Genomic DNA, 72,089 nt, shown 5'->3' with positions numbered 1-72,089 from the left:
TAACTTATATTAATTCTCTCATGATCGGAACTGCTCCAATATTATATTTCAGCCAACAACAGATGATTTTAAACAGCTGATAGTGAGTCATAGGAGCCTGAATGTTAGTACTGGTATCGTGAACATCCTCATGGTCGAGACAGCTATACTATTCTGTCCCACCCAACGCCAGATGACTTATATGCTGCTGAGAGTTGGCTGTTAGAGTCTGAGAGCATTAAAAATTAATGGACTATATAGGTTAGTATAACTGCTTTACGTCACAGAGGGTGAAACAAAAACTGACTTCCTGCTCTACGTGTTGACAGCTTGGACTGAACTGCATTGAACCTTTTCAATCCAATGATATATTTTGTTTAATTCTTACTACATATAAACAGACGATTACGATTTTGCTCAGTTTGGTGGAGTCATTTCATTCTTGGGAGAGGGGGGACAACTGCAGCTTTCATTAAACCATTCGTGACCCGGGGTATCTCCTAAGATGAGTAAAATGGCTTGGAAGCAGCAGCAATACACTGAACTACAGTATTGACGGTTAGTTTTCATCTGACGGAACAGCCACTCCCACTGCATGAATACCAAGTCGTGGTTGAATGAAATTCGATGAGCCTTAGTTATGGCTTAGTAAAGAGTTTCCTTGGTTACTAGACAAATCGTCCCTCCAGTCCCACTACACTTGGTCGTCCACTGAGCTGAAAGGGATTAGAGATCTTTGTCAGGTTAATATACTGTAAATGCACCACAACACGTCAGCACAGTGTTGAGGTTATATGGTTACCTGTGGACTGATTCTGCTGTTGTTTATAGTTAGACCAATACAATCACGCTATCTACACACAACCATGAGGAGGAAGGACTGGGAGGTTTGGGTGAGTGTGAGGGTGGGTATGGGTGAGTTTGGGTGGAGGTGGTTTTGTGGATGAATTAAGGTAAATGTGGATGAGTCTGAGTGAGAGTGGGTGAGTGTGAGTGGTGGTGTAAGTGTTAGGTGCGCGTGGATGTGGTGTGAGTGAATGTTAGTGTGGGTGAATGCGGTATGGGTGAATGTGAGTGTGGGTTAGTGAGTGTGGGTGTGGGTTAATGAATTTGGGAGTGAGTGAATGTGGCTGTGGGAGAGTGTGAGTGAATGTGGGCGTGGGTGAGTGTGAATGAATGTGGGTGAGTTTCGATTAGGATGGATGAATTCGAGTGACTGGTTGGGTGTGGGTGCGTCTTGGTGAGTCTGGGTGAGTATGGGTGCATGTGGTGGAGGATGGGTAAGTGTGGGTTTGGGAGGGTGCTGATGAGAATGAGAGTGAATGTGAATGTGAGTGTCGGTGTGGAAGTGTGTGGGTATGCGTGAATGTGTCTGGGCGTGCGTGAGTGTGTGTGTAGGTGTGCGAGAGTGTGTGTTTGTGGGTGTGCGTCAATGTGTGTGGGTGTGCGTAAGTGTGTGTGGGTGTAGGTGGGTGTGAGTGCGAGTGTCAGTATGGGTATATATGTGTGAGTGATAGTGTGCTTGTGTGTGGATGTAGGTGTGAGTGTGAGTAAATGAGAGTTTCGGTGTGGATAAAGATGTTAATGTGGATGTGTTTGGGTATGTGAGAGTGTGAGTGTGAGTGTGGGTGTGACTGTAAGTGGGTGTAAGGCTAGGCATGCGTAGGTGAATTAGTGTGAGCGATCATGAATGTGGGTCTGAGTAATTGTGGATGAGGTTGAGTGTGGATGTGGGTGTGGGTGAATGTGAGTGAATGACTGAATGAGTATGAGTGCGTGTGCATGTGGGTGTAAATGAGTGTGGGTGAATAACCGTGAGCGAGTACGAATGTGGGTGTGGGTGAATGTGGGTGCTTGACAGGTGTGGGCGAAGTGAATGACTTGAGTGAACACGAGTCTGGGTGAATGTGGGCTGGTGGGAGTGTGCGGGAGGGAATAAATGTGGGTGGATGTAAGAGTGGATGAATGAGTACGAGTGTGAGTGATGGTGACACTAGTTAGAGACGCACCAGCCTTGTCTTAACAATGCCTTCATCTCGTATGCCTCAGAGGTCGATGTGAAAGAGAAAGCCGGGTGGTGGGGGGCGGAAGAGGCAAGTACGTGGGGACGGGGAGTGAGGAGCGGGGTGTTGTGGTAGGTGTGATGAGGTATGTGAGGATTTGGGGAAATGTGAGGGGTGGGTGGTATGAGAGAGACTTGGCAAGGATATTTTGGGTGGGATGTGGAGGGAATGGTATGAGGGGTGAGAGGCAAGGAGTCGGCTGGTGTGTGGAGTCAGGGGTGGGTAGTGTGAGCGGTGAAGGGTGAGGGGCGTGGTGGGTGAACGGTGAGTGGTGCCAGGAATGGAGTGGTGTGAAGAAAGGGGTGAGAGTGAATGGTGTGAGGGATGAGGACGGTGTGAGGGATGAGGGTGGTGGGAGGGGTGGATGGTTTGAGGTATGTGAGAGATAAGGATGCAGTGAGGGGTGGCGGTATGAGCAGTGAGGGGTTAAGGGTATGGAGTGTGGGATAAGGTGTGAAGGGTGGGGTGAGGGGTGAGGGGTGGAGAGTGGTGACGAGGTGATGCAGGAGTGAAGGCACAGTTATCATTCTCTTCGCACCGTTTGAATTCTTCTCTCTCTCTCTCTCTCTCTCTCTCTCTCTCTCTCTCTCTCTCTCTCTCTCGTGTGAGCTTTTGTTTGTGTCCGTGTGTCTGTGCGTGCATGTGCGTGCGTACGTGTGCATGTGTGTGTGTGTGTGTGTGTGTGTGTGTGTGTGTGTGTGTGTGTGTGTGTGTGTGTGTGTGTGTGTGTGTGTGTGTGAGTCCTTGCATATTCGAATATGTGTCCGCATGAGCATGGATATATGTAGATATGTGTGTGCATGTGTTTGGTGTTCATTTGTGTGTCTGTGTCCATACATTGATGTGTACATCTGTGTATTTGCGTATGAGCGCGAGTTTTTGTGTCTTTCTGCTCATGTGCCAGTGTTTACGTGTGCGTGTGTGTGCATACCTTTGCGTAATAATGTGCAAGCTTGAGCGGGAACTTGTACCCTGTGTGTGTGTGTGTGTGTGTGTGTGTGTGTGTGTGTGTGTGTGTGTGTGTGTGTGTGTGTGTGTGTGTGTGTGTGTGTGTGTGTGTGTGTGTGTGTATCATGACGCTCAAACAGATCGGTCGGTTACACACTGCTGTGTATATATACAGTACCTCTGTTAACTGAAAGCAGTGGAAGGGGTGATGCGAGTAAGAAAAAAAAATTATTAGGGACGTTGACAAGTACTGAACAAGTTAGCAGTACCCTCATTGCATAATTAGTAGCTCTAAGATGATTGGTAGTGTTTCCATCTTAATGATACAACGTAGTTTATCTTCAGCCGAAACAAAGATTTATATAAGTAATGTGCCTTGCAAAGTTGCCTCACTATTTTGTCCTCTGAAAATTGCCTGACGCTTACTGTAGCTATACCTAATTGCTTGATAAAGATGTTGACGCCAGAATTATGAACTTATCTTCCCTTTCTTTATAGATTTCGAATTGAGAGACTGACCTTTTTTCGTGTGATACTTTACTACGTTCCTAACGTCTTACCAGACAAAATATAAAATACAAATAATCAAATAGTGACGGAAAAATACACATAATTAAATAACAAGTATTTGTGTACATCTTGACAAACAAAAATAAATCAGAAAGAGAAGTACGTGCATTCCAGACTCCTGTGACTCACACATCTTAATAAAATTATCACACGTTTGCTGAAATAGAATACTGAAGTGGTTTCGATCATCAGTGTTAACTGTTTTTACCTTGCAAAAAAAATCAAAACAAAGCAAAACAGCAACAAAACAAAAACAAAAAGTAAAACAAAAAGCAAAGCAAAGCAGATCAAACCATAATTCTAAATACTGAATGCAAGAGGAGCTCACTAATTACATCAAACTTTCATACGATCTTGTAGTAACGAAGGGATTTGACAGATCAGCCCGGGATCTATTAAAAAAAAATGTACCCTGTCATGAAGCTTCCTGGTCCTTCCTTCCTTCTTTTATTTACTATTCCTTTAGTTTTTTGCAGTTTAATAGTACATTAGGAGCTCGATACTAGTTTCTTTGTTAGATTTTAACACGAGGGTTCATATTATGTCTCAAGTATTTTTCTTTTCCATGTCTCTCTCTCTCTCTCTCTCTCTCTCTCTCTCTCTCTCTCTCTCTCTCTCTCTCTCTCTCTCGTTTTACTGGTTCCTGCAGTACCTAAAATAACACGTTCTTCCCATTCCCTCCAATATTCTTTATCAATCCATTAAAACTGTGTGCGTTGGCGACTTCCTGCAGCTCCGCACCTGATTTGTTTTTACTTTTTCATTTTTGCGATTTTCTCATGTACTCTCTCTCTTTCCCCCTCTCTCTCTCTCTCTCTCTCTCTCTCTCTCTCTCTCTGCTGTCTGTCTGTCTGTCTGTCTGTCTGTCTCTCTCTCTCTCTCTCTCTCTCTCTCTCTCTCTCTCTCTCTCTCTCTCTCTCTCTCTCTCTCTCTCTCTCACGCCTTTATGCTTCCCGTAATACTTCCTCCCCTCCCCCCCTCCTGTCTTTTTCCTGCCTTTGTGTTCATCCATTATGCTTTCCAACTCGGTGCTTTCGTGCCGTAATTTCTGAACCTGGGTATCATAGATTATCCATGCTTGCCACAATTACTGCTCGGTACTCAGTCATCTAGTTGTCTGTCTGTCTGCTTCTTTCTCTCTCTGTCTGTCTCTCTCTCTCTGTTTCCACCTTTCTGCATCCCTCCTTTTCCTTCCCTCCCTACCTCCGGTCTTCGTTCCGCCTCCTTTGCCCTCTCTCCAGCACAATCGACATCCAGAGGAGGCTATTACTGCTAACAAGACTGAGCCTAAACAATGGTTGGTATAGACATATGGGGGGAAGGGGACATCTTTCATACAAACGTTCATTCATTGTTATGCAAGTTTGTATACACACATACCTTCAGACGATCGGAGGAGGAGGACACACACACACACACACACACACACACACACACACACACACACACACACACACACACAAGCACACACTCGACACCACTTAGACAAGGTGATGAAAGCAAAAAGCATTCATGTTTAAAACTAGACTGAATAAAAGTCGGTATGGAGACAAGAAAATACGTCTATCTATTTATCTATCTAAAGTCCGAAGCACTAATCCAGCAAAGGGTGGCCGCAGACAAAACGCTTCCAAGATGCTCTGCCACCCATCATTTGACTGCCCTCCCCCAAACTCACTCCCCCCTCCCTTATATACCTCTCAACTCCATCCCTCCATCTCATCCTCGGTCTTCCACCTCCCTCTCCCTCCCTCCACATCACCCACATACACCCTCTGAGTCAGTCTTTCATTCTCCATTCTCTCCATATGTCCAAACCACCTCAGTGTATTTCTCCTAATTTTCTCAACCACATCCACATCCACCCCACAACGTTCCTTCACTTCTTCATTCGAGCTTAGCTCAGTTCCTGCACTCTACAAATAGGTAAATAGAAAAAGGTAAACACACACACACACACACACACACACACACACACACACACACACACTGATTCACCCAACACTGTACAGGATGAGACGAACTTATAAAAATGAGACCATCCTTTTAACTTCGTAGGGGAGACGGCGACTGCTTCATGTTCCTTTAATGCAGTTCCCTCTAAGCAGAATGCAATATTCTTTACAGTATATGTCAAAAGAAAAAATATGACTAGGAGGTTTAGGTGAAAATTGCCATAATGAGAGAGAGAGAGAGAGAGAGAGAGAAAGACTGGAGCTGGATCGGTACTGGAGAGAGAAATGTTTTAGAAAGGACGAGGCGAGATTGGAATTATTCAGCCATTGATTGAAACTCCTGGATGCGCAAGGAAGAAAGAAGGAAAGAAAGATGATATTGAATATTAATAAAGGAATGAAGGGTGGTAGAGGAAGAACCGAAGGAAGGAAGGAACGAAGGAACAAAGGAAGGAAGGTTTGATACTGTAGACTAAGAAGGGAATGAGAAGAATCGAGGAATGAAGGAAGGTAGAGAAAGCAAAAGCGGGAAGGAAGGAAGAGAGACAGGAAAGACCGAAGAAAGAAGAAAAAGAAGGAAGGGGCTTAATGAGGGAAGGAAGAAAGGAATGAAGGGGGAGATGGGGGAGATTAGGAGTAAAAGAGGGAAGGAAGGAAGGCAAGGAGAAAAGGAGTTAAGGAGGAAGTGAAGGAAATGAGAAAGTGAAGGCGTTGAAGGAATGAAGGAAGGAAGTTATGAAATAAAAAAGATGGCAAAGGCTAGTAAGGCAATAAAAAGGGAAGAACATATTCCCTCTCTAGTACTGCGAAGAGGCCTGCCCTACTGGGGGAGTCGCTGCTAAGAACAACAGTGATTAAAACATACCCTCGCGGGACATAATTCTACTCTCTCTCTCTCTATCTATCTCTCTTTCTTTCTTTGACACACACACACACACACACACACACACACACACACATACACACACACACACACACACACACACACACACACAGCCATGAAGATCAGCTGTATAACAAGAACAGGTGTGTTACTGCTTAAAACTCACTTTACTGCATATATGATTCGAAACTATTAAACTGTTAGATAATATGTGGACAGATAACAACACGAAACAAAGAAGTGTTACAGTACTTACAAGTGACACCACACACTCGGGGAAACACACACAACGTCCACAGCCTCGACAAGCACAAAACCTTGTAAGTTGGAACTCTGTACTGGTTTACACAGCTGACTTCAAACGCAATGAAGACTTGAGTCTGTTCACATAAACACAGTAAATCACATACACATTATAATCCTCGCTGGATAATGAGTCAGGTTGCTGAAGCGGCTCGGTGATATTTTAATGAGACAACAAGTGCGGTAAGTCAGTATGGTAAGTCAGTGATGAGGCAGTGTGGTGAGTCAGTTATGAATCAGTGTGATGAGTCAGTATGATGAGTCATTGTGAGAGTAATGTGTGGTGAATCAGTGTAAAGTAAGGTCGTTTTATTAAAACAGAGTGGGCGATGGTGTAGGAACGTCCCTTAATTTTTGGAATAGTTGTGAGAATTTGATTTGATTGGCCTGCATGCCCCGGTACAGAGCGCACTCTACAGCGAGGCAGAGAAGCCAGATAAGCTTTACCCTCATCACTGGTGTAATATATACCAGTCATAAGTTAAGGGCTCGCCTGCCTCTCGCGCTTTTCATTCAATATTTATTTAATAATATTGACTGTAAAGCCTATGGGCGAGTCCACACGGGTGCTCAAACAAGGGGTACCAACACATAAACAAGAGAATAACGAACATGAATTAAGCATACTCGAAACAGCAGCGTCCATAACATGCTGGCAACATGATGAAGTCCCAGATTCCTCGTATGAACAGCTTATCACTTCTGCTGCTAGTTAGTTCGAAGCAGTATTGAAACATGTTTCCATACATTTATACTGTATACATACAACCAAGCATGTTGCCAGCCGTCTTGACAACACACGTTGGAGGATACGAGTGGATACGCCCTATGGTGAACCCGTGTGCTGAGTGCGGTAGTGATTGTTGATGTTATTTATATGATGAATCACCGTGTTCATTGTAGGGAGGGATATCCTAAGCTGAAGTGAATCGAAAAGTAGTACAAAGAATGGCGGGTTTTGAAACTGACTGGCGAAGACGAGATCAGTACTAGAAACATTTAACTTCCACGTGATGCACATATACTGTTTAACTGGGCCCAAGTCTGGCAAATGGATTTCAATATTAATCAATGCAAAGTGCTAAACATTGGCGGTAAAAATGTACGAGCAAGTTTTAGCATGAATAATGTCCAAATTGATAGGGTAAACCATGAAAAAGACTTAGGAGTTACAATAACAAACGATCTGAAACCAAGCAAACAATGTACTGAAGCTGTGAAAATGCCAATAAATTGACTGGATTCATAGGTAGAGCATTTGAATATAAATCAGATAACATCGTCCTCACTTTGTGTAATTCCATAGTACGCCCGAACTTGGAGTACTGTGTTCAGTTTTGGTCACCGTATTATAAAAAGGATATGGAAAAGCTTGAAAAAATGCAGCGAAGGATGACAAAGATGATACCTAGACTGAGAAATAAACCGTACGAGGAACGTTTAGAAGCCCTGAATTTATTTAAGCTAACTAAACGGAGGTTACGAGGAGATCTAATTCAAGTATTCAAAATATTCAAAGGACATGATAACATAGCTGTAGATAAATGCTTCACAGTTGATCACTCGAATTATACTAGAGGCAATGGGCATAAAATAATTGGCAAACGATTCCAGTCGCATGAAGCTAAGCATTTCTTTTTCAATAGAGTTGTAAATATATGGAATAAATTGACCTACAATATAGTACATTGTAATACAGTACAAACCTTTAAAGGTGGCCTGGATAAGTATTTGTCGTCCAACCCCAGCTTAATATGTTTACTCCTGAATAAAACACTTGCGTATGTTTATTTTTTTATTCTATTTTATTTTTTTCAGACCCTGGATCAATTTATTAAATGTAAATATAGTATATGCACAGATAACCCTGAGTTAACGGTCACTACTCATACTTTCGACCTGTGATGGGCTGTGGATCACTGAGGGTCCCTGTTAGTTAAGTGGCCACCATCGGGATTTTTTTAATGTACCAGGGGTCACTGCTCCAGGAGGTGACTTATGTGCTTGTCCCGCATGGGAAAGTTCCTAGTCTCAGTGGAATGAACGGAGCTAGGGCCTGAATGACTGATGCCTAGCTTAACAGCGCCAGGCAAGGCTGCCGCACCACATCTGAACATCCACACTGTGCACTGTGCAATTTCCAAGCTGTGTCTGCAGACGTCCAGTCAACTCAACGTACCCGTACGGACATGCATTATTTATTTATCTATTCGATTATTCATTTTACTTTACTACTTCCTCTTCCAGGTTATTCTTACTGGTAGCTTATAGATAAAGTATTATAGAATGTAATTTTTTCTTTTCAGTCTTTCCTATGAAATTTCCATGTCAATTTTTCCATGCTGCATGGTGGTTTTTCTCACATTTTTTTGCCAGTTTTAACTGGAGGATTTGGAGGTGGGAGGAGCCTTTTTGCTTTACTATGCTAATCCTTCAGCACGTAGAGTTAGATCTTATAGTCATAGTCTACTCCGTAACAAACAGCCTCGAAAGGACCATAAGGTCTGTTGCTGTTTGCTTTCCTTTGTACTCCTTTGTACCCCGAGTGATGATGGTAGTGATGACTGTAGACTCGATAGATGACTTGATTGGTTCGTCAGCCATTCATGCATTATGCGAGACGGGTTCGATCCCTATTCTGAAGGGCAGTCTGACCTACCTCAAACGTCACAGACTTGTCGCTGTTAACCCTTACAGCCCGAGTACGAAATTTTCTCTTAACTCTCGTTATCATCAAACAACTTTATTCGGGTTAGGAGTGACTGATACGGTGCGTCTGGGAGAAAAGTTAGCTAAACGCCGTAAGTGTGAAGTAGATGCATTTGACTATTATGGTAACATGACCCAGGCTATATGTTCGCCAAAGTGATACAGTATAACTCTTGGGTAGTTGGGTTCACTACGATTAAATATCGTTTACGCTGACCAAAACAGAACATTTATGATCTGCAATGCAGTTGACAGGGTTATTACTAACTAGCACACCAGTCGGTCCGCCACAAAGGTCATCCGCGAAACTTAGGAGTACTTCAGCGAGTCAGAAAGTCAGACGAAAGTGAATAGATTGAGTTCGATTGTAAATATCAGTTTTCAAAGTAAATACAAAACTTATCTCCAACTTTTATGGCCAGTGTAAAAAAAAAAGTTAATTCAAAGGGCTTATACGGTTTAATAAATGTGTTCAGTGAAAATGTAATTCTGCTAATATATGGCTTACTTTATAGTCCTTCATTATCAGGGGAATTGCTCATTACATTCAAGACCTAAACTTAATACTGAATTTTCGGTGCTTGATATTCCAGAGATTTTTGTTCAATGAATAATTTAGCAACCTGATTAAAAATGCATCAAAGAAAGGGTAAAGGTGAAAGCAAGGGGAACGGCTGCTTACTAGGCAATACATATTTCAGGAAGAGAGAGAGTGAACATAAAAATAAGTGTGAGGGGAAGGTGTAAGAGGAAGGTGAGAGTGAAGATGTCACGTAAGTGTAAAGATGTAGGGGAAAGGACAGGAGATAGGTGCAGATGAGGGGAACGTTAGTAGGGTGAGGAAGGAGAGGAAGGAGAAAGTTGAAAGTTAGAGGAAACGTGAAAGTAAAGGTGAGGAGAGGGGGAGGAGGAGGTAGGAAAGTGAAGCTGAACGTGAGAGTATAGATGAGGAGGACGAGGAAGGAGACAGGTGAAGGTGATGGGGATGTGGGAGTAGAGGTGAGGGGGAAGGGGAAGGAGATAAGTGAAGCTGAGGGGTAACCTGAGGGTAAAGGTAAAGAGAGGGCAAAGGACGTGAGTGAGTGAATGTAAGAGTAAAGGTGAGGGGGAAGGGAAAGAGATAGATGAAGATGAGGGGAACGTGCGAGTAAAGGTGAGGGGGAAGGGGAAGGAGAAAGGTGAAAGTGAGGAGGAACGTAGAGTAAAGGTGATGGAGAAAGGGAAAGAGAAATATAAAAGTGAGGGGGAAAGGGAAGGAGAATGATAAAGATCAGAGAGAAAGGAAAAGAGAAAGATGAAGGTGGGGGGGAACATGAAGATAGAGATGAGGCGGGAGGGGAAGAAGGAAAATGATAGTGAAGGTGAGGATGGAGGGTCCAGGAGGAAGGTTAGAGTGAGGGCGAACGTGAGAGTACAGGTGGGAAAGTGTAGGAGGGACATGAGGGTGAGGGAGGACGTGAGAGTACAGGTAGAGGGACAGGGGAAGGAAGACAGTCTAGTAAATTTTTCATGGAGTTATCGGTAAGAAGCAGCCATGTGTCTTACCTGCTTTGATGAATGGAGCGCCGGGCGTCTCCAGGAATTGCTCATAGGGCTGAATACTACTGGTTCGATGCCGCACTTAGTCGTTTGCGTCTGGGCAAAACGAAGCCCCGACACGGTGTGCTTCGCCGGGGAGGGATGGAGCTCACTTAGGACCCCATGGTATTCGGTCCCACAATGCTCATGTTAATATTCTCAGGGTTCTGTGACTCACTAAGCTGAATAAAATCGCCTTACTAGATTTATCCCAAACCTGAGAGGGTTAACGGAAACACTGTTAACGCCCCTAGGCCTCTATGATTTTTAGCTGGTGTTAGGTGGACCATTTTTTTACTAAATTTGATAAAAGTGGCTAAATTGACCTTGTCTATGATCTATGACCCATGGGCCTCTTCGGCTAAAATAAAATCACTTGGTCCACAAATATTCACGTGATTATTCTAAATATAGGGAAATTCCATTCTGTAGTTTTTAAATAATCTTGCTAACTGACGGACATCGGGCAGACTGACTAACTAACTAAATCACACATATTAACCCACTCGCGTTATGCACACAGGTACATGTTGTCCGTTAATCCTTAGTACGAGTCCACTGTGGCGAGGATGATAGTTTAGATGTACGGTACAAGGGGAAGCCGGTGGTGCATTAGTCAGCACAACCAACTCGCAGCCGACAGAACCTGAGCTTGATTCTTAGGCAAAATTTGTGCCTCCCTTTACAGGGTTCACTCAGTGGTATTGAGGACTGTATTCCAGGGTAAGACTGGTACTCAGCAAAATTTACTGCTCTGCTTAAATCATCCTCGTGCAGTCGACAGTCATAATTCTAAGCCTTTCCCTTCTAGCTCAACACGCTGGAGGGAATAAACAACAACTTCATCTTTTATAACATTTATTTTAAGATACAAGACGCAAACACGCCTGTACTAAGTGATCGTGCTTGTTTATAATCTCCAAAATATAGACATAGAAATATATATTGTACGCTGATGGACTCTAACACAGGCCAGCTGAGATGTCGACCAAGTTTTTATACACATAATATTTTCACTCATCCTCAGTCACACAAACACTCGATTTAGCTATTTCACTCCGATGACGCAGTTTTTTTTTTTAGCTTTAATTTTTTTGGCTTTAGGGGATTATGTTTAGCTGAGGGGGGATGATTTTTTCGAGCCGGTGGGGTTAGATGCAGCTTTTCTTACCCATTCCGGTGCGAGAAATCCTTCCCAAGTTAAATAAAATCGTCTGAAGTTGGCAATATGATATCAATCACGCCATCGGGCTGAAAAGGTTAACACAGGCAGTCTTCTTTATATGTCAGGGGTATCTTCAAGAACATCACAAATTTTTCCAGTCACTCTGTACTGTAAATTGAAAAAAAAAAAAAAAAAAAAACAGCAAGTTACCTTAATCTTTCGCCTTTGTCTGTCAACTTGTACCTTTCCTTCTTGCTGGAAGTTTGCTCTCATTCAGCCAGTCCCAAAGAAGGGTGACCATTCCCAACCCTCCAACTATCGTCCAATTGCTTTAACATCCTGTATTTCAAAAGTTTTCGAGTCAATTCTCAATAGAAAAATTTTAAGGCATCTTTCCCATCACAACCTTCTTTCTGATCGTCAGTACGGGTTCCGTCAGGGACGCTCCACTGGCGATCTTCTCACCTACCTTTCAGACTCCTGGTCATCCTCCTTTCGGGACTTTGGCGAAAGCTTTGCCATTGCACTTGACATCTCAAAGGCTTTCGATCGAGTCTGGCATAAATCTTTAATTTCCAAACAGCCCTCTTACGGTGTCTATCCTTCTATCTGTGCCTTCATCGCTAGCGTCCTTTCTGGTCGTTCTATAGCCACTGTTGTAGACGGCCACCGTTCTTCTCCTAGATCTATCAACAGTGGTGTTCCTCAGGGCTCTGTCCTATCACCAACTCTCTTCCTTTTATTCATCAACGACCTTCTAAGCTGTACATCTATCCCTATCCACTCATACGCTGATGACTCCACCCTTCACCTTTCCATTCGGTTCCCGCAACGCCCATCTCAGCAGTTACTTCAACAAACAAGGGATGAGGCTATGGCACACCTAATGTCTGACTTGGCTCGTATCTCTGACTGGGGTAAAAATAATCTTGTTGTTTTTAATGCATCTAAGACTCAGTTCTTACACCTATCAACCCATCAAAATCTTCCACAGGTATACCCACTAATGTTTAATAATATTCAGCTTAATCCTACATCATCCTTGAACATGCTTGGGGTTTTATTTACTCGGGACTTATCTTGGAAAGATCATATTACATCTCTTGTAAAATCTGCTTCCAAGAGATTGGGTGTGCTAAGCCGACTCCGTTCTTTCTTTACCCCTGCACAGTTGTTGACTCTATACAGGGGTTTTATCCGCCCCTGTGTGCAGTACAACTCTCATGTGTGGGGAGGCTCCCCACATACAGCTCTTCTCAATAGGGTGGAGTCAAAAAGGCTTTTCGTCTCATTAACTCTCCTCCTTTTACTGACTCCCTTCAACCTCTGTCTCTTCGCCGCACTGTTGCATCTTTATCTCTTTTCTATCGCTACCTTAATGGTCACTGCTCCTCTGAACTGTCTGCATGCATTCCTCCACCTCTACGACGGGCGCGTAGCACCCTTCTAGCAGCAAACTCTCATCCCTTTTCTGTCCAACTCTCTAATGCAAGAGTTAACCGTTACTCCCAGTCCTTCATTTATGCAACAGGTCAACTCTGGAACTGTCTCCCTCTGTCTGTATTTCCTGCTGCCTATGATCTCCAGTCTTTCAAACGCAGTGTCTCCAGGCGCCTCGAAATGAACGGATCTTGAATTTGGCTCTGTCTTGTATTTTGTTTTTCTCTTGGAGGGAACTGTTATTGCGGGCTAATGGAATTTGGTTCCTTCTTCCTCGCATTAAAAAAAAAAAAAAGACAGTCACCATTAATATACCTTGGACTTAAACCCTTTTCTCTGATGACATTTTTCTGTTATTTTTCTGTTTAATTCATGGTATTTGTGGGTCACTGAATTTAGGTGAGGAGAGAGGCAACGTACTGAAGGGGTTAATGAAGACGATATGTAACCCCTAATATTAAAAGAGATTTCCTAGAGTGAATACTGTCGTCCGGGAACATCGAGACGAAAGTCGAGGAGACGTCCTTGGACTGGAGGAGTTAATATATAAAAAAAAAAAAAAGTTAAATGACCCAACCAGGACTTACTTTCATTAACGTATTCAGTCGAGTGAGCTTTCTTTTTTTTCCCCCCATAGCAGACGATTTTGTTTAGTATAGATTTCTGATGGTGAAGGGGTTAATTAAGGCTACATCGAAACCCTCCAGTCCAAAAATCTCTTCTAGGCTGAATGAAATCGTCTGGAGATGGAAAGAATAAACCCAATAATTCGTCACAGGCTTGAGGGTGTTTATTTACCGTCATTACAAACCTCCGGCAGACTGTAATTATGTGGCCCGATAACCCCTTCGGTCAGAGAGCCCAACAGCCATCAGAATAAATCGCTGAAGTGAAGAGGTTAACAGCGTCAAGCTTCAGGATATGGCTATTGGATTACAAGAACGTGTTTTGTATTTTATTCTTCCTGCCACGAGACGATTTTATTCAGCTTAGGAGAGCGCTCTTGTTGTGAGCTGGATAACCCTTCATTTCGACGACGAAGTTTTCAATATATTCTCACTGTCTCAAGACGATTTTATTCACCTCACGAGAAACACTGCAAATTGTGAGGAGTTAGATATAGCCGTCATTCACCCATTCACTACGAGACATCTAAGCTGAAGAAAAGCATCTGAAAGTAGCAAAAATATGAGATACAGAGAAAGATCAGCGACTGAGATGGCTAATGAAGGCCATGCAACTCCCTCAGCTCGGCAAGTGTCTCCTGAGCTGAATAAAATCGTGTGATGATGACAGGAACAAAAGAGAGATGACATGGTACGAGGGGGTCAACCTTTTCACCACAAGTATGTTCTCTGCTATTTTATTCTTGCTATCCCCAGACGATGTGATTCACTTGCAAGATGTCTTGCAGTGAAGGAATTAATGAAGGCTATATGCACAGTGGTCCAGACAGGACCCATCCCAGTTCTAGTGTGCTGACGGGACGCCTCAGTGTGCTGGTGTGAGAAGCGGAGATATTTTGGCTGTCGTTAAATTTCTAGGCAAAAATAGTTAATGTGCGCATAGATGCAGGCACTGTAATCTAGGAAACAGATTATAGGAAGGGGAAAATGATGCAAGGTAGACACTGAGCGTCCACGCAACGCAAGAGAACCGAGTTGCGTCATATATGGGCCGCCCTGCATACAAAACCTCTTCGGCTCTGAAAGTCTCGCCTAAACTTAATATGATCGACTGATAATGGCCATGATTAAATACAAAAAGGGGCCATCGTAGTGAAAGGATAAGACCGAAAATTTTGCCTTGGCGTGAGAGAGAAAAGGAAGCTGATGAAAGAGGCAGTAAGTAAGTAAAATGAATAAATGTATATACCTGGGATGTACAGTATGTGTAGAATGGTGAGGCGAGAGAAAAAGAATGTGTAAGCGTGGTGTATCTGAGTGAAAGAAATGAATAAGATATAGTGGGTTTCTGGTGTATGAATTTTTGGTAAGGAGAAGGCACTGTGAATTAACAGATGATGAGTTATGAAGGCCTGGAATGCATTAACTGGTGTGCTAAATACAATACGTGATCCAGCAGAGGAAGACCAGCGTATGTGTGGAATGTATAACGCATATTAACGAAGTGAGTACGTGAGATAAATGAATAACTGTGTGTGTGTGTGTGTGTGTGTGTGTGTGTGTGTGTGTGTGTGTGTGTGTGTGTGTGTGTGTGTGTGTGTGATGAACAGAGCACCTGAGTCAATTTAGTATCTGTGTATGCTTTGGTCATTAATGTAATGCATAGTGATAGAGTACGTGAATCAAATGAATTAGTGTCCGCGTGTGATTTATATGTAGAATATTAAATAGAACGCTTAGGACGTGTGATGTAGCTAGTGTGGTGAAGAAAAGAGCACATGAATCAGATTAACTGTATATATGGGATGAGAGGAGAGCACGTGAATAAAGTGAAGACCGTATGCGTGTGTGCTGTGATGATGATTGACCCTGGCTCTCTCTCTCACTCCCCCTGTATGAACGTCTATTTTCATCAAGCCTCATTATCGTCAAATTACCTCCAATAACCACTTTTGTCCATTCAGTTTGGAAGGTGGCGGTATCAGCACCATACATACATTACCACCACCCTCACCATTACCCTCACCACTCACATCAGCCAACTACCTCTCCTTTCAGCAATACCCTCACTACTAATTTCACGACTCACATCTACCAACTTTACCTTCACCACTGCTTTCACCATTCATCACTATTTTCACCATTACCCTCACCATTCATTATTACCTTTACCATTCAATCATCACCACTCACCATTCACCATGATTCAGCGCTCATTGCTACCTTCACGACTAAGTTTTCATCAGTATATATCTCATTAATTGTCATCAGCACTTTCGCCACCCAATACTCTTTACTATTCCTACTAAACACCGCTACAATCATCACTTTGCCTTCACCATTTTTTCCCTCTGGATAAACTTAACAGCTGGTTTTCCAAGACCAAGAATTTCCACATGGTAAAACCTCCACATATCACCACCTCGGCACTAACAACTCAATACAAGCTAGGGCTGTCATCTTCAAGTTTGGAGTAGAGGTCCTAACTTTTTTTTTTTTCCTGTCAATGAATCTTGCTGAAGATTGGTGAAGCCTGTTTTAACGAAGTTCAATTCTTCAAACTAATCTCTACTCCAGTCAGAGCTCGATATCGCGTCCCCTTGAGCAACAGACCATTTTCCATAATCACTTGACCATTACCTCATGGACCCCAGCATCCACTTAGTCATCAACAACCACCACCTTCATGTGTTGCATACAAGACGGAGGTTGCAGGGAACGAGTAGATCTCAAGGGGAGGAAAAAGGAGAGACGGGCAGTAGGAGAGGGTAGGAAGAGGTATGGGTAACAGAAAAAAAAAAAAAAAAAGGAAGGAGGAGAAACTGGCAGGAGGGGAATAGCGAAGAGGAAGAGGTGAATAGAGTGCAACACAACACTCTGAGGTACCCGTCTTCCCCACACCGACACCGCTGTATTCACCATCACAGAATCAGGATTTGACGGCGGGCAGCTAAAGCAATGTGTGTGTGTGTGTGTGTGTGTGTGTGTGTGTGTGTGTGTGTGTGTGTGTGTGTGTGTGTGTGTGTGTGTGTGTGTGTGTGTGTGTGTGTGCGCGTGTGTGTGTGTGTGCGTGCGTGCGTGCGTGCGTGCGTGAGTGCGTGCGTGTGTGTGTGTGTGTTTTCTGTTTGTTTTTTATTTATCAAAGTCTGAGTTTACGCTGTTCATGGAGGTGAAAATGTTCAGAGCTAAAATATCTAGATACAGTACAGGTTTAAAGTGAATATATAGTACGAAACTACACGGATCTCAGTATCTGTATTTTGAAATTATGGTTGAAATATGAAGTAGACAGAGTGGCCACAAAGTCCACAAACAAAGTGAAATGTAATACAAACTAGCCTTACTCAACCAGGCATTGATCATAATCGAACACAGTTTGAATATATTGTTTTACAAAAATCCTCACCACAACTTTTTCCATGAACAGACAGTCTGTTTTCAGACATTGAACAATGCACTCATTGTCATAGAAGCCTTCATAACACTTCTTCTTCAACTATTTTCTTTGCACATGTTACTTCATGCTATGTATTTTCCATTTGATATTGGGACAGTTTGTATCAGTAACATAAACGCAGATAATACGTTGCAATGTGTAAAATAAGCCAGTACGGAGGAAGTGATATGAGGTCCCTTATGCCAACCAAATTACAGACCTAAACATCCATTAAGTACTTTGCGGCGTGCGTAATATATCAACCCTTGAGGCCCCATGAAGGCAGGAGGTGTGACGAGGAAATAGCTGGAAGTAGAATGAAAACTGTGACAACCAGCATACTGAAAACACGGCTCGTTTATAAAGGACCCGCCGAAAATAGGGTAGGGATTTTAACCTGGTGTAAATCAGTGTGAACCAAGTGAGTTTTAAACAATTCGGAAACATTTATAACAAGAATCGGTGCCAAGGAACAGCAAACCCGTCCTCGGCAGTCATTTCAGTGCTGATGTATAAACAAAACACGATATCTAGTCAAAGTTGTCACATATCAGATTTGGAGTAAATCGGGTGAAAACATACGATTTTATACCCATTTGAAATTTTAGGCCCGACCCACCTGTCATCGACCCCCTCTACCGCTAACTTGAGGGTGACCTCCCTGATGTAATGAAGCATGTTATGGGATGCAAATTTGAAAGATGCACCTGTACGTTTTGTATTCATGTCGATATGACGAAATTGAAAGGAGTTATGGCGAGAAAACGATTTCTACCCGTCCCCTTTTTTTGGGGGGAGGGGAGGGGGGGACTATAGCCGGGACCTTGGCCCAATTTAGCCAAAAATTAAACCAGGTGATCAGAAGGTCATAGATCATCATGACTAATTTTAGTAAGAATCGCACCAGTAGTTTGCGCGTAAAGTTGTTAATAGACAAACAGACAGAGACATAAACAAACAAACGAACAAAGAGACAAACCAAGTGAAAACAATACTCCGAGGCCCTCCGGCACGGGGACGGGTCTTTATTTAAAACAACCAAAACATTCCAGAATCGTGTTAAAGTTGGTCGAAGCTTTACTAATGCGTTGTATGTCCATCTAGCTGCTCTGAAATTCCGTCACTCTTTTTTGGCAGACCCTGTATTTATGCATCCGAGTGTCAGTAGTGTCAGTGACTAATGTTTGAAGCACCTGCTGTTTACCTTACTGTGTCGCTTAACCCTTTTAGTCAGATGATGTATCTGATATTTTATTCAATCTTATCAACTGAAAGTTTTATTTAATTTTGGTGAAACCTCTCGCACTGCGAAAGTGAAAAAAATCTCGATTAAGCTTCTCCATTATGAAAGGTCTCTCCGCAGCTAAAGCAAATCGTCAGGTGGTAGTGAGAATAAAACGAAAAAGAGGTCCACCGGGTGAAGAGGCTAACCTGCTTATCAATACAGCCAATATTCATATTCATAGTGAGAGTGATGTGACTGAATGTGACTGATTAACTGTGAGGGGAAATTGACGTATTATGGTCCTGGTGTAGAAGGGAAGATTATGCGACAACGAAGATTGCAGTGTGACAAGGTTATTTATGAGCGGGTAATGTAATGGACGGACACAAACTGTTAACCTAACGTACAAGCGCACCCACACATATGCATCCATACCTATGCACACACAGGAACAAAGAGGTGTCTGACAGTGTTCTGTCTCTCTTATTCTGGCAGAGTCTCCTCCCTCCCTTTCTTCTATTACAGACTCCTTCGGCTATCCTTCATTTTGTTTATATCATAATGTATCAGACAGACGTCTAGGTATGTGAAATGTGATAAATTAAATACAGAGTTTCATATCGTCTGCCATCTATATCAGTGCTTATGAGGTCTATTTCTTGGATGACGAATAATGGGAAGCATTAACCCTTCCTCTCCCTAACGAAGTACTATGAAGAGGGAGTGTCTGCAGTGTGTGTGTGTGTGTGTGTGTGTGTGTGTAATTATTCACCGGGTCGGTCAGGATCACTTTGATGGTCGTGATCGTCAGCTTTTACCCTCCCGGAAGGGAGCTGAGAGCTCATATAGTCCGATCTAAGGGCAAGGCTGTGATCTTCACACACGCACACACCCGTCTCCTTGCTCAAGGGGGACAGTAACCACCCACTTCGTCAGTGAAACTTTTCGCAACCTGAGCGAGGCGCGAACTCCCGTCCACCAGTTGGCAAGCGAGAGCGTTACCACTGCACCAGCGAGCGGTGTGTGTGTGTGTGTGTGTGTGTGTGTGTGTGTGTGTGTGTGTGTGTGTGTGTGTGTGTGTGTGTGTGTGTGTGTGTGTGTGTGTGTGTGTGTGTGTGTGTGTGTGTGTGTGTGTGTGTGTGTGTGTGTGTGTGGTGTTTCAATCTGGATAGGTCATCAGTATGAACGGATAGGGTGCGAGCAGACGTAAATAAAAGGACATACTACCCAAGGTCCATTGAGTACCAGCAAAGCAGTTTAAATGTCCACCACGTTTCCGCTTCCAGACCCTGGCACAGGGCACACGCAGATCAGGAGACCAGTGTGGTATCACTGAACCAGACATGATTATTTGCAGCCGCAGAAACTACTTAACATTTGTCGTTTCACCTGAAGGTCTGATGTCGAAAAAAAAAAAAAAATACTGGACGAACCTCGAAGGAAAAGGGATTGGTATAATATTTAATTTTGTCTCCCTTTTATTTATCTATTTACTTATATATCAAGGAGGATTTACTGACCACTCCCATATGAAACCTTCTCGCCGACACGTAAGCAGTGAACGAATCAGTGCAACAAGTCTTAGTCGACATTAACAGTAACTGAGTACAAGTGGGTAGCCGCCAAGACCGAGGAGAGAGGGAAGGCTTGTAGAACAGTCAACATCTTGATTTGGGGGCCGTGTTCTAAGTGGCGTAGGAGCTTTCGCAGCACATCTTCATTAGCAATTTATTTTTAATATTAAACCTTACTTTTTATATATGTATCTGTTTAATATTCATACAGCCTGTATTAACAGCATGCAAAAGGAGAGTGAGGTGTTATGTGCTAAATAATTGCCAAGGATGAGCTGTTGGATAGAGTATGAATCCAGACTCCCTCGCTAATTTTCGAGCTGGCATGGCGTGCGGTGCTCTCTTCTGCTAACCACTTCACTACGATGGCGTCTTCTGTATATCATTCTCTGTTTACCTCAGCTTAAGAGGGACCCCAGTAGTGATGTTATCGAGTCCCATTTAATACCCTGACAGACACCGTTATGCAGTAAAGCTAAACATTGCTCCGGTTTCTCCGCTAATCTAAACTTATCTACTGTAGCGTTGTTAACGGCTACGTAAACTAACCAGCTAACAATTGGGTAGGAGGCCACACACTGCCCACAACTTTCCTCAGTGTGTGAAGTTGCTTAGGAGTTATGCAGAGGATAGAGCTTGAATCCTTTACTTGCTCGAGTGTTTCGGACAATACTGTTTCTCTGAAGATGTCTCTACACTGTGTCTCTGAACCTTTATTTGCTCTAGTGTTTCGGGCCACACTGTCCCTCTGAATCCTTTCGTTACTCTAGTGTTTCGGGCTACACTGTCTCTCTGAAGATGAGTTCTGTGTGGCTCGAAATCTTAGAGAAAATAATTATATAGTTTAAGTTCCATCTTGTGTATCCCTTCCAGCCAACTTACCCCCTTTCCTCTGTGCCCAGGCAGCGTGAAGCGTTTGATAATACGGAGTCCCTTCTAATCAAGGGCGTGATTCTCGTTCTTTTCCTACCACCAACAGTCGATCTTATTCATGTCTAGTATTGAAGGTGTTGGTTAAGGCTATGTCTAACTCCTTGAAATCAAAAACTCTCTTGAGCTGGATAAAATAGTCCGGAGGTGGCAGGAATAAAGTAATAATGACGTCATCGAAGTGAAGGGGTTAATACTCGCTATCACATGTATAATATCAGCGGTGCTTCTCACTACATATCTCCAGTATAAGGATTAGTGTACACATATTTCTTCTACATTGGTATCTGCTTCCAGAATTTCATCTTGCCTTATTTCAAGCAAGTTTATATTATGTAATAATCTATTTGTCTTCTATAGACACCGATTCACCAGTATTCTTGGATTTCATTTTTAAAAACCTGTGTCTCGGGCGTTTTCTTCTTATTTCTCTTTTTTAGTGACTCGGTTACTTGTTCATTTTCTTTCATAAAATCAGATCGTTATCATAAATCAGTGTACGTACTTTTGGAACGCCTATTGTGATTAAATATGATTAGGCTGCACGTTACACAACAGTGTTCAGTCGTCAATCACAGAGAAAGGCCAGACATGTACTATCTTTGTTACATACTTTAGTAATTATCGGCCAAAACTGGGGGCTTACCTGAATCCTTTGGCTCTCAGTTTTAAAGAATACATCTCTTACAGTGTCCCTCATCGGGGGGTTACCATTCATTCTCCAATTCAGTTATGATAAAAATAGCAAGTGCTTTCTCGTCCTGCATGCCCAGTCAGTGTCTTCAATGTATCTTTGGTAAATCACTCCCGTGCTATTAATTTACGTCTGTCACAGTCTATAGTAGTATTATTTTTCTACAATTGTGTATTTATCCTTTCTCCCTTGTTCTATTTTTTTTTTTCTGTACATTCACATACTCGTTCACTTGTGGATCCTCTCAGCTTATATCTTCCACAATGATCCAACTCAGTTTCTCTCTTACTAATCATCTCAGTTCATTTTGTGTGATCACATTCAGGTAATCTTCTCCACCAGCGACCTTCGACAGTTCGTCTCCCGTAAATATTCTTAGTGTATTCATGTTTTCCCTTCATTTAATTTCATTTTGTAATTCCCCTTACTTCTTTTCCTCCTAAGATTTTCACCACTTCATCTCCTCTGCCGAGGATCTCCGTTAGTTCATATGTGACTTTCATCTGTTTTTTCCCTAAGATTCTCAGGTGTTCTCTTGTGGTCTCCCTCGTTCTTCCCATATTCAGCTCCTCTAACGACTCCTCTACCATGACGTCAAGGTCGTTAATTCTTCTTCCCCTTTTGCAGTTCTCTCCAGTTCGTCTCTTGTTTTATCCCTCACCTTTCTTTTGCTCACTCTTCCCCAGTTCATCTCTTATCTGCATTCTCCTCGTTCTCCCTCAATTCTTCTTTTGCATTCTCCCTGATTCTCCTCCGTTTTTCCTCAGTTCATCTCATCCTCCAGTGGCTCCTTCTCGTTCAAATCGTCAAGGTCGTGCTCCCCGTTAGCTGCCGTCCTGCTTATGCCGCTGTCGCTCTCCGGGGTTGTGATGGTTGGGGTCATGGTTGGGGTGCCGGTGGGGGTGGAGGGGGTGCTGGAGGGGGCAGATGGCGACCTACCTTCCAGCCAGTACGTGTTCATCTCGCCTTTGCCCTGCGTGGAAGATAAAGAGGATATTAACCCACTGAACCTGGAGATGTCTCTTATACTTTATCCTCGCTCTTCCTTCACGATTTTAGTCACCTTAGGGCATTTTTTTTTCAATGTGGATGGAATAGATGTGACACTAATAAATCCTTTCAATAAGAGAGGCCTTTCCTAAGCTGGGTAAAATCGTTTGATATCAGAATGAATTAACTAACAAGGATGTCATCTAATTCTAAGTATTTAAACCTGGACAATATAACAATACAATATTAGTGCGTGTCATATACCTGCCTCAGTAAGATTAATGCTGGGAACACTTGATATCGGGTCAATCAACTTCTCACGATTTTGCCTCTCAAAAAAAGCTTGTGAAGCCGGTGATTATATTACACTATACAGGAGGACATAGAAGCTGAAAGGATCACGTGTGTGTGTGTGTGTGTGTGTGTGTGTGTGTGTGTGTGTGTGTGTGTGTGTGTGTGTGTGTGTGTGTGTGTGTGTGTGTGTGTGTGTTATGGGGGTATTTGAATGAAATTTGCAGGTTATTTGCACGGAATGAATGTAAGGCTATAAAATAAATCAAAAGCTAACGTTGATAAGCTTTCTACTTTTTAACAGCAAAATCCAAGATGGATAAATAATACCGTAGTTGTGATCCCAGACACCAATGATTCAGCCTCTGTCAAACCTGGTCCTTAGACAAAGGGGATATAGAGCAATATATCAATTTCAGTTTTTACATTTCCTACAGAGTGTGGTGTTCAGATTTTCTTTAACCCTAAAATCATCCCAGCCCCACGCAAATCATATACATTAGGTTTTCCATATTATATTAAAATAGTAAGAACAGATAATGTCTGTGAAAGTTTTGTAATAAAATTGATGCTTCAAGCAAAACTTTATCATTTAAGAAGTAGACTTTTGTTTTAATAAAAAAGAATTCATTTCAGGAAATTAACAATTAGAGTTTTGCCAAGCTCATTTTACACTTTTATTCTTATCTGAACGCCACTCAGGGAAACATGATACGCAGTTTATGTTTTAAATCATATTTTTACAATTCAGCTTACATGATGCAATGAATTTCCAGTGCAACAGTAACTCAATGGGATATGGCTTGTTTCAGAAAATCATTTTGAATAAAATATCCGTGGCAGGTTTCAAATAAATAACACAGTAGGCGATTAATTGTTTCAATCACATGACGTTGTTTTTAATTCATTCTTGCCGCAATAGTACCATGTTATTTCACAGTAAGAGATCAGCCGGGTGGTTAAGGGTTCAATGAAGCCTGTAAGTAACCCATATAGTTCCAAACACCTCTCCTAGGCCGATTAAACCCGTCTGGAAGTAGCAAGTACAGAGTAAAAAAATGTCGCAGGACTGGAGGGGTTAAACACAAAAGAGTTCCATACGGTGACGTTAAATATCTAGCCTAATTACAAGGCTTTTGGGCTAAATTACATCTGAATTGCCTGAAGGTAATTCCCATTACATCCGTCAAACGTCCTTGTCATGAGTCACACCATGCATCCAGAAGCAGAGGACGGTTTCTTGGGAATGACAGTCATTTTTGCATGACCAATAATTTCCCAATGAAGTGCACTAGATATGCCAGTTCACTGTAACAGACTTCACTGGAGGAAAGTTAAAGAAATTCATAAAGGTGCTGCTGTTTTTTTTTCTTTTTTCTTTTCATTGTATTCTCTCCGAAAACTTTGGTGGTAAAGAGAAATGTTGGTTTGCACCAGCAGCCAGACTTGGTCCATTACATGCAGGAGGTTCAGTGTGTTCAAGGTAAGTGACTCCTCTCGGGTGCATTTTGGTTGGAAGAGCGACATTCGAAAATAAAACTGTAGGGTCGCGGAATCGACTAGGGTAAGAGTAAACTGCCCATTTTACAACTACTGCATGATCATACTTGACAATTATAAGCCCTTTGCTGATTCTTGTACACGCTTAAAAAAAATAACCCATTTAGTCCAATGACAATTTTTAGTGATTTGTTTTTGCTACCACCGGATGATCTTATTTAGCTTAGAAGGGAAATATTGTGAAAAATGTGAGAACCTAAGGCTTAGAGTCTGCAGAGCATTGTCCAGAAATCTGGATAAAGAAAATTCCACATTCAAGATCCGTTCGTTTCGAGGTACCTAGACACACTGGAGGTCATAGGCAGTGGCAAAGACAGTGCGAGGAATGCAGAGTTGACAACTTAAATATACTGCATTGTACTGTACGAAAGAAGTGAGAGTGTGTCGTTTGACGGATGCTGCGTACCCACTGTAATGGTTAAGGAGTGTCAGTAGAGGGGTCAGAAAAAATGTGACCAAAACAGCAACAACAAGAGGAGCACTCAGTGGAGCGTATCTCTCCGACAAGGACAATGAAATTTCCAAATCACTCTTCATAATGGGTTAGGTTTTCTCATCACTGATTAGGTTTCGCGAAAAGTGTTTTCCGCATCCATAATCTGTAATATGATCCGAATCGGTCCCAAAAGTTAATCGGTTGTTCCGTGGGACATGGGCTATCTAGCCACCAAATTTGGTCCAAATCTCTTTCAGTTTTTGAGTAATCCTGCTAACAGGCAAACAAACTAACCATCAAACATATTCAAGGGTGAAAAAAGTACTCTCTTTGTTGGAGAAAATAAGATTAGAGAGGTGCAACGCATCAGCTGAAAGAACGAAATGCTGAAGAGAGTCAATGAGAAGAGGAGGGTTGATGCCTTAAATAGTCTCTGACTCTTTGACTGTATCGCACATAGAATTGTAGGTGGTGATTCCCCCCCTCCCCCCACCATCACCACTACTACCATCACACACACACACACACACACACACACACACACACACACACACACACACACACACACACACACACACACACACACATACACACACAAGAGAATTGTACTCCACACTGGGGAGGAATAAGGTCCCTAGACTAAGTCAGCAATTGAGTTAGATAAATAAATAAATAAACGGAGTCAGTTCAGCCAACCAGCTTCTGCGAAACTGACTTTGCTAGAAACTTAATGTGATCTTTCCAAAAGAGACAACAAGAATATCTAGACATGATGAGGGACGAGTTGTGTGTTGATGAAGGTAAAGGGGTGATCAAGGGAAAGACTGTGCCGAGTTTAGAGACGTATGGATTAGTGATGCATGGAAAGTAACAGTGGTCCTTTTGCCCAATGCAGAGGATAAGAGTTTAGAAGTCTGGTGAGTCAAAGCCTCATCTCTTATTTTGTAGTGACTCGTGATGTACGCTATAAGTAGGGGGTAGAAAAGTGGAAGAATGCAATATACCTTCAATTATCCCTCTTAATACGAGAAGCCTTTATTAAATTTAAAAAGGTAGTCTGGAATCTGCGATAACCAAATGAAAAAAGGACATTATTATTGCCCCACGCTAATATGAACACAGTGTACTGAAGAATGAAGTTGAACAAGTGTTACAGTTCACCATCCTCCTTTTGGGGGATAGGTGGGAGGGTTAAGCAGTTATATCAGAGAACAGTTCGTGATCTGACTACCCGTGTTATCATAGCCAAATTTACCGGCATTCCTGTTATCACCCCCAGGTGGCTCTCGCTATGACCTGTTAATTATTACAGTGGCATGGATAAAGGCACCGATTTGCATTGCCCTTTAAAGCTGAAGGACGGATTGTGAGTGTGTGTGTGTGTGTGTGTGTGTGTGTGTGTGTGTGTGTGTGTGTGTGTGTGTGTGTGTGTGTGTGTGTGTGTGTGTGTGTTCTAAATCATATAGGCTACTTCAGCCATGAAGAAAAAAAAACACGAATAATGAAACATGTGTTTAGAATTGCAGGGAAGAAATCGCCTAAACGAATGGCTCCAGTAACTGAATAAATAATCTATCACTGATTTCACACACTCATGAACACAGCTGCGTCACTGGCACATTCCTGTCAAATTATACAGCAGGCAGTGTGGAATTTGAGGTGCCTTGTTTTAGATGGTTTATGACGAGACAGTATATAAAGTTAAGGCTTATATTCATCACGACAGTATTTGGCTGTATTTGCCGACTGTTTATGTGAAAGGTAGAAGCAGACGATTCTTGTACAGTTGGTAGTTATTATCTGTTGCCTTTTGTATTATGAACTCGAGAAGTGAGAGCAGTTATTAACATCATAATATGTGTCTGGAGGTGTGTGTAGGGCATGTGGGTGTAAGTGTTGGGGAAGGTGTATTTGTGGTTGTGTGTGTGTGTGTGTGTGTGTGTGTGTGTGTGTGTGTGTGTGTGTGTGTGTGTGTGTGTGTGTGTGTGTGTGTGTGTGTGTGTGAATAGAATAAGTAAAAAGTTTTCATTCGACCTCAGCCTAATCAAACTTGGTGGAAGCTTTTTTTTTTTCATTTTTTTTTTTTTTAAGGGTTAGCCAAGGGGCTCACCTATTGTTTCTGAAAACAGGTCGAAGATATATGTCACAGGGTTAGGTCCAAGTCTGACCTGTTATGATCAACTTGCGCAGTTTCTCACCGATTTAAATCAAAATTGTGCTGGGTTCAGGGAAAGGCAAAGGAGAAAGTATTCGATTGTGAGAGCAATCAAAGATCAAGGTCACAAGAAAAGATCAAAGTTCAAGGTAACATGGCAAGGTCAACTCAGACAGATTTGATCCGATTATATTTTTTGAACAATCAATGGAAGGTCAATATTACAGGGCAAAGTCAAATGTCTGGCCTTTAGGCCAACTTGTGGGCGCGGGTGTTGCACTTCTTTTTATGTTGTTTTGTTTTCGATTAAGTTTACAGCAATTTACAAGGATATTTCATTGCTACGTATAAAAACTGATTTACCAATTTCCCCCAAATTACTATATACATTAGTTGTACGAAAAAAGTTACTATTAGGGAACAGACAGAAGTGAATGTGGGAGGAGGAAATTTAGATGATTTCCAGTGTGTGTGTATGTTATGATACAACATGGTGTTTTCAGTACCTGCTTTTGTGCGCACTTCCGTCCTTGATGTGGTAACGGTAGCTGATTTATGGGTACTTACGGATATTTCATTGGTATTGCGTGCGAGTGTCGACTGTGTGTGTGTGTGTGTGTGTGTGTGTGTGTGTGTGTGTGTGTGTGTGTGTGTGTGTGTGTGTGTGTGTGTGTGTGTGTGTGTGTGTGTGTGTGTGTGTGTGTGTGTGTGTGTGTGTGTGTGCGCGAGTGCGCAAGTACTGAATCCTTGACATTATACTACACATGTTTCCAGGTATATTTCATTACTACTGCGTCTCTCTCTCTCCCTGTGTGTGTGTGTGTGTGTGTGTGTGTGTGTGTGTGTGTGTGTGTGTGTGTGTGCTTAATGTCTGAGGCCTCTGGCTGACCTGCAAAACTGACAATAGTTTAAAGGACGGTGGGGATATTAAGCACTTCACTCCGATGACGTCTCCTATATTTTAGCTGCTCTCAGATGATAGCATTACATTTAGAGAAACCCTTGGGAGTGAAAGGATTAATGAAAACTGTATCTAACATCTCTAAAATGAAAAAGTCTCTCACGCTTTTTACTATCGTGTGGAGATTGCAAAAACGAACAAAAAATCACGTACTCAGCCTGAAGGGGTTAAAACAGAATATGACTTCTCAGCTCATGCCTCTGATAATAATATGACCCTGATACGTTGTTAAGAGATGGAAAGCCTTTGTTACTGATGCAACTCTCTTCTTACCTGTACCTTTAATATTACTGAAATGGCACGGTTGGAGTATATCAACTTTAATTACCACTGCGATACCATCTGAGCTTGTCTATCTGTCTGTCTGTCTGTCTCTGTCTCTGTCTCTCTCTCTCTCTCTCTCTCTCTCTCACCACTTACTACTATCACTCCTTCACAGCACCACTTACTTCTCCCACTCCAGTCATTCCTAACACACCCTCTCAATCTCTCCACTTACTCCTACCAACCTCACATTCCATATCACTCTCCTCACACTCACCTCTCCCAGCTCCCTCCTCTTCACCACCCCACACTTACTACCACACTTCTTTTTTTCGCTCTGTACTTCCCTGCTACTCATTTCCACGACCCTTCACTCATCACTAACCCCCACACGCCACAAGCACTTCACACCATACAAACTCCCCACTACTCTGCACCTACCAACTCCCACCCAGCCCCACTCACTCGCCATCTCAATTTCCCCACTTCCCCCACGCCCCCATCCCCCACACCTCTCAACCCCCACACTCCCCCGTTCCTCCTCCTCACCTTAATTTGCATTTTGCCCCTGAAGGTGGTGTAAAAGTGGAAGTTCTCAAGCGCTCGGGCACACTTCTCGCTCACCTGCACGCGGCCCACCTGTGAAAAAGTGAGAGAGTGAGTGACAGGGGCAAATGATAGTGCATGAGAGAAGGAGGGGAGCGAGAAAGGGAGAGAGGAATAGTGAGTGAGAGTGGAATAGTGATTAAGAGAGGGAGTGAAGGATAGTGAGTGTGAGACAGAGACAGGGATAGTGAGCGAGCAGGAGATATTGTGAAAGAAATAATGAGAGAAAGAGGGACAATGTGCGAGGGAGGGATAATGAGTGAGGAAGGGTTGTGAATGAGAGAGGGATAGCGAGTGTGAGAGGGAAGGTGGCTGAGTGCGGGACTGGGCGAGGAAAAGTGAATGAAAGATGAAAGGTAGTTGAGGGAGGGAGTAATTTAGAGAGACATCTGACGTTAGTGAAAGAGGAGAAGAAAGATACACTTGGAGAAGAAGGGAGAGGGCATTGAGAGGCAGGGAAGCAGGTGGGAGGATGGAAAGAAGGGTGAGAGAGTCTGAAATTGGAAAGGGTGAGCTGAAAGAAGGGAGGATGGAAATGGAGATAGGGAAGGGGAATGAGAGAAAGTGAGAGAAGACAAAAGTCAGACTAGTGGAAACAGAGGTTGGGACGGTAAGAAAAAGGGATAAAAACTGAAAGGGAGGGTGAAAGAGAGGGTGGACACGCGGAAGATGAAAGAGAGACGGAGAGAAAAGGAAAATAGAAATCAAGATAGCAGGAAGGGAGGATGGGAAGATTAATGAGACTGCGAGAAAGGATGAGGGGGAAAGTGAGCGGGAGAGAGGATGAGAGGAATAGTGAGAGGGAATACTGCCTCTCGCTCTTGACCTCACCTTGCCACTAGTTTGCATCCTGGAGGCGGTGTTGACGGTGTCGCCAAAGAGACAGTATCGAGGCAGCTTGAGGCCTACCACACCAGCAGCGACAGGACCTACGTGGATACCTATAGGGAGGACATGGGGAAGCGTTAGTCAGCCTTTGCAGACGGATTCTTTGAGTTATTCTGTTACGAGAAGGTGAAATACGAATTTGTAATCTACTGTGGTAGGTGGTGAAGCCTTATAATCACTCACTATGTAGTGATACCTTAGGGTGACTCTGCACTGTTACAAATCAATTAGTTCTTGCCGCACAGGAGTCTGTCTACTACGATGAGTGGTACCCCAACAGCCAAATGGGCCTATGATGATCTGGTGGATTATGATGCTGGAACTGGGTAGTTAAGGATTATTGCTCAATTAGTAGCACTTATGGATGAGCAAATGATTACTTTCACTAAAAATGGACTAAGTAGCCTAATCTTGGGTCCCTATACTCCTGATGGAACAGTAGATGATTAGATAACAGATAAATTAAAGCATATCATCAATGGCTACCCTAAGGATGAATAATAATGCATGAAGATAGCAAGAGCAGAACTAAAGTAAGCCATGCAATGTAGTGGCTAAGTATTATACAACATCAATCACATAGAAAGAGGTGCCAGAAAACCTGCAAAGCCAACCATGATGCGAGCCACGGATGTAACAAGAGCAAAAGGTTGTAGGATTAAGAGGGACAGTAAGTGAATGAGTACCTATCCCGCGGCTGAGAGAAGGTACTAGTGTGAGAAGAGGTGGAGAGAAGAGCAAAAAGAAAATACAGTTAAATGAGGAGCGAGTAAACAGGCAACAAGAAGTCTCAGTTAGTGTAGCTCCTGCGACCTGCAGTCAGTTCAGGCCTAACCTTCGACCCTGCCCTGTGCTCTTAACCTTTGATTGCCCTCAAAATCGAATTACTTCACCCATACCTAAGCCTCAACCTATCTACCAAAGTTGGTCCTAATCAGATTTAAAAAAGGAGTGTTTACGCTGAACTTACTCTGTGACGTTAACCTTTGACCTACTGTTCTGAAGAAAAAAAAAAAATCCTTGGCTAACCTTAAGCTTTTCCGCCGAGTTTGATCCAGACAGAATACGAACTGTCTGAGAAAAGGGCCAAACCATTGCTCTTGCCCTGTGACCTTTACCTCTAAGCCATTGTTCTCAAAACTGAACCATTTGCTCCTTCCTATCCCTTAGCCCTTCCACCAAGTTTGGTCAAAATCAGATCAAAACTGAGTTATCCTTGCCCTTGACCTATGACATGTGCCCAATTTCTGCCGAAAATCAATCACCCATTTCTCTGATGATCCTCAATCATTATGCCACATTTGGTGCAGTACCATCCTATAGTTTTTTTTTTTTTCTCAATCATACAGAGAGAAAGACAGGCAGATAGAATGACAGACAGACAAACCGAACCAACCACATAAATCACCCGCACTTTCGCTCCCTCCCGGGTGTAACAGTGAACGTTGTGATCTTTGCCAGGCCACCCACCTATCCTGAGGTTGTGCGTGTTGGTAGCCGCCACCTCTCTCAGCATGGTCAGTGCCAGGAGCGCCACTTGTTTGCAGTGGTCTGGCCGATACTCAGGTGCTCCGCCCACCACCATGTACACACCGCCCACCGTTTCCACCTGTGGGCAAAAGGGGGAAGTCGAATAAGATTGGTTATGTAGTCGCATCAACATTATCATCATTGATTAACACATTCAACAACTGTCAGCATCGTTACCATCATTTTCATCACTTTACCAACGCAACCGTCACCATCATCATCATCATTATATTACTCCAAACCAATAGCCTACATAGGGTGGATGTGGTCTAGATATAGGACGAGAAAAGTATAAAAGCAATAATATCAACACCTGATTCATGTTTTATTATGTACCTAAAAAAATGTGTGTGTGTGTGTGTGTGTGTGTGTGTGTGTGTGTGTGTGTGTGTGTGTGTGTGTGTGTGTGTGTGTGTGTGTGTGTGTGTGTGTGTGTGTGTGTTCTTGCACGTGGGCTAATGCGACAATAAATTACATCTATCTATTTGTCTATCTGTCTATTTATTTATCTATCTAACCCTGTACTTATTGATATACACCGTATATGGAAAATTTTGTCACAGTATCTTGCATTTCCAAATAATTCGTCCATTTGGGTCAGAGTTAATGCTTTAATCTAAAGCCTTCTAAAGAAATGGCTTCAAGCCAAGTCCCTCCTCCTCACTTTTAAATCTCTATGCAGTTTACTCCCAGCTTCCCCTCTCTCAAATAAAAAAGTTCATATTAGTTCACCCCAACGATCTCGGGAAAAAAAAAAAAAAAAAAAAAAAGGAAAAAAGTAAGCACATTCGATTTCCCGTTTCCATTTTCAGTGTTGGTTTAGCCGGGAGGAACCGTGTTGACACATATTATGCCATCGACTGCGAGGGAAAATATTCACCCTGCCAGCTATAAAAGTTGAGTTATTCATGGCTTAGATGCGGGAGAGGGAAGGCGGGAGAGGAGGAGGAAGGAATTAAGGGAAGGAAGGAAAGCGAGAGAGAAGCGAGGCTGGGAAGGGAAAAGTGGAAGAAAGGGAGGGACTGGAGGGAGAGGGAAAGGGAGAGGGAAGAGATGAAGAGAGAAGAGGGAGGGATACTTGGAAAAGAGGAGATGTGAGAGAGGAAAGGAGCACGAAAGGGACAGGAAGAGGGGAGGGGGGAGATAGAGGGAAAGAGGGATTGGAAGAGAGGGAAAGGGGAATGGGATGAAGGGAGAGAGGGAAGGGACGAGAGGGAAGGGACGAGAGGGTAGGAAGAGAGGTGGAAAATTGTCCCAACACGACATGTATCCTATGCCATACAGCCATACTCCACCATGGTTTTCTGTTCCACTCATTGTACCTTCTTGGCCAGATTTATTCTCTTCCTATTAACCACCCTATTTAAAAAAAAAAAAAAAGCATGAAAAAGGGGAGACAGCAAGAGGAGAGAGGGGAGAGAAATGGAGAGAGGGGAGGGATGGAGTGCATAAGTGGTGGTTGCTCGCTATTCAGGGGTCGAGACAAGCCTTATTCCTCGTATCAGAGTGTTCCTTGGCGGGGGGACGGCCTTGGTGGGCTTACGCGCTAAAGTATCAGAGGCTTTTATTATTTTTTTCTATTAATTTTTTGTGATACTTGTTATGGTACTAAGGGTAGCTTGCCGACATAGTAAACAGAACACCAGAAACATTTGTGTTTGCTTTTAACTCTGCATGCTATTTGCTAAGTTAAAAAAAAAAAAAAAGTTACGTTGCAGCCACGCTAAACGGAAAGTCAGTAGTTTATATTTTTCTTTAATTTTTGGTTAATAAGAACAAGGTTAACAAAAGCTTCCGGATTTTACAAAAAGAGGTCAGATGCTTTGCTTTTGCATGTAATTGAGAGTTCTATACAGTCAGCTTGCGAAATAGCTTTCTTGCCGTCATTCTTCGATCACCTTAACTTGGCGGAGTTTTTTGGAATTTTGCATTTTATTTCCCGTAGCTCGATAGCAGAATAAAACAATACTATGGCTCTACTGTTCATTCTTTTCATAGCAATGTTTCGTGACTAACACCATATTCCAGTGTTAATCTCTTGCTACACTTCAGAATTCAAGACTGGAAGATGGCAATTTCAGGCCAAGTTAAAGTGAACCGAGTATAGTTTCAAAGTGCTTGCGTAGACTGAGAAGTTAGAGTCAGCAGGATATCTCATGATAAGAAAAATTAGTTCAGGATGGAAGCAGGCCTGAGAGAGAAGAGATATAGCGAAATAAAGGCTGAAACGTGAGCAAGTATTTAGACAGAAATAAAAGTATAAGAAACAGTAAAGACAGAATGGGAGTCTTCATTATGGTGGGCTAGGAAACAAGGCATTCACTCTGAAGGCACCCTGGCCAAGGTTAGGGGAGCAAAAGCATGTCGTAAAATGCTTGAAGCTCCGGCACTTTTTTATGGGAAGGCGGGCAGACGAGAAGACTGGGATAAAGCGAAGGTGAGGTTGTAAGGTGGGCAGTAAAAATGGATGGTTTAGTGGATTTGCGTCCTACTTTGCTGGATTTATTGGTTTCTGGAGTCAAAGATGGTGTTTTGTAATTTGTTAGTTGCTAATGTACTGTGTTCAGTTTTGTCAAGTGGTTCCGTTGCTTGAAGATGATAATGATGATAATGGGAATACTTAATATTTTAAGCAAAAGACAGTGAAAAAGGCAAAGAGTATGAAAAATGATCTATGAAGAGGAACGTTGTACTGTACTAAAGACAGCCAAAATTAAGATCTGTTCATTTCAAGACGAGTCAACAAATCTAGTTTTTAAGCCTGGAGTTTAGGAGTGGAGGGGAAGACAGGCTTAGGAAGACAGTTCCCAGAATTGGCCAGTTGTGTACACGAAAGACAGAAAATACCGATTAACTCTTGCATTAGAGAAGAGAAAAAGAATGAGTGTGTCACTTGACGGGGGCTGCATATCCGTCGTAAAAATATAGGATGCAAGTAGAGTTCAGACGAGCAATGACCACTGAAATAACGGAATAAAAAAAATTGACAATGCTGTATGCGTTACTGCAATGATCTATTTAAAATAAGTCGGTCAGAAAATTTCAAGAAACATTAACGTCACAGGTTAGACTGAAAAAGAAAATGCTGCCGCCAGTGAGATCAGTCAAATGATGATGATGATGATGATGATGAAAATGATCAGTGCACAAGCTGTTACTAAGAATAAAACATTATATCAGTAAGCTCAATATTTTTAGTACCAATTTATGAAAGACCTCTGGTGGTCAGGTGGGAAAAGGTGTACTAACTGGATGCGGCTCATAAGGGTTTAAGTTAGAGGGCTGACTGGAGACTACTGGTCATCTAATGCCGTTCAGGGGAACTGGTCTTTTGTCGACTTAAATGCCAGGACTGAGGAAATTAGCCCTGGCCCCCTCCACTTCTTTTGGGGCAATGAAGGCTTGAATTATGGATGGATAGGCAAAATTTCATTCATTTTAATATCGATATCGATTGCAATAAGATCTCTCAAGGGAATGTTGTAAAGAGTAATAGACAAAATAAATCACTGAGCAAGAGGTGTACGAAACCACATTAGCCAACAAGAATACAACACCAGAGTGGGATTTACCAACATACGATCACTTCCCTCTAGTATCTAAGAATTCGATTTGCAGAAATGTGGGAAGTCTGTGCAGTCCTTCCAGTGTTCTTCCTGCATAAAAAGTATGACAGTCTCCTTCACGTAACTATGATTTATAATTACATGAGGAACAAGAGACAGTAGGAAAAAATTAGCACTCAGATTTTCTCGTCTTTCCTAAAATAGAGAGAAAGAGAGGGTTACGACTATGAATGAATAGTAAGAGTGGCTGTGAATCTGATTTTAAATATTTATTTATTTATGCCTATCAACTGCACAACCGATCACTTAGGCAGAAAACCACAATAAGTATAAATCTGAAGAAGAGAGATTCTGTAACCGCTACCTTTCCTTACTCGTGAATCTGGTTCGTTCGTTCAACGATTTCCTGCACATATAGTGCAGGCCGGGCCATAAATTAGCCCGGTCAGTGGGGTTTAGGTTGGTTAAAAAAGTGACGGGTGTATCTGGCCCCAGATCCGTTACAAGTACCTTGAAGACTGAGTACTGGTCGGTGGCACGGTCCAGGATGGTGTACAGCTTGTTGACGGTGCGCATCAGGTCCATGGCGCCCCTAGTGTCACTCCCGCCCGCCAGCACCACCTCAGTGAACAGCACCGACACCTCTTCAAACGTCTGTCGGTGGGAGAGATTTGTGACAAGCATTTTATTTTTTTCATTTGCATGATGCAATTTGATTACCGTGAGTCATGTTATTATCATTTCCCGACAGACTAATCAAATGCAACGAATTAAATTTAACCTACTCTACTAAGGATTTCAGGGGCAGTGTCCAACTGTTTTTTTTAAATAACGTCTCAACAAAGCGTCGGACAAGGATTTAACTTTGGCAGTGCATGTTTGAGACCCCGACCTAATTTGTAAAATTATGATTTTGTACCAAATGTGTATGATTAAGGCATTTATAACAATAAATGTAGGGTAAACTTAGCTAAAATCGTCAGAGGCATGTAGCGAGGCTAGCTTCGGTCACGATACAAGCCCCGCCCACAATTCGGAACGTGACGTCGGTGTGACGTAGTAGTAATCACCGACGCAAGTGGTATTTCTATCTTTCTAACCCCCCCCCCACATACTGTACTTTCTCTCTCTCTCTCTCTCTCTCTCTCTCTCTCTCTCTCTCTCTCACACACACACACACACACACACACACACCGAAGTAATATTTCACCCCTACTACAAAAGCAGTCTTGCAACCTCTAGGACAATAAGAGATGCTCGCCATCGCTGAAGTTTCGGTTTGGTAACGTCTCGCCTGTCGGCGGCCGCCACATCACCTCGCCCAGCGGTGCCGGCTCAGGCAGTGATTACTACTCTTCAGAAGTGAATAAGTCACATTGACGTCACAATATGTGTAAGAGGGCGATGCATATACTATGTACTAATAGGGAGTCTAGAGGGATGTACAGTCACTCCAAAAATCAGCCGCAGCTCAGAAATATGAGTAACCCTGAGGCATTGAATCTGAAGCAGCTTACATAAAGACAGAACTGCCACTTGCGTCGGTGATTACTACTACGTCACACCGACGTCACGTTCCGAATTGTGGGCGGGGCTTGTATCGTGACCGAAGCTAGCCTCGCTACATGCCTCTGACGATTTTAGCTAAGTTTACCCTACATTTACTCTTATAAATGCCTTAATCATACACATTTGGTACAAAAGCATAATTTTACAAATTAGGTCGGGGTCTCAAACATGCACTGCCAAAATTAAATCCTTGTCCGACGCTTTGTTGAGATGTTATTTAAAAAAAAACAGTTGGACACTGCCCCTGAAATCCTTAGTAGCTTCAGCGAACATCACGGATACCTCGAATGTCTGTGATTGGGAGAGTGGGATCAGACAGCCAGCATATATATATATATATATATATATATATAGAGAGAGAGAGAGAGAGAGAGAGAGAGAGAGAATATATATATATATATATATATATATATATATATATATATATATATTGTTACATAGCCTATGATTTCATCATCATTTGTGTAATTCTAACGTACAGTATGCTGCATGTTTGATCACGAGCGTGTTCTACCTCACTCCCCCCCTCCTCCCTTATAGTAGAGTAAGTCGTTCTTTCTGTTGTTCAGAGCAGGAGTGTCAACTCTTTGTCCCCTCTGGCTTCATTTGCGCGTCCTTCTTACAAGGTGTATCAAGCTCTGCCGGCCCCTATATAATGAGCTCAGTCTCTGCATTAATTGCCACTTAGATCTACTCCTCATTTTGCTCACATCTCTGTCCTCCCCTGTACAGTTGTTATTATTGTGAGTGCTCAGGAAGTCTCCAACCATCTAGCAGCTGTGTAATTTGAGCATGAGTGTTATTATATTTTGTTCTTGTACTGTATAGCATAAGGTGTTGATTCGTAGGCCTAGTGAAGTTTTTGTAATTCATATTGTCAGCCAGTGGTAATAATATTTTGTATCAATAATGATATATCTTGCGTTAACTGAGCATTATCCAGTGTTTTCTCATTTTATCAGGGCTGACTTAGATAAATTTACTCATGCTAATTTCGTGTTAAATAGAGGCTATTGCAGTTAACCATATATTTAACCTGTTTTTTGCCATTACATTATCCTTGTGAGTCCTGAATGTTTTGTTGTTAGTTTGAGCATTAAACTTTAACTTGTAATTTTACCTAACTCTTTTGTTTTGAACCTGGAACTTTACGGGACAGTAGTGATTTTTAGTATTCTCACTTAAAGTGTATGTTATCTTTCTCTGTTCCGTAACATAAATTTGGCGACCTGTTATCAGGATATTCAGGATATTATCATAAGGATATTGCTTGATATTTTGTGACTGTGATTTATTCATGATGTCTACTATTACTACGCTTGATGAAGCCAAAGATTTTTTGTCAAATGTGCAAACAGTGTGTGATGTAGAAAACAGAACAAAGAATGAACTTAAGCTTGTTGCTCAACAATTGGGAATTGCTGTTCGCTCTCATCATTCTAAAGATCAAATTGTTGGCATAATTAATAAAAGCTTGTTTATGTAACTCCTCCAGATAAGCAAACGCAGATTGAATTAGCTAAGTTACAGCTAGCCCTGCAGCAGGCTCGTATTCAGGAGGCACAGGTACAGGCTCAGGCACAAATTGAACTTGCTAGGATTCAGGCAGACCATGAGTATCGCATGAAACAATGTGGAACTGGATCATCTAGCTCTGATGATTTTGATGTGGCTAAAAGTGTTAAACTTGTCCCTCCTTTAATGAATATGATTTAACAAAGTATTTTCAGTTGTTTGAGAGGGTAGCTACAGGTTTTAATTGGCCCAAACAGTATTGGCCAGTACTCCTTCAAACTGTTCTCACCGGTAAAGCTCAAGTAAATTATGCATCTTTGCCTCAGGATCAATCTGATAATTATGATGTAGTTAAAAGCTTGATTCTTAAGGTCTATGAGCTTGTTCCTGAAGTCTATAGAGTAAAATTTAGGACAACTTATAAGCAAGATAAGCAATCCCATGTTGAGTGTGCAAAAATCAAAGAAGATCTGTTAGAGCAGTGGTTAAATTCTAAGAATGTGGATTCTGATTTTGATAAATTTAAGCAGATGATTTTGCTGGAGGACTTCAAAAGGTGTATTAATAAAGATGTAAGCCTATATCTTGATGAGAGAAGAATAGATAATTTGTCTGATGCTGCAGTTTTAGCTGATGAATATGTTCTCACTCACAAGGGATATTCTAAAGAAAAAAGGAAAGCTGAGAGTAAGTATGTTGCCTCTACTCAGAGTAGAGGTAACAGGAAAGAGAATAAAGATGATGTTTCTCAGGAAGTAAATACCAGCTTCACCTCTAAATTTCAGAAAAGTAAATGTACTTATTGTAGTAAGCTTGGTCATACTACGGAGAAATGTTTCAGGTGACAGCGTGATGTGAACAAAAAGGAGTCTTTAAATATTCAGTCAATTGGTCTAGTGTCCACCCTTGAGAGTTCCCAGAATTCTTTAACTGAGTTAACTGAACCTGCTTTGAGGGGTAAATTAAATCCTCATGATGAAGCTCCTCTTTTGAGCAGTAATGTGGGTGACACTCTCAAGAGTTCATGTGCTAATTTCCTGTCTGATGGTTTTGTCAGTCCTCTGGACAGTAATGACAGGAAATCAGTTAAAATATATCGTGATACAGGTGCTTGCCAATCCCTTATGCTGACCAGTGTTCTAGGCTCTAATGTTAATTTCTCTGATGAAACTGTAATCTTACAAGGTGTAGGGAATAATTACTTCTCTGTCCCTCTGTGCAGAGTGAATTTAGAGTCTGGTTTTGTTAATGGTTCCGTTATGGTTGGGTTGGTTGAGACACTCCCAATGTCAGGTGTAACTTTCTTACTTGGAAATGATATTGATGGAAGTCAAGTGTGTCCAGCTCCTCAGTTGTCTAGTGAGCCAGTGGCTGCGGCCCAGGACTGTGATGTCCCTGATGTGTTCTGTGCATGTGCTGTCGCTAGGGCTAAGTCTAAAGTTACTGGTGAGTTAGAGGATAATGATGATGATGATGTTATCCTAGCTGACACTTTTCTTGCTAATTTGGACCACTCACCAGATGAGGCAGTACCTCGTAGTGTTGATAATTTGTCTCGTCAAGAGTTGGATGAGTTGCAGGTTGCTGACCCTGAGTTGAAAGGTCTAGCTAACTCTGCTTGCAGTGAGGAAGAGTCAGTTCGTGCTTCTACTTGTTATTATATAAAGTCAGGAGTACTTATGAGCAAGTGGAGACCCCCAACAGCATCAGCCGACTGTGAATGGGAGGTTGTACATCAAGTTGTCATCCCTCGTGTTTGTAGGCAGGATATCATTAGAGTGGCTCATGATTCCAGTTTGGCAGGACACCTTGGAGTGAGGAAAACTGTGGCACGCATTTTGAAACACTTCTACTGGCCAGGTATCTTCAGGGATGTTTCCTGGTATTGTAAGTCTTGTCACACCTGTCAAGTTGTGGGGAAGTGTAATCAGACCGAAAAGGTTGCACCTCTAGTTCCCATTCCTCCTTTTGAGGCGCCATTCATCCGTGTGTTGGTGGATATTGTGGGTCCTCTTCCTAAGACTTCTTCAGGATTTTCTTATGTGTTGACCCTGATTGATATGGCTACTCGTTATGCTGAAGCCATTCCACTTAGAAATATATCAGCAAAGAACGTGGTTAAGGAAATGTTAGGGTTCTTCACAAAGTTTGGTCTGCCCAAGGAGGTACAGTCAGACCGGGGAAGTAATTTCATGTCAAATGTTTTCAAGCAGTTTCTGAAAGAGTTGGGCATCACCCAGATCACGTCTTCAGCTTACCATCCCCAGACTCAAGGAGCGTTGGAGAGATATCATCAAACACTCAAATCAATGCTCAGAAAATACTGTTTGGAACATCAGAAAGACTGGGATAAAGGTCTTCCATTCGTTGTATTTGCCGCAAGAGAATCTCCAAATGAATCACTGGGCTTCTCACCCTTTGAACTACTGTTTGGCCATGAAGAGGACCCCTTAAGTTACTCAAGGAATGCTGGCTGTCGGAGGAAGATGACGTCAACCTGCTGGAGTATGTGATGAAGTTCAAAGAACGGCTGTCGACTGCTTTACAGCTGGCGAGAGAGAATTTAGGAGCTGCTCAGGAGAAGATGAAGACTTGGTATGATAAGAAGTCCAGGTTACGCCACTTTCATCCAGGAGATCAGGTTTTGATTCTGCTACCGGTGCATGGGCAACCTCTTCAACCCAAGTTTAGTGGTCCTTATTTCGTGGAGAAGAAACTCAGTGATGTCAACTATGTCATCCCCACACCAGATCGTAGAAAGAACAAGTAACTTTGTCACATCAACATGCTAAAGTTATATCACAGGCGGGACGAAAATAGCCCAGTCTGCACTGTAGCTGTTCCACCCGAGTCTGCAAGTGAAGTTCTCCCATGCAGCATGAGCCTGAGTGATAGTTTGGGGAAGAATCCTGATATCATGAATGATCTCCAGACTAAGCTTTCTCATCTAGCTCCCGAGGAAAGGCAGGAGTTTTCGGCATTACTGCAGGAGTACCCGCAAGTGTTCCGTGCCACTCCAGGAAGAACCACTGTGTTGATGCATGATGTCGATGTTGGAGACGCAAAGCCAATTAAATTGCCTCCTTACCGTGTGAACCCAGTGAAAGTTCCTCTCATCGAGAAGGAGCTTGGCTACCTGTTGGACCACAAGATGATTGAGCCCTGTCAGAGCGAGTGGAGTTCTCCTGTCACTCTAGTCCCTAAGCCAGGTGGGTCACAGCGGCTTTGCATCGACTACAGACGTGTTAATCAGATAACCAAAACAGACACTTACCCTCTCCCTCACGTGGAAGATTGGATAGACAAGATCAGAAAGGCTAGGTACATAAGTAAGTTTGATTTGTTAAATGGATACTGGCAAGTACCTATGACTGAACATGCTAGGGATATCTCATGTTTTGTTACACTAGGAAAGACTTTTGCATGTTCTGTAATGCCATATGGTATGAAGAATGCACCAGCCACATTTCAGAAGCTCATGAATGTTGTAACAGAGGGTTTGGCAGGGTGTGTTGCTTATATTGATGATGTATTAATCTTCAGTGACAACTGGAAAGATCACCTATGCCATGTCAGTAAATTTCTTGAGCGTTTCGTTCAGGCTAATCTTGTAGCTAATTTATCAAAGTGTGAGATTGGTCAAGCTAAAGTTCAGTACCTTGGGTACGTAAATGGTGATGGACACATTGCACCACCAGGAGCTAAGGTTCAGGTTATAAGTGATCTTCCCAGACCTAAAAGTAGGAAAGAGCTACAAAGATTTTTGGGAATGGTAGGTTATTACAGGAGATTTGTTCTTAACTTTTCAATTCTTGTATCACCACTTACAGACCTACTGAAAAAGGGAGTTAAATTTGTCTGGACCGATAACTGTGAATCCTCTTTCACCAAACTTAAAGCTATCCTATTAAGTCAGCCAGTGCTCGCTACTCCAAATTTTGCTAAGCCTTTTAAGATGGCTGTTGACGCAAGTGAAACAGGAGCTGGGGCTGTTTTGCTGCAAGAGGATGATCAGGGTATTGAACATCCTGTATCTTATTACAGTAAGAAGTTCACTCCACCTCAAGAGAACTACTCAACTATTGAGAAAGAGCTTTTGGCCTTGATTTTGGGTTTACAGCATTTTTCATTTTATTTGTGTTCTGGTTTTGACCCCCATTGTCATTTATACCGATTATAACCCACTGAAATTCCTTAGTAAGTTTAAAGATAAAAATCAGAGATTGACACGATGGAGTCTACTTCTTCAGGAGTATTCATTAGACATACAACATGTCAAGGGGAAAGAAAATGTTATTGCAGATTGCTTATCTAGACTTTAGACAGATTGTTTTAGAGTAATAAGAAATTTCCTTTGTAAATTTCTTTTTCTTTGTGGGGAGGTGTTACATAGCCTATGATTTCATCATCCTTTGTGTAATTCTAACGTACAGTATGCTGCATGTTTGATCACGAGCGTGTTCTACCTCACTCCCCCCCTCCTCCCTTATAGTAGAGTAAGTCGTTCTTTCTGTTGTTCAGAGCAGGAGTGTCAACTCTTTGTCCCCTCTGGCTTCATTTGCGCGTCCTTCTTACAAGTTGTATCAAGCTCTGTCGGCCCCTATATAATGAGTTCAGTCTCTGCATTAATTGCCGCTTAGATCTACTCGTTTTGCTCACATCTCTGTCCTCCCCTGTACAGTTGTTATTATTGTGAGTGCTCAGGAAGTCTCCAACCATCTAGCAGCTGTGAAATTTGAGTATGAGTGTTATTACATTATGTTCTTGTACTGTATAGCATAAAGTGTTGATTCGTAGGCCTAGTGAAGTTTTTGTAATTCATATTGTCAGCCAGTGGTAATAATATTTTGTATCTGTAATAATATATCTTGCGTTTACTGAGCATTATCCAGTGTTTTCTCATTTTATCAGGGCTGACTTAGATAAATTTACTCATGCTAATTTCGTGTTAATAGAGGCTATTGCTGTTAACCATATATTTAACCTGTTTTTTGCCATTACATTATCCTTGTGAGTCCTGAATGTTTTGTTGTTAGTTTGAGCATTAAACTTTAACTTGTAATTTTACCTAACTCTTTTGTTTTGAACCTGGAACTTTACGGGACAGTAGTGATTTTTAGTTTTCTCACTTAAAGTGTACATTATCTTTCTCTGTTCCGTAACAAACTAAATATATATATATATATATATATATATATATATATATATATATATATATATATATATATATATATATATATATATATATATAGAACTCTGAAATGTAAAAAGCCATTTTAATACCGTGAGCATGTTATTATCTCCTCTTATAGATAATCAAAGCTCTACTAACCTAACTTGGCCTAATCTGGTCTCAGCGAACATAACCGGTACTTCCTCGAACGTTTATGAATAAGACGAACAGTATTCACCACACCACTGTTAACTATACATTACGCACTTTAATCTGGTGTAAAATTTATGCCATTTCCCCATCTTGAATTTTGAACTATAACAAGGGATGAATACTAGATATATGATGCGTAGCGCTAAAATATTGTCTTATTCTGGCACTGAGCAATGGGGAACTGTCTGCAAAATGACAAATTTATCCCCTAAGTTGCGGTGGACAACTCTACGACTAGATTCTGTTCCACTGTCTGTCTTGTATCTATCCTACTCTCCTCTTAACCTACACTACGCCTCTGTCTACTGTCTCCATATTCTAATCAGCCGCCTGTGGCTCGTATCTGCCCTACACTCCTAACCCCCCTGTGGCCTGCATGAACAGCACCAGCACCTCCTCCAACGTTTCTACGGGTGGGAAAGTGGGTAACATTTGTCTGAATTGCAAGTGGCCATTCCAGTAATGCGCTTCATGTTTTCTCTCCCAGCATGACTAGAATTACTTAAGTCTGACCTAACCCTGACAGAGTAACCTGACCAAAACCTATTTAACTTAACCTATCTCTAACGGCCTAACTTAACCTAGCCCAACCGCGAATGGCTTCGGCACCTCTTCAAATGTCTGTGGTGGAAGGAGTCTGGACTGACATGAGCAATAAACAATATTACTGTCTACTAACACTACCTTCTGTTTCATCGTCTGTGCGCCTTGTATTTATCCTTCCCTCCTTCAAACTCCCCTATGATTTACCTTATCCATATTTCCACACTGCATGAACAGCACCGACACCGACGTTTGGTTTATGGGTAGAAAGTGTGGGTTCGACGGGTAGCAGATTTTTTTTTTTTTTTTTTTTTTTGCGAGGAAGAAGGAATCAAAGGCTAGGAGCCCGCAAACATTTCCTTCCAAGAAAACAATGCAAAAACAATACAAAAGAGCCAAATTCAAGATCCGTTCATTTCGAGATGCTTGGACACACTGTTTGAAAGACTGGAGATAATAGGAAGTAGGAAATACAGATACCTAACCACAGTCTTCTGCCTCTAGTTTGTGTTTTACTACCTGTGTTAGGATCTGTCCCACCCACTTCCTAACCTACATCGTACACTGTCAGTCATTATTTTATGTTTTACCGTCTGTACTTTTGTCTCTACCATACCTTCTCCTAACTTACATAATACTAATGTCTGGTTTACTATCACTGCTTCACCGTCTGTGCCTTGCATCTAGCCTATCCTCCTCCTAACACCTCTGTACTTTTACCTTACCCAGCACGGCCACCACCTCAAACGTCTGTGTGGGTGGGAGAGTGGACTGATACAGGAGGAAGACATCTTAACTTCAGTAAGCCATTTTAGCCAAGCGCGCCAAGTCATCTGTTCCCTGGACGACCAGAGTAATTTACTTAACTCTCAAAAGCATTGTACAGCTACAGCTTGAAATATTAGTGTAAGATGTAAGTATATTCAGTCTTATGCATAAAAGAAAATATTAACTATTGATTCCTTCAGTATTACCTTTTGGGATAGATAACACTACAATAACTTCACTGCACTGTACACAGTCCATGGATACAACGCTTCCAATCCAGTCCATTCTCTCGATCCAGGTGATAAATACTAGCCTAGATCCTACCTGACTGTATCTTTATACGAGAAGAGGTGTGTGTGTGTGTGTGTGTGTGTGTGTGTGTGTGTGTGTGTGTGTGTGTGTGTGTGTGCGGGAGGGGGGTCGAGTGAGGTGTGGTGTGGTGTGGTGTTTTCGTGGTGTTGCGTTAATTTGATGTGATGTGATGAGGTGTTGTGTTGCGTTATATGATGTGAAATGGTGAGATGAGATGATGTAATATGAGGTGTCATCCAGCATGGCAAGGTTAGGTGGTGTGTAGCATGGAGTGGTAAGGATGGTAAGGTGTGGTGTGGTGTGGTGTGGTGTGCTGTGCTGTGCTGTACTATGCTGTGCTATGTTATGATTGTGTACTACCTGGCAGGTGGCGTGTGTTGTGTTGCCCTGTCGCAGGATGTCAGCCACCTGTCGCGGCAACATGGAGTACAGCAGGTCATCCGCACGCTCCTTAGCCTTTGTGTTCAGAATGTGTGATTCCTCAAGCTTGGTGGAGTACTCTTCTGCACGGTTGTACATGATTTGCAGTCTGGAGGAGGAAGGGCATACATTAAAGCAAAATCAGAAGCGCAGTAATACCAGATCTACATCATATCACTGCCTGCAACCACTATAAAATAGTTTCTGTTTCACCTTCTCTTTATCTGATTTACGCTCCTCCTAACCTACACCACACCACTATCCACTATCACTGTTTTCTGTTTCACCTTCTGTGCTTAGTATGTGTGCTTCCCTCCTGTTAACTCTACTGAGACTTAAGATCTTTTACATTTAGCGCAGGGAAGTACTGGGGTAAGGGTACAGGTGAAGGAGAAAGAGAGTGCTGATGAAGGTAGTGAGGTACTCAAGCGTGGTTGTATATGGTCTGCACTCCAATGGAGTACACTTTACAATCAACAAGGGAACGGGGAAGAAAGTAACAGCCTAGGTGAAGGTGGCAGAAGAGTACCCAGCGTTAAATAAAAAAAAGTTAAGTGTTTTGGTAGGTATGGCATACGAAACAATTAATCTTATGTCGCCGTCCTAACTGGAAAAAGTCAGGTGAGAAACGGAGAGTTTAGAGAATAGACAGTGTCTGAGAAAGGTCAACTTATGGCACGGACGGAGGGAAGGAAAGAGGATGGGTGATAGAAAGTGGAGAATAGAGAGTGGGAGGAGGAGAGGAATAATAGAAAACGAGGGACGAAGGGGGATATGCAGAAAGGAAGAGAGGGAGGGAGAAAAGGATTGAGTGATGGAAGTAGGAAGGATAGGAGGGAAAAAGAGGGAGTGAGAAAAGGAGAGAAGAAAGGAGGGACAAAAGGAAGGAGTAAGACAGGGAAAGAGACAGGGTAAACGTGAAAGAAGAGAGACAGGCAGGAGGGAGGGAGGGGAGGAGAGGAGAAAGGGAAAGGAAATAAGGAAGAAAGAAAAGATGAAGAAGCAAAAGAGACTGAGAAACGAATGGTGCATGACAGGAAGCGAGGTTGAGTGAGAGTAAAGGAAGAGATAGGAAGGAGAGACGGGAGGGTTTAAGAGGAGTGTGTGACCTGATGCCTTTATGATTCTTACCACCTTCAGCCAAGGGACGTACCTACTATTTTGTTGTCACTATTTCCAGACTATTTCATTCATGCTAGGAGACTGCTTTTGAACTGTTGGAATTAGATGAGGGATTCACAAAATCTCGCACTACCAGAGAGCTCTCCAAAGCTGAATAACATAAGCTGGTAACAACAAGAATAAATACATCAGTGTGTTATTACCCTTCCTCTTCCTGACCCTCTCACCCCTCTTCATCTTCCCTTGACCTTCCCAACCTTATGACTTCTTGATTCACTGACCTCACAACCCTCCGGCTCCTTGATCCCTTTGTTTATTAAAGCTATTGGTTTCACTCTATGATTTTACTTGAACTCACCACATTTTTTCTTGATCTACTTTGTAATTTCTCTTCACTGCCAGTTCTCTGACAGTTTGTTGACCTCCTTATCTCATACTGACCCTCCGACCCTCGATGCCGACCCCATAACCTCAAGTGCATCTGACCAGCGTGACTACGCAACATCTCTACAAATCCTTCCTGACTTTATGACCTCGTGCAAGCCCCTTTGCACCTTGCTGACTCCTTGAACATTTTCACATAAGTCGTCTAGGTCCATGTGATGGTAGCATAATAAATCATGGGCAGAAGACCTTCCCTGGAACTGAGGCATGAAGCCAGGATCCGAGAATGACATAGGAGGGCTAAGGATTTGCCGCTTCCCGTGATCTACTCATCCCCTCTGTAAATGGGTGAGCAAAATTACCTTTCTCTGGAGTGCAGAGTAGAATACAGTTAAGACAAGGATAACCGAAGTGGTGCTTCATGACCAGAGGTCTTGCTTGACTCCTCCAGGTTCAAGGACGACAACTCCAGCGACACTTTCTCTACCCCAGACAGGGACGACTCTAGTAATGGCTTGAGAGACCAGGGCAGCGAGAATTGTGGCGACAGGCACAGACACTGTCTCCCTATGAGAAATCCATTTTTCTCCCTTAGAATAACATGCTCCATCATAGGCTTCGGTTTGGGTGCACAGTCAAGCCCAGCTACACTCCTAGGTGAATCAGGGACGGTTAGATCACTTGCATAAACTTTCTCGTCATGATTCATGTAGTGTGATTAATTAGGTCATTGCTCACTGAGCAGTCCACTAGAGACACGGAAGAAAATATCACATTCTTGCTACTCCAGCTGAGTAGCCCACTCGGTATCATAGGGAAAAATTCAATCTCTGGTTCTGTCCTGCTACCGAGTCCTCACACATCACAAAGTCAGTCTTTACTCTACTTTTTGCCAGATCATACCGGTCCCTACTCGATGGCCCTATGCCTGATGACAGTCGTAGGTGCCAACTTGCACTGCTCACTACGGCATTCGAATCTGTAGGCTGGCGAGCCATGGTGGACCATTTTGTTGCTGAAGCAGAGATGCTCCAGGGAAGACACCCCCTGCTGATACCCACATTCACACCTACGGTACCATTACTGCATCATCCACACCAGCACCCTACAGAGATCAGGACTACATGAACACCTCACAAACCTTCAGTTCCATACGCACCTTCAACTGCATACACACCAGCCTTCTTACTAATCCCTGTACATACATTTATACTGTGTATTTAATGCGTTATCTGAAGGGGTATGCGCAAAACTGTCATATGACCTCCGGTCTTTAAGTATAGTTTGCCTAGTATTAATCCTGTCCTGAAAGAGTTATTGGTGTAGGATTTCTAATTAACAGAAATCTTGCAGACAACGTTGTTAAATTCAGCAGAGTATCTGACAGAGCAGCATTTGTTGTCGTTAGACTATGCAAAAAATATACCATGAAAGTCATACAAGTATATGCACCAACTTCTCAAAGCCCAGATGAAGAAATACAAGCATTCTGTGATGACATCTCCCAGATTATGGAAGAAGAAAAGACAACATACTGTATACTATACTCATGGGAGACTTCAATGCAAAAGTTGGGAAGTCGAAAAATGGAGAAGCATGTATGGGAAAATTTGGAGAGGGAGAAAGGAATGAAAGAGGAGAAATGTTGGTAAATTTTGCTGAAATGTTTAACATGAGAATAATGAACACATTCTTCCACAAAAGAACAGGAAGAAAGTGGACCTGGAGAAGCCCAAATGGAGAAACAAAGAATGAAATCGACTTCATTATAGCAGATAAGAATAACACAATCACAAATGTCACAGTTATCAACAAAGTAAATATAGATAGTGATCATAGAATGGTGGGTTGCACAGCCAGATTCAATTTCAGAAATAAAAGAAAGAAGATGATTAAAGATAAAAAGATATGCCCAATAATAGTAAACGAAAACAAAGCAGCCTTTCAGTAGGAAATAAGGAACAGATTTCAGGCACTAAGTAATGCTGAATGTGACACTGATGAGCTGAATGACAGACTAACAAAAGTGCTAAGAGAATCAGCAGAGGTAGTAGGAAAACCTAATACAACCAAAGCCAAGAAGTATTCAGAAAAGACACTCGAGCTTATGAAAAAAAGAAATGAAATGAAAGTAAAGGCAAAGAACGACGAAATAGAACGAGCAGAAATTAAATAAGCTTATCAACAAGAGACAAAGAGAAGAAAAACGAAAGAGAAACATGGACCAGATCAAAGAAACCATCAAAAATGGAAACAGTCTGAAACAGGTCCGAAGTAAAATGGCACTAGGAAAGCGACAAATGACATCACTGAAAGAGAAAAACGGTGAAATCATTAAATGCAGAGATAAGATGGTGAAGAGAGTTGAAGAATTTTACAAAGAAACTGTATGCATCAAAGATAGTAGTACAAATAGCTAATTTTTCAGTTGACACAAGTGAAATACCTGAGGTAACACCAGACGAAGTAAATATTTGTCTTAAAAATATGAAAAGAGGGAAGGCTCCGGGAGAAGATGGAATAGTAACAGATTTACTGTTGGATGCCGGAGTAGAAGTACAAAATAGTCTTGCTCACTTATTTACCCACTGTATAAAACAGAAGAAAATTCCTAAAACATGGTGTAATGCACTAGTTATTTTACTCTTCGAAAAAGGTGACTCAAAGAGCTTAGTAACTATCGACCCATTAGCTTATTGTCAGTCATTTACAAACTCTTCACTAAGGTCTTTACGAACAGAATAACAACAACTTTGGAGGAAAACCAACCTCGTGAACAGGCAGGATTCCGAAGCGGGTACTCGACCACTGATCATCTACATACAATGAATCAGCTAATGGAGAAAACTACAGAATATAATAAACCACTTTGCTTAGGTTTTGTAGATTATGAAAATGTTAGGACTCCATATTATAATTACAAATCATAATAGATAGATAGATAAATAGATAGATAGAGAGACAGATAGAAGCAGGGAGTCGGATGATGAGAAGGTACTGTGTCTGCAAGAATCGAGGAATGCTAAACATGCTTACACACTCTTAACTCAAGGAATGCTTTATAGGCACACGACGGCGCCTAGTGACCATACACACACATACACACATACTCACACACAGGCTTCTAGAACTTTCCACTCACAAGGAACACACGTGATACGTCTCCTGTTTCACCAGAATTTAGGAAAGAGAGGGCAGATGAAGGCTAGCCACAGAACAGGCAGGTCAGAAGGAGAAGGGCTTAGCAACTTGAGAGAGAGACAGAGAGAGCGAGACAGAGAGATAGCTAGCGGGACTCTACTTTTTACTTCGCTCTGTGTGAGAGACTTGTTAATATTTCCAAGACAAATAAAAATAGTCCCACACTATTTTTTACCTCTCCCGTCACTACATGACAAATGGGAAAGAAGATTATCTACTCACGAAGCTACTCAAGTATAACAACCGCTCGCCCACAAGTCTAATATATATAAAACTCCACTACAAGTAACTACAAAGTCCTTTATGACATTTGGTAGCAGCGAACGTATACGAACCTCGTCTATGAATCAACATTGAATTCCTACAAAATATCAAGATTGAAAACAAGAATACCTCTCACAACCAACAACTTACAACCAGCTCCTGACAGTTCTCTCCAACCAGCCCCCTCCGTCTCCCCGATCATCATGCTGATGCAGAGGTGAAGAGGTCACAGGATGCCTTGCAAGTAGTTTAACAAAATATTGATACGATCTTGCAACTTCTACGACGAACCAGCGAACTACAACCATCTACAATCAACTACAAGTAACAACTCTACGAGTCGTCTGTATAATCTTCTACACGCACCTACAAGTAGCGGCAGTCTTCATCCTACAACGAGTAAATCACAAGAAAAAAATACCAAGTCCATATTCACGACTCATCTTACTCACTCATCTTCACTCACGTTACTCATCGCTACTCTTTCACGCACCACAGCTACCAGTGTGGGAAGTCGACGTCATCATGCGTGCTTGCTGAAAAGACGCCACGTCAATCAACACACCACCTGCACCACCACTCACACCATTCCCACCACGGTAAAAATTAGTGAGTTACATAGTTACTTCATTTATACAATACACAGTGATAGACAATAAGCTTCTGCACAAACATATAAAACGTGCTGTATAGTTACAGCTTAAATACACATACTTACTTCAGTTATCTGCATAACTCAAACACTAAATAATCTATCTCTATCTATCTATCTATAGCCCGACGCCCTAATCCCGCAAAGGGTGGCCGCAGACAAAACGCCTCCAAGTCACTCTGTCACCCACCATTTGACTCCCCTCCCCCCAACTCACCCCCCCCCTCATATACCTCTCAACTCCATCCCTCCACCTCATCCTCGGTCTACCCCTCCCTCTCCCTCCCTCCACCTCACCTACATACACCCTCTTAGTCAGTCTTTCATTCTCCATTCTCTCCACATGTCCAAACCACCTCAGTGTATTTCTCCTAATCTTTTCAACCACATCCACATCTACCCCACAACGTTCCTTCACTTCTTCATTCGTCAACCTGTCCCTCCACGTCACTCCACATGCTCCTCTCAAGTAACTCATTTCCACTGCTCTCACTCTTGACTTGTTCCCCTCTTGCAAGGTCCACGCCTCGCTTCCATACGTCAGGGTAGGGATCACAATACCATCATGCAGTGACTTCTTAACTTCCATACTCACCTCCCTATTTCTCATCACTGCTTTCAGTGTACCAACAACCTTTCTTCCCTGCTGTACCCTTTCACGCACTTCGTCCCCCAAAGTTCCATCCTTACTCATCACACTACCCAAGGACTTGAATGCACTAAATAATCACCAACAATAAATATTCTACACTGTATATATTCATTCATTTATTATAACATTTATTTACTACCAACGAGTGTTACCATTTATACCTACATAAAATACGTGTTTCATACATACAGCTATACATTATTACATCTACAAAGTGATAAAGAAAATATACCATCACAGTTACTCAGTGAGCGATTAAAAGAACTGTATTAAACATTTATTAATTAAAGCTACCTAGTGGAAACATATAAATTAAGTTACAAGGTAAACTAGAGAAAAAAAAAATGGCCAACACAAATGACGTTAGCAAGAGTGAACATCAACACAATCGTGAAGACAATGATTTCCACACAGTGCTGACACACATATTACCCACGATAGGTACAGGTGAAGAACAAGTCAGTGTATATAGTTAACACTGTATATAGTGTATATATTTTTTATATAAAATAACAAAATATGGGACTATATAATATCATTTTCAATAATATCTGTGCAATATAAACTAAACTTTAAAAAAGTACCCCAAGGAAATTAGCCAGTAATTATGCAACCATGAACAACACGGAAAAAGCGTACACAAGCGAAGAAAAACAAACTATAGAAAATCAATACATACAAAAAAAAAAAGAAAAGAAAGAAAGAAAAAGTAAGAAAGAAAAAAGAGAGAAATAGGGTAAGATCACATAACGAACAAATGAAAATAAGGGTAAGTGTTACTACATATGGCAAAATACCACATAAACTGCACACAAAAAAGCAAATTGTTGTCTCCACAAGCAAGTGGCATGACACATCATCACTATCATCGACCGCAGCATGACCGGATTCATATGTCAGGACTGCAGTTATTACAATTATGTAACTACAAACGATATGTAACAATTATGTAACTCCATATTATAATTATGTAACGACAAACGATTGCATTATGTTACACTTGCTACAATTATGTAACTACAAACGGTATGTAACAATTATGTAACGACAAACGATTGCATTATGTTACACTAACTACACTTATGTAACTACAAACGATATGTAACAATTATGTAACGACAAACGATTGCATTATGTTACACTTTGCCAATTATGTAACAGTTGCATTAACAAGATGTAACTTTTATATAACTTTAACTACAATTATGTAACTACAAACGATATGTAACAATTATGTAACGACAAACGATTGCATTATGTTACACTTTGCCAATTAACAGCTGCATTAACAAGATGTAACTTTTATGTACCATTTATGTAACAGTTGCATTAACAAGATGTAACTTTTATGTAACTTTAACTACAATTATAAGGCCAAGACACTTATGTAACAGTTGCATTAACAAAATGTAACTACATTTATAAGGCCAACACATGTATGCATTTCACTACAAAAACCCAAGTACATACTGTATTACAGTTAAATAATTTACTTTAATGCATTTATTCAAATATGTATACAACTTGTTTAAAATGTAATATTACTAAATAATCACTATTTACTATAAATATTATATGTATACAATATTCATACAATTATGTTACTTTTACAATATTATGTATTTCACTTAATTAGCTTATAAGTTCATTATAATGTGTATATAATATGTATTAATGTGTTATGACTATTAACTGTCGATGGTACGCCATTTTCGCGCGGCCGAGCATATGTTAGGACTCCATATTATAATTACAAATCATAATAGATAGATAGATAAATAGATAGACAGAGAGACAGAAGCAGGGAGTCGGATGATGAGAAGTACTGTGTCTGCAAGAATCGAGGAATGCTAAACATGCTTACACACTCTTAACTCAAGGAATGCTTTATAGGCACACAACAGCGCCTAGTGACCATACACACATACTCACACACAGGCTTCTAGAACTTTCCACTCACAAGGAACACACGTGATACGTCTCCTGTTTCACCAGAATTTAGGAAAGAGAGGGCAGATGGAGGCTAGCCATAGAACAGGCAGGTCAGAAGGAGAAGGGCTTAGCAACTTGAGAGAGAGACAGAGAGAGTGAGACAGAGAGATAGCTAGCGGGACTCTACTTTATACTTCGCTCTGTGTGAGAGACTTGTTAATATTTCCAAGACAAATAAAAATAGTCCCACACTATTCTTTACCTCTCCCGTCACTACATGACAAATGGGAAAGAAGATTATCTACTCACGAAGCTACTCAAGTATAACAACCGCTCGCCCACAAGTCTAATATATATAAAACTCCACTACAAGTAACTACAAAGTCCTTTATGACAAAAAAGCTTTCGACTCAGTGAAGCACATAGCAATTATATATTCATTGCGAGAACAAGGAGTGAATGAGAACATTGTAAACCTGCTCGAAAACATATATAAAGAGGGAACTGCTACAGTTAAATTACATAAGGACTTAGAAAAAATTAAGATTGAGAAGGGCGTGCGTCAGGGAGATACAATTTCACCAAAATTATTTACAGCATGCCTAAAAAGTATTTTTAGAAAGCTAGACTGGGAAAACAAAGGAGTGAACATTGATGGAGAAAAGCTAAACCATTTAAGATTTGCAGATGACATTGTCCTAATCTCAGAAACAGCGGAGGCATTGCAAGAAATGTTAAATGACCTGAACAGAGAAAGTCTAAAAGTAGGACTGAAGATGAACCGAAGTAAAACTAAATTAATGTTCAATCCACAGACACCAAAGAGAGTTATCAGAATAAGCAATGAAATTCTTGAAGAAGTTAAGGAGCACAACTACTTGGGACAAATACTAAAATTAACGAAAGATCATGATAGCGAAATAAAAAGACGCATTGCAATTGGATGGAAAGCTTTCGGTAAACATAGAGACATTATGAAAAGTAGCTTGCCAGTTTGTATGAAACGAAAAGTATATAACGAATGCATAATTCCAGCTATGACGTATGGTTGTGACCTGGAAACTGACAAAATCAATGGAAAATAAATTAATCCGTTCTCAGAGAGCAATGGAAAGGTCAATGTTGGGAATATCTTTAAGAGACAGGAAAAGATCAACTTGGGTGGGAGAGCAGACTAAAGTCAAAGATATCATAGACGTTATAAAAGAACAGAAATGGAGGTGGGCAGGCCATATAGCAAGAATAAGGGATAACCGATGGAGCAAGAGGCTGACGGACTGGACACCAAGAGAATGTAAGCATAGCAGAAGAAGGCCAGACAGGAGATGGAGAGATGAGATAGAGAAATTTGCAGGAAAAACGTGGCAAAGATTGGCTCAGTCAAGGAATTCGTGGAAAACGTTGAGGGAGGCCTTTGTTCAGCAGTGGACTAGTTGTGGCTGCTGCTGATGATGATGATGATATATTTTTGTAACTAAAACTATCTAAAAGTTGAGAAGCTGAGGATCAAAGAAATGGCAGACGATTACAGGACCAAAGTAGAGGAGGAGTTAGATTCAGTGAACTGGAATGAAATGGATCTGGACAGCCTGTGGCATCCATATAGGGATTGCTTAGTTAGGAATGCTTGAGTGGTGTGCGATGTGGAAAGAGTAACAACAAAGAAGAAAGGTACGGGATGGTGGGATGAGGAGGTTAAGAGAACGATGGAGGAAAAGAGGAAGAAGTGGCTAAAGTGGTTACAGGATAGGGGTTCAGTTGAATTAAGAATTGAGTATACTGAGAGCAAGAAGCATGTAAAGAGACTAGTGAAGAGGAAAAAGAAGGAGGTAAATGATGATCTAGGAAGAAAAATGAATGTGAACTACCGTGAAAATAGGAAGTTATTCTGGAAAGAGGTGCGGAAATGTAGAAATGAAAGCGGAAAGAAATGTGATGGTGTGAAGGATGCAGGTGGTAGTTTATTAACTCATAGAGATAGTGTAAGGACCAGATGGAAAGAATATTTTGAAAGCCTGATGAATGGGAATAGAGAGAGTAGAGCGGCTGTAAACACGATTGGTTTTGGGGGTGTGCAGAGAAGAAATGCGGTGCCAGGAGACGTGACACTGGTACAAGTGAAGAGTGCTGTGAAGCGGCTGAAAAATGGGAAAGCAGCTGAACTTGACGAGGTGTATGCAGTGATGCTTAAGTGTAGTGGAGAGAGTGGGATGAAGTGCTTGTTGGAGATATGCAGGAAGTCATGGATGAGTGAAACTGTGCCTGGAGTGTGGAAAAAGGCTGTGATTGTACACCTGTACAAAAATAAAGGTGAGCGAAGTGAGTGCAAGAATTATTGTGGAATAAGTTTATTAAGTGTGGTAGGGAAGGTATATGGAAGAATTATTATATAGAAAGTAAGCAGTCCTAGTGAGTGATGAACAGGGTGGCTTTAGGATGGCAGAGGATATGTGGATCAAATATTTGCGGTGACAAAGCAAAGAAGGCTTGTGAGAAGGACCATAAGGTGCTTATGGCATCCATGGATCTGGAAAAAGCATACGACAAAGTAGACAGAAAGGGGTTGTGGAAAGTTTTGCGCATGTACGGTGTAGATGGTACACTGCTAGGTGCTGTCAAGAGTTTTTATGATGGTAGCGAAGCATGTGTAAGGGATAATGGGCAGCTAAGTGAATGGTTCACGATCGGTGTGGGCGTGCAACAAGGTTGTGTGATGTCTCCATGGTTGTTCAAGATATATATGGATGGGGTGATAAGAGAAGTAAAAACGCGAGTAATGGAGAGAGAGATGGCGTTGGTAATGTATGGTGATGGATGGAATATCTCAAATTTGTTGTATGCTGATGATTCAGTACTGCTTTCAAGTACCGGACAAGAACTTGGTAGGCTAGTGCAGAGTTTTGCTGATGTCTGTGAGCATCGTGCCATGAGAGTAAACGTAGAAAAGAGTAAAGTGATGGTTACTGAGAAAGAAGGTGACTTCCAGTGTGATGTTACAGTGAATGGAGAGAGACTGGAATTAGTGAGAGAGTTCAAATACCTGAGTACAGTGATAGAAAAGTGAGGAAAATGTGCAAAAGAAGTTGAAAATAGAGTGACACAAGGAAGAAAAGTAGCTGGTGCAATGAAGGCCTTGATAAGAAACAGAGGCTTGAGTGTTGCAGCTGCACGAGGCTTACATGAGGGAGTGTTAGTGCCAACTTTAACATATGGACGTAAGACTATGGTGTGGCATGAAAATAAAAAGTCAAGAGTAAGAGCAGTGGAGGTGAGAATGCTGAGGAATGTATGTGGAGTACAGAGGGTGGATAGGATACGAATTAATGTGATTAGTGAAAGGCGTGGAGTGAGCAAGTCGGTGGACACCAGAATCGAAGAGAGTGTACTGGGATGGTATGGTCATGTGGAGAGAATGGATAACAATAGAGTAGTGAAAAAGGTGTACCTGAGCGAATCTGAAGGAGGAAGGAGCCTAGGTAGGCCAAGGAGAAGGTGGAGAGATATGGTGGATGAGTGTGTGTGAGGAAGAGAGGTTTGGATGTTGGTGAGGCTAGGGAACTGACAAGAGATCAAGCTGGTTGGATGAATGTTGTGAGAAGTGCATGATCAGGGAGTTTGACACCCCTTTTTAACGTGGCAGCGTCCAGACTGACTCAATCAGATACGTTTATGTGAAGCTATAGAACGTGGTGAACGTTTTTGGCATATCCGATAGAGCCAGGATTCCAGGGGCTTGAATGATGAGTAAATGGAAGCATGGCTCATTGGACTGGGCAAATTTGGGCTGTCTGGACATTGCTACTCCTCACCCTGCCCTTGGGTGGGAAAGGAGGTCCGGATGATGATGATGATGATGAACTATCTGTGTGTCCATCCGGTGTCACTGTACCCTGGCAAACTACCTAAACTAATAGCACACATGATCTGACCCTAAATGGTTCTAATAATCCCTGCTGACCCTGTATGGCTCTGATAATCCCTGCTGACCCTGTATGGCTCTGATAATCCCTGCTGACCCTGTATGGCTTTGATAATCCCTGCTGACCCTGTATGGCTCTGATAATCCCTGCTGACCCTGTATGGCTCTGATAATCCCTGCTGACCCTGTATGGTTCTGATAATCCCTGCTATCCCTGTATGACTGCTAATCCCTGCTGACTCTGTATGACTCTGATAATCCCTGCTACCCCGTATGACTCTTTGACCCACAATGACCCCATGATCTCGTATGAACTCTGCTGGCCACGTATGACTCCTGCTGACACTATATAACCCCTAGACCTGGTGATCCGTATAGCCCCAGCCGATTCGACAAGATACCCTCATCCCATGACCCCGTATAAATCCTGCTGACACTGTATGAATCACTGACTCCATGACCCTCTGACTCGTGACCTCGTATGACCTATGCTGACCCAGTATGGCCCTATGGTCCCATGACTTCGCATAACCCCTGTTGATCCTGTATGACTCCTACTGACCCTGTATGTCCCCAGTATGACCCCCTGCTGACCTTGAACAGTGCTCCCAGCCCTTGAGCACCATCTCTCGGCTGAGGTCGTGCATGCTGAGGTCGTTGAGGTAGAGCCCCATCTCCTGCATCTCCACCAGGTTGTTCAAGCTGTGAGGGAGAGGGGTAGACGTGAGTGGGGAGGGAGAGTGGAGGGAGGGGTGTGGAAGAGAGGTATGGGAATTGGGATGGTTTGAGAAAAACGCGGATAAGGAAAGAGTGAACAAGGACGGGAGGCGTGACGGTGGAGAAAGGGTGAATGGATGAAGGCCTGTGAGTGAAGGGAGGGGGGAGGAGGTGGAATAAGTGGGTGAATGAAGGAGGGGTTGTGGTGAATAGGACACAAAGGTACAAAGGAAAGCAAAACGCAAACAGACCTTATGGTCTTTTCAAGGCTGCTTGTTACAGAGTAGACTATGACTATGAGATGTAATTCTACATGCTGAAGGATAAGAATAGTAGAGCAAGAAGGCTTCCCCCGTCTCCAAACCCTCCAGTTAAAACTGGCAGGAAAAAGTGAGAAAACCCACCAAGCAGCATGCAAAAACTGACAGGGAAATTTCATAGGAAGGAGTGAAAGGAAAAGCTACATTCTATAATACTTTACCTATAAGCTACCAGTTTAAATAACCTGAAAGAGAAAGTAGTAAAGTAAAATGATTAATCAAATAATAAATAACTAAGGCACGACATGTATGGGTACGTTGAGTTAACGGGGCGTCCGTAGTCACAGCGTGGAAACTGCACAGTGCACAGTGTGGATGGGGGTATGAGGAGAGGAGGAATGATTGGGGATGTGATGAATGTGACCGAGAGGGGCGGCAACGAGATGAGATGGAAATAATTGGAGATGAGCGGGGTGTCAGTTGGAGATGAATGGAGAGGGAATGTAAGTCAGGATGAGAGGTTTCTCGTTAATTTTCCACCGGCGGAGTTCTTATTTACTTGGGTGTATAACATAGACATGTGAAGAAGTGTTTTGTTGGAGTGGCGGTGTTGGGATTAAGCGTCTGTATATCTTTAGTCAGTCTGTTTTTACCTGACTGAACTGGCTCACTCCCACAGCTTGAATACCAAATCGTGGTTGCATGACTTTCGATGAATTTCAGCTTTAAGGTGGGAAGGAGGTTTCTTACTAGTCAGATGAACCCCCACTGCAACTACACCTGGCCAATAGTTGAGCTGTAATGGGTTCTGGATCTTTGTCAGGTTAGAAACAACTGCGGAAGTACTCGACAGATGCAGGACCATATGGAGTTTCGCTAAAGTGAAGCACCAACGAGGCTTCGCTAGAGCATTCTCGTTGGGAAAGGAAGCTCCCTAACACCTTTTCCTAAGCGATTTATTTTGCTTATAACACCTTACTATCCTGTTCTGTGTAGCATAAATCCTTCCAGTATCATCTTACTCTGCATGAACAACGTACAAAAGGTCATCAACCAGCCAGATCCAAAAATATATCGCTAAGGAAGAGGTGTTACGGAGCCTCCTTGCCCGACGAGAATACAAGCCCTTGTGTGTGTGTGTGTGTGTGTGTGTGTGTGTGTGTGTGTGTGTGTGTGTGTGTGTGTGTGTGTGTGTGTGTGTGTGTGTGTGTGTGTGTGTGTGTGTGTGTGTGTGTGTGTGTGTGTGTGTGTGTGTGTGTGTGTGTGTGTGTGTGTGTGTGTGTGTGTGTGTGTGTCCTTATGAGTGACTGACTGCCCGGGCAGCTACTAGTGATGGTCTTGTTTTCTAAAGACATGTTCGTAGTATGTCATCAATGGAAGTTCGACAGGGTGTGGAGGTGTAGGGTTAGGATACTGGAACTTCTTTAATGTCTCTCTCTAAGTGGGATCGAACCCAAGTCAAGATGAGTTGAAGAGCAGCGTGCTGCTCACCTAACCACTCGAGACTTCGAGGAGTAAATGATCTCACCGTCAAAGAGAGGGGAGAAAGAGTGGCGATGCATGAATATGGGAGAATGGGAGTGAAAGCAGGCATGCGAGAGAGAGGAATGAAAGTGAATGTGTGAGAAAATGAAGAGACGAAGTGTATATATGAAAGAAAAACAAGCCGATGCAAAACAAGTGGAAAGCGAGAGGGGAGGAAGTGGGCGAGGAGGCAGGAAGGGGGAGAGGAGGCATTAAGAGAGAGATGGGAGGGAGGAAGACCGAGAGGAGGGAGGAAATGGGAGGAGGTGGGATCATATGGAGAATGACGTGTGGGAGGCTTTGAGTGACAGGTCAAGGTCATGTTATGGAGGGGGAGAGGAGGGAAGGAGAGGAGAGGAGACTTAAGGAGGAAATGGGAAATGGGAACAAAAGCAGAAGAGATAGGGTAGGAGAGAAAAGGGAAATAAAGATGTACAAAGACAGAGAGAAAAATTGGGGGAAGGAAAAAAATAGCTGAGGAGAGGAGGAATGAGCAGGAGACACAAGAAACAGAAGAGATAAAATGGGGAGAGAGACAGGACAAAAATTAGGTGAGGAGAGGAGGGAAGGAGAGCAGACGTAAGCAGGAAGGGAAAAAATGACGAAGCAAGAGGGCGAAAGTGAGGGGAGGAGGGAAAGAGAGGAAACGTGAGAAGCAGGAGAGAGAAGTGATGTAAGAAGCGAGAAGAAAAAAAAAAGAGGAGAGAAATAGACGACACTATGAAGAACAAGGTTACTTAAAAAAGGAGGAAAAAAAAGGACAATTCTAAAATTATGAAGGGCAGGTGAAGCATGGTTGAAAGTTTGAAACCTAAAATAATGAGGAATTTATGTGTTGATCTTTAAAAACTTGTGATAAAAATAAAATCTTATCTTGTGCTGGGGGGCGGGCCATTATGGAGAGTTTGGCTTGTTTTATCATTCGTCTCAGGTGTTCCTATTTAAACCCTTATCTACAATTTTACAGTTTTTGTTAGTCAGACTATTTTATTCATCTTAGTGGTTATCTACTGGTGCAAGCCTTAGTGTAAATCTTTGGCAATGAATGAGTCACAGCATAAATTTTTGGTAGCGAAGGAATAAGAACCATACTCCATTATCTCCTGAAGTTATCGTATTTTGTATTCCATTCCCGCAAAAGCAAAACAATTCCATTTATTCCACTTCCCCCCCCCCCACCTCTCTCGCTCTCTCTCTCTCTCTCTCCTTACAGCGGCATGCAGAGGAAGAGTGCCACATTCTCCTGCTTGATAATGTACATCTGTCCCTTCAGCATTAGGCCCCTCATGCTGTGGAGTGACGACTGCTGACTGGACCATGGCGCCTGGCTCGACCCTCGCCGTGGTGGGCTGCAAAGGACGCAACAGTTATAACTTGGCCTATTGTTATCATATCCAGAAATACACACACACACACACACACACACACACACACACACACACACACACACACAAACTAACACGTTTAATCATCATCATCATCATCATTGAATCCTGTGTTGTCCCATGAAGAGCGTAGGAGCCAGGGGCTAAGGAAGTTGGTCCCGACATTTAAGATGAGAATGAGAGGCATTACGTGAGCAAAATACCCCGACCACCCCTTGGATATATACCTACACAGGCTCATTCCGACTGGAGCGCCTCAATTACCCACTAAGCCACCAGATGCCATAATTTGGTTATATAGTTACTACCCAGCATAGTAAATGCTTTCCTGGTGTACAGGAAACCATTTGGCTAATCACTCAGTGTAGAGTCACCCATAGGCAGAAGAAGAGGAAAGAATGAAGGAAAGAATGACAGAAGAGAGAGTGTAAAGCCACCCGTAGGCAGAAGGAGGAGGAAAGAATGAAGGAAAGAAGGGCAGAAATGGAAGGAAGGAACCGAGGAAGGAAGGAAGGAAAAGAGGAAAGGGCAGTCACCCAAGGGCAGCACTACATAAGGTGAGTGGATGGTGAATGCCCCCACCTATAATGGGTACCAGTAATTTATCCTAATGAAGCTGAAGACGCTGAGACACGAAATAATGCCGCAGCTTATTTACAGTACATCCAGATATCGACACTTATTCTAGCCAGGATGGAGGAGTTAAGAGATAGAATAAATAACATCCCATTGAAATTTTTAGACTCTCAGAAGCTTAAATGGTTAACCTCATTCTCCGTAACTTCGCTAAGAGGTGGCACAGAGAATGTACGCCAGCCTAAGTTTAGTAATGCCAAAAATAGATGCACTGCTGTAATTTATTTTGATCACTCATGGAGAGCTGACTCAACCTCCACCAGACTCTCTCTCTCTCTCTCTCTCTCTCTCTCTCTCTCTCTCTCCCCGGCTGACAGCTATGGTCGCATATACACTTCACCTCTGTGCCAACCAAGGGACACGAACAGGGTATGAGTATAATGTGAGTGAACCTGACGGCAGTTGGAAGCGTGAAGGCTCCAAAGAACTACAGTACACTCGCCTACTTTGTGAGAATATGGGCGGCACATGCGCCGCAAACTGCAAAATCCCAATGTAGGTACCATGGAAAAGCATGTTTTAAAGGGTACCAGTATATATATATACTGTATATTACAAATTTCTCCCCTCCCCCCATTTTTCTCAACTTTCCCCCTTCATTTACAGTTATATATTGCAGGTACACATACATACAGTTAATAAGTAAATTTCTTGCAAGAAAGAGAAGTATTTTCTTAAAAAAAAAAAAAAAAAAAATCAAACAGTGCATTTAGTACTTTCACTTGAGGGCTGGCTGGGCTTGCAGTGAAGGAGGGAGGGGGTATCCGAGGCTGTGGTGTCCTACTGTGGCCCCTTTGGGCCTCCATCGTCATCTTCACTGTCACTGCTGACAATGGAAACAACCACCTCCTGCCGTTGGATCTCTGCTTCGCAAACTAATGACGGCCTTAATTTTTCTACAATACAGCACTGTATAATATTTTCCCTAGTGGAGCTCGCAAACAAGGCGAAACGCTAACTAAAAACACGCAAAGTAGGTGAGCGTACTGTATTTGTTAGTGTAAATGAATATGTGAGAAAGCGAGATAACAAGAAACAAAGTAGCTGAAACTGGACAGATATGGGTAAAAGGAATATAGATGGAGACAAGTGCTCGTGGGCCCTTTGGGCCCTCTCGCACTTGCTCCTGCAGAGGGCTCTCGCGTTGCGCGCTCGCTTTCTCATGCTTCGCACTCGTTTCCTCGTGCTTCTTACTCGTTTCCTCGCGTTTCGTGCACGCGTTGCGATCATATCAGGTAATCCGAGTCACGTTTATATGCTGTTCTAGTCTAACGTTGCCACTATCGGCCGTCAAGGCGACATCGAAGGGCCCATGATGGTCCGTGTATGTGGTGTTCTAGTGTAACGTTGTCACTTGGATTTTTTGCAGCTAACCAATTGATCGTGTTAATTGCAGCTTGGGGAATGGAACCCAAGTTGTCCGTACGCAAGTCTGAGATATTAACCACTCGGCCATGGAAACCGACCAGGCGCCGGGAGCGGCGTTTTTTTGGTCAGACCTTGATCGCTCATTAAGTATAGTAAAAGTTTTTCAATCGTGATGGGACTAAGTTTTTTCACATCAGCGAATTTTTTGCGATTTTTGTGCCAATTTTGGTGCGATTTGAATGTGTAGTTGCGGCTGCCCAAAACACACACACACACACACACACACACACACACACACACGGCTACTGCTATAGTATATTAGATGTACTGTACAAGACGAGAGTACCATCCATTGTTTAATTCTGAAGCCGAGGAAATGGTCTCAGGCTCACATGTGCTGCCAGAGAGATTTTATTATATGAAGTACATTTTTTACTTCTTTGATCAAAGACCGTCGAAGGTTTGGATGATTAGTGAAAGGTTATGTCCTAATTTGCTGTACAATGTTAATAGTTCTGCGTCTTTGTGCCTTCTCTCTATTTCGGGATCTCCATTTATTAGGGGGAAACAGAGCGATAATGACCACGACGACGACGATGACGATAATGATAATGATGAAACACATTTAGTTAGTACTCTGTAGTAATAACTACCGCATTATAATTCATAGTGAAAGAGAACTCTGGGAATATCAAATTAATAACGAACGTCCAGTTCACTCCACTCCGAACCATGTTAATTGGACGGGAGGCTGACATTCACGCCTGGCCGAGTCCATCACAGAGTCTGACTGATAATGATGAAATAGAGCAAGTTCTTGTACAGGTGTGAAGGGTTCCCAGACAATATTCCTGAACTGTAGGATGAGGTACGGACGTTGATGTCACTTTACAATCCCTAGTGTTGCCTCACCATAGCAGTAAGGTAGGGCGGGCGAGTAAATGACGGACGGCTGTGTGTAGTTGTCTTCATGTAGGGTGAGTCTTGCTGGCATGTAACGGCTGCTGAACTGGTGTGTGGATAAGTTCACACACGACGGTAATTTGATGGTTGGTCATTCGTACACAGTGACTTTGTCTTCACGGGCAACGATATCAACTAATTGGAAGGTATGTGGACGTTTTCACAGGTGTGACGATTAACTATAGTCGTTCTATTTTATGAAGGCAGTTTGGGTGGTGCGATTTGGGACCTCACACTGTTAGCTCTGTTGTCACATCGCCGCCGACACACGTGTAATTATTTGTGTTCACCTCTCTCTCTCTCTCTCTCACTCTCCTATTTTAAGCTAGTAACTACTTATAAATGAATTTTAAACACTCTGTATAGATGTAATTCAATAAAAAAGCTATAGTATAGTATAAATCTCACAAGACTTGTCAGAGTTGCTTTTGCGACGTGGTCAGGTGGTGACACGAGGGACAGCCCTGCGTGAGTGGGCCATACTTGGTCAGTCTCCCGCCATGGAAGCTATAAAAAAAAAAACGCACCTATAGACTTTTACCTCAGGGGTGGTGTGGAAAAAAGTCGAAAACAAGAGAGAAAATAAAGAAAATACAATTAGTAGTAGTTAATATAAATATGAGAGAGAGAGAGAGAGAGAGAGAGAGAGAGCACGTGTGTGGCGACGATGTGACAACAGAGCTAACAGACTGAGGTCCCAGAGCGCCCCACCCAAACTGCCTTCATAAAATAGAACGACTATAGTCGATGATTTCCTGAGCACAGGTGTAACCAATGGACGCTTTGCCGGTCACAGGTGTTAACTCGGATAGTCAACAGTCAGGAGCAAAAAATTTATGTCTGATATTTCATCTTTTCTACTTGACACTATCCTTTGTTGGTTAACATTATTAAGGTTAGGGAATTTTGGTATATTTCCCTTCATAGAGATGATTCTCTTTGCTATGATGTGTAAGGGAGGAAAGTGACGGCTATGGTATATACTGTATGTGAAGTGGACACAGTGGAAGAGTAGGTGAACTTTAACTCAGACTGTACAGACGGTGGCAGGGAGGCAGGATGTGGCATCATGTACAGCACCGAGTACAGTATATACGACACAAGTTAAGGGAAATATACTGCACTTGAATGTAACCAGTTGTGTTAGCGGTGAAACAGGTATTTCATTGTAGATATCTGTGTGGATAAGGATACCGATGCTTAAAAAAAAATGTGCATTTAAATTCTCCCTTATCATTACCAACATATTTCTCAGTTATTGTAACCTGATGGTAGTCGGTAACGTTATCAGGAACTGTTTCCATCACTCTTCATAGCCTTCTGTAGAGAGTAATTGCACAGGTAGTACTAATTGGGTAGTATAATTTTTAATATTACAACATTTTACCAATGCTTACAAAATATTTTACCAAAGCTTTGCATTCCAGTTTGTTAACGGAACCTTGTTTGATAGTGCCACGATTTTCAGTTAAAATTAATGATAATGGCTGTCAATAATTAATAATTTAAGCAAACTCAACCTATCTATAGCCAGACGCCTTAAGCCCGTAAGGGATGGCCATAAACAAATCGCCTCCACGCCGCCCTATCCCCCGCCATTTCGCTGCCATCACCCCAGTCAACATCCCCTCTCTCATGCGAGTATGCCTCTCCACTCCATCCCTCCATCTCATCCCGTCTCCCCTCCCCCCTTCCACATCACTTACATACACTCTCCCCGTAAGTATCTCGCTCTCCATATGCACATGGCCAAACCACCTCAGGGTATTTTTCCTAACGCTCTCTATCACATCCGCATCCACACCACAAAGCTCCTTCACTTCCTCATTGTCATCTGTCTCTCCATTTAACTCCACATGCTCCCCACAAATACGAGTAATTCTTTTACACTGCTCTCACTCTTGACTTGTGTCCTTCCAACTAGGTCCAAGCTTCGTTTCCATACGCTAGACTTGTTATCACAATACTATCATGCAGGGACATTTTTACTTCCATGCTCACTTCCCTCTTTCTTATCTTTTAAAGAACCAGCAACCTTTCTTCCCTGTTGTACCCTTTCAAGCACTTCACCCTCCAAACTTTCTTTCTTACTCATCACACTACCCATGTATTTATATGCATTCATAATTTCCATTTCCTCATCATCCAATCTTACTGTTCTTTTAGTGACTTCATTTCTCTCGAAGACCAAAACTTTACACTTCCCTACATTCGCCTTCAGATTTTGTTTCTTACACACTCTCCCAAACTCATTCACCACGCCTTGCAGTTCCTCTGCGTCTTCACTTAACATCAAGTATCATTCGCAAAGAACAAACAGGAATTCTCCAAACATTGCCCTCTCTCATTATGGGGTCGCTCCAACATCCACCGCCCTACCTTGTATCTCTTTTATAACCCCATCCATATACAGATTGAACAACCATTTTGACATGACCCATCTCTGTTTCAGTCCAACATTCAGATAGAAAAACTCATTCAGTTCACCATCCACACGCACTGCAGTCTTAGCACCCTCATACATACTCTTCACGGCATTCCACAGCTGCCCATTTACCCCATACATTCTTAATACTTTCCACATTCCTTATCTACCCACATTGTTATATGCCTTCTCGAAATCCAAGAAGGCCGCATACAACTTCTTTCCCTTCTCTAGAAACTTTTCCACTAGAAACCTAAGGATGAATATCTAATCTACGCAACCTCTTCCTTTCCTAAAACCTTCCCGTTTTTCTCCAATAAATTCCTCTATTATTTCCCTTACTCTGCCAATAAGTATCCTACCAAATACTTTTCCTATTACACTAAGAAGACAAATGCCCCTATGTTTACCACACACTTCTATTTCCCCTTTTCCTTTGTACAGGGGAATAATTATACTTGACTTCCAATCCTCCGGGTCTCTACATTCCTCCCAGCCCAATCTACACATCTTCCATATCCATTCTACTACTATCTCTCCCTCATGTTTCATTATTTCACCACACACTCCATCATTTCCTGGGGCTTTCCCCATTTTGACTCTCTTAATTGCTTCCATTACTTCCATCCTACTGATATCTTCCTCCCTTCTCACTTCCCTTCTTCTCCGAGTCATTCCCCAGCCACTTATACTCGCATTACTTTCATTCTCTGTGTTGAACAATCCTTAAAGTGTTCTCTCCATCTGCTCACTTTTTCTCCCTTCTCTACTAGCAATCTACAATTTTTATCTTTCACTCCCCGACTAACTTCTTTAACACCCTGTCTAACTCTCTTTATCTCTTTCCGATCATTTTCCTACATTCCGTCCACTTCACAATCATATTCTTTCCAAATTCCTCATCCACTCTCTTCTTACTTTTTCTTACTAATTTATTCACCTCTCTCCTCCTCTCCACATGTAACTCTTTTTTACGTCTTTCAACTTCCTCCATGCCTCTGCTTCCCATCCACTCACTGTATGTTTTTTTGTTTTGCACCACAGCTTGTCTCACCTCTTTATTCCACTATGCTGTTCCTTGCACACTCTTTCGTCTTCTCTTTACCCCACACACCACCTCATATGTTGCACAGATTTCTTATGTGAAAATTTTTTGCACACACCTTCCACCTTCACGATCTGCTCCAAATTATAAATGTGTACCCAATCACTCCTCTCTAATATTCCACCATTCTTCCATCCACTTGCAACCTTTCTACCCTCCTTGCATGGACTACTTCCAGTGTCCTTTCCTTTTACAGTATTCACCCACCGCACTTATACCTTGATTTTCACCACCACGAAGTGAAGGTCCAGTCCCCCAACCTCTGTATGCTCTTGCATTCATTTCATACCTTCTCATTCTCTCATACCACAATCACTGCAATCATTCAGTTCACCACCCACCCTTCTCATCACTCGCCACGTATACCTGTGAATCATTTTGTGACTAAAGAGAGTACTGGCTATCGCCAACCCCCTCCCTGTACAAATGTCCACCAGAACACTATCATTTCCGTTCACCAATTACTACATCCACCTTCACATTCCCTTCCTTTCCATTCATATCTATAATCAAAAACACTCTCTCATTCCTCTCAAACTTTTTCATACACGCATCCACATTTGTCCAGAACTCTTCATTCACTACGTTCGGACGGCCTTCCGGTTGCCTCTGCTTGCACGGTCTTAAGCAAATTCGCTAAAATTATATTCACGCCTGAAAGAACAAAACTTCCATTTTTTTCTCCTTATTTCTATCTATCTATCTACTGTATCTATTGCCAGACGTCTTAATCCCGTAAGGGGTGGCCACAGACAAATCACCTCCATGTCGCCCTGTCCCCCGCCATTTTACTGTCCTGCTCTCTCCTCCGTGTCGCCCTGTCCCCCGCCATTTCATTGCCTTGCTCCCAGATCACACACCCCTGTCTCATATACCTCTCCACTCCATCCCTCCATCTCAACCTTGGCCTCACACTCCTTTCCCTCCCTCCACCTCACTTACATACACTCTCCTTGTCAGACTCTCGCTCTCCATCCTCTCCATATGGTCAATGTGTTTTTCCTAACGCTTCCTATCACATCCACATCCACACCACAACACTCCTTCACTTCCTCATTTGTCAGTCTGTCTCTCCTTGTGACTCCACATGCTCCAATCAAATAACACATCTCCACTGCTTTCACTCTTGACCTGTGTCCCTCCAACAAGGTCCAAGCTTTACTTCTGTATGTTAGAGTTGGTATCACAATACTGTCATGCAGTAACTTTTACACTTTCATGCTCACTTCCCTGTTTCTTATCACTGGTTTCAAAGAACCAGCAACCTTTCTTCCTTGTTGTACCCTTTCAAGAACTTCACCCTTTAAACTTGCATCCTTACTCATCACTTTACCCAAGTACTTAAATGTGCTCACATTTTCCATTGCCTCCTCATCCAATCTCACTGTACATTCGGTGACTTAATTTCTCTCGAAGACCATAACTTTACTCTTCCCTACATTCACCTTTAGATTCCGTTTCTTACATACTCTCCCAAACTCATTCACCAAGCCTTGCAGCTCCCCTTCCTGTTCACTTAACAACACAGTATCATCTGCAAACAACAGTACAGGGAATTTCCAAACACTGCCCTCTCTCATTAGGGCAACTCCAACATCTACTGCCCTCCCTTGTATCTCTTTTATGACCCCATCCATATACAGATTGAACAACCATGGAGATATGGCACATCCATGTTTCAGTCCTACCTTCAAATAGAAAAATTCACTTAGTTCACTGACCACACGCACTGCAGCCTTAGCAGCCTCATACATACTCTTCACGACATTCAGCAACTTCCCATTTACAGCATATATTCTTAATACTTTCCACAATCCTTGTCTATCCACCAGGTCATATGCTTTCTCCAAATGCATGAAGGCCGCATGCAACTTCTTTCCCTACTCTAGAAACTTTTCCACTAAAGACATAAGAATATATAACTGATATACACAACCTCTTCTCCTCCAAAAACCTTCCTGTTCTTCTCTAACTAATTCCTCGGTTATTTCCCTAAATCTGTCAATAAGTATCCTACCATATGTTTTTCCTATTACACTGAAAAGACAAATGCCCCTATGATTACCACATTCTTTTTTCCGTACAGGGGAATAATTATACCTGTAGATCAGCTTTTCATTCCTAGATCTTTAGTGGAAAAGTTTCCGGAGAAGGAAAAGAAGTTATATGCGGCCTTCATGGATTTGGAGAAAGAATATGACAGGGTGGATAGACAACGATTGTGGAAAGTATTAAGAATAAATGGAGTAGATGGGAAGTTGTTGAATGCTGTGAAGAGTATGTATGAGGGTGCTAAGGCTGCAGTGCGTGTGGATAGTGAACCGAGTGAATTTTTCTATTTCAAGGTTGGACTGAAACAAGGATGTGTCATGTCTCCATGGTTGTTCAATCTATATATGGATGGGGTCATAACAGAGATACAAGGGAGGGCAGTGGATGTTGGAGCGGCCCTAGTATGAGAGGGAAGTGTTTGGAAATTCCCTATACTGGTGTTTGCAGATGATACTGTGATGTTAAGTGAAGACGAAGGGGAGCTACAAGGCTTGGTGGATGAATTTTGGAGAATGTGTAAGAAACGAAATCTAAAGGTGAGTGTAGGGAAGAGTAAAGTTATGGTCTTCGAGAGAAGTGAAGTCAGTGAATGTACAGTAAGGGTGGATGAGAAGGAAATGGAAAATGTGAGCGCGTTTAATACTTGGGTAGTGTGATGAGTAAGAATGGAAGTTTGGAGGGTGAAGTGCATGAAAGGGTACAACAAGGAAGAAAGGTTGCTGGTTCCTTGAAAGCAGGGAAGTGAGCATGGATGTGAAAAAGCTACTGCATGACAGTATTGTTATACCAACTCTAACGTATGGATGTGAAGCTTGGACCTTGTTGAAGGGACAGAGGTAAAGAGTGTGAGCAATGGAAATGAGTTATTTGAGAGGAGCATGTGGAGTCGCAAGGAGAGACAGACTGACAAATGAGGAAGTGAAGGAGCATTGTGGTGTGGATGTGGATGTGATAGGAAGCATTAGAAGATACACACTGAGGTGGTTTGGCCATGTGGAGAGGATGGAGAGTGAGAGACTGACAAGAAGAATGTATGTGAGTGAGGTGGAGGGAGGGACAGGGAGGGGGAGGCCATGGTTAAGATGGAGGGATGGAGTGGAGAGGTATATGAGAGAAGGGGGTGTGAGCTGGGAGCAGGGCATGAAATGGCGGGGGACTGGGCGACATGGAGTCGACTTGTTTGTGGCCACTCCTTACGGGATTAAGGTGTCTGGCAATAGATAGATAAACAGATTGACTTCCAGTCCTCCAGGTCTTTACCTTCCTCCCAGGCCAATCTGCATATCTTCCACATCCATTCTACTACTATCTCTCCCCCCATGCTTCAGCATTTCACCACACACTTCTTCAACTCCTGGGGCTTTCCCCATTTTGACTTTCTTCATTGCTTCCACAACTTCCATCTTATTGATTTCTTCCTCTCTTCTCACATCCCTCCTTCTCCAAGCCATTCCCTAGCCACTTATACTAGCATTACATTCATTCTCTATGTTTAACAATTCTTTAAAGTATTCTCTCCATCTGCTCACTTTTTCTGCCGTCATTAGTAATCTACCATTTCTATCTTTCACTCCCCGACTACATCTTTATTTTTATTGTTTTTTTTTTTTCGATCCTTGGCGTAGGCTTAACAATCCGTTTCCCTGGACTCAAAAGTTCTATTACGTATTACATGCCTTCACAAATACTT

General features: G+C 42.3%; 1 protein-coding gene across 1 annotated transcript; it reads right to left on the bottom strand.

Annotated features, from left to right (window-relative positions):
* Positions 1-22,841: 22,841 nt before the first annotated feature.
* LOC145404693 (soluble guanylate cyclase 89Da-like) lies at positions 22,842-63,298 on the bottom strand. The gene is made up of 9 exons (XM_080276246.1): positions 63,189-63,298; positions 61,677-61,814; positions 58,559-58,666; positions 45,779-45,947; positions 35,836-35,979; positions 31,700-31,838; positions 30,173-30,282; positions 29,285-29,374; positions 22,842-23,051 (listed from the first exon to the last, which is right to left on the bottom strand). The coding sequence occupies exons 1-9, from the start codon at positions 63,296-63,298 to the stop codon at positions 22,842-22,844; spliced, it is 1,218 nt and encodes a 405-aa protein (XP_080132372.1).
* Between the last annotated feature and the right edge of the window lie 8,791 nt (positions 63,299-72,089).

The sequence above is a fragment of the Coenobita brevimanus genome, chromosome 64 (assembly GCF_032717465.1).
Source record: "Coenobita brevimanus isolate Jiangsu-jjx chromosome 64, ASM3271746v2, whole genome shotgun sequence".
Lineage (NCBI taxonomy): Eukaryota > Metazoa > Arthropoda > Malacostraca > Decapoda > Coenobitidae > Coenobita > Coenobita brevimanus.
Note: the sequence above shows the minus strand (reverse complement) of the source record. Positions and strands in the feature narration are given on the sequence as shown.

What these genes read in the sequence shown, in the direction of transcription:
- LOC145404693 (XM_080276246.1), bottom strand. Translation starts at nt 63,298, where the DNA reads ATGACGATGGAGGCCCAAAGGGGCCACAGTAGGACACCACAGCCTCGG. An exon ending in GTGAAAGTACTAAATGCACT is followed by an intron (nt 61,815 to 63,188) that starts GTTTGATTTTTT and finishes CGTCCTTTGCAG; the next exon opens with CCCACCACGGCGAGGGTCGA. An exon ending in CACGCACAACCTCAGGATAG is followed by an intron (nt 30,283 to 31,699) that starts GTGGGTGGCCTG and finishes TCCTCCCTATAG; the next exon opens with GTATCCACGTAGGTCCTGTC.